This window comes from Haematobia irritans, chromosome 3, assembly GCF_050003625.1.
Source record: "Haematobia irritans isolate KBUSLIRL chromosome 3, ASM5000362v1, whole genome shotgun sequence".
Classification (NCBI taxonomy): Eukaryota; Metazoa; Arthropoda; class Insecta; order Diptera; family Muscidae; genus Haematobia; species Haematobia irritans.
In genome coordinates, this window is record NC_134399.1 from 179,436,392 (window position 1) to 179,508,480 (window position 72,089).

The 72,089-nt window shown below is 35.3% G+C and overlaps 4 protein-coding genes across 4 annotated transcripts in view; 1 reads left to right on the forward strand and 3 right to left on the reverse strand.

Annotated features, from left to right (window-relative positions):
- Positions 1–9,784: 9,784 nt before the first annotated feature.
- On the reverse strand, positions 9,785–24,948 carry LOC142229103 (very long chain fatty acid elongase 7-like). Its single transcript, XM_075299645.1, has 4 exons — positions 24,785–24,948; positions 17,462–17,793; positions 10,243–10,348; positions 9,785–10,164 (listed from the first exon to the last, which is right to left on the reverse strand). Exons 1-4 carry the CDS (start codon positions 24,840–24,842, stop codon positions 9,842–9,844), a joined length of 819 nt encoding a protein of 272 aa, XP_075155760.1. The 5' UTR covers positions 24,843–24,948; the 3' UTR covers positions 9,785–9,841.
- Positions 24,949–30,893: 5,945 nt separating this feature from the next.
- LOC142229104 (very long chain fatty acid elongase 7-like) lies at positions 30,894–50,221 on the reverse strand. The gene is made up of 4 exons (XM_075299646.1): positions 50,063–50,221; positions 38,003–38,334; positions 31,337–31,442; positions 30,894–31,270 (listed from the first exon to the last, which is right to left on the reverse strand). Exons 1-4 carry the CDS (start codon positions 50,118–50,120, stop codon positions 30,948–30,950), a joined length of 819 nt encoding a protein of 272 aa, XP_075155761.1. The 5' UTR covers positions 50,121–50,221; the 3' UTR covers positions 30,894–30,947.
- On the forward strand, positions 35,878–37,411 carry LOC142228957 (uncharacterized). Its single transcript, XM_075299481.1, has 3 exons — positions 35,878–36,008; positions 36,948–37,083; positions 37,159–37,411. Exons 1-3 carry the CDS (start codon positions 35,878–35,880, stop codon positions 37,372–37,374), a joined length of 483 nt encoding a protein of 160 aa, XP_075155596.1. The 3' UTR covers positions 37,375–37,411.
- A 15,057-nt stretch (positions 50,222–65,278) lies between the features above and the next one.
- LOC142230384 (very long chain fatty acid elongase F-like) overlaps positions 65,279–72,089 on the reverse strand; it is a 14,750-nt gene continuing 7,939 nt past the window's right edge. The window contains exons 2-4 of the mRNA XM_075301032.1: positions 71,043–71,377; positions 65,845–65,950; positions 65,279–65,772 (exon numbers count right to left, since the gene is read on the reverse strand). Of these exons, the coding sequence (XP_075157147.1) occupies positions 65,462–65,772; positions 65,845–65,950; positions 71,043–71,377 (752 nt within the window). The 3' untranslated portion in view covers positions 65,279–65,461. The remainder of the gene's footprint in view (positions 65,773–65,844; positions 65,951–71,042; positions 71,378–72,089) is intronic.

Below are 72,089 nucleotides of genomic sequence, written 5' to 3' on the forward strand. Positions count from 1 at the left end.
CTGGACAAAATTTGTTACAGTTCTCTAGATAAATTTAGAATTGTAACAAATTAAATTTCAATTAATATTGAGGTGTCTTCGCAAAACTGTATTTATGATTTATCGGTCGATAGATATGTATTAGAAGTACTCGTATATAAAGTATATATTCTTGATCAGGGAGAAATTCTGAGACGATATAAGCATGTCCGTCTGTCTGTCTGTCTGTCTGTTGTAACCTTCAATAATGGAGCTACCGTCTTGAAATTTGGCACATATTCGTATTTTGTTTGCAGGCAGATCAAGTTCGAAGATGCTATATCGGTCCAAGTTTTGATATAGTCCCCCTGTTTAATTTAGTAATTTGTTTGTATAGAGATGTTCTTAGGAACAAATGTGAACTTAGGTTCATACACGTTGGAACGTATACACATATGATATAAAGGAACTTAGGTCCCAAATCGAGAGGATGGATTGGACACCTTTTCCAACCCTGCTTCTTTATTTAATAATTAAGCTGCCAATCTCAAATAAATGACGAACACTGATGTTGTTTCTTTCACACTTACATTTATTGAGTGTATAATATAGCAACGGGAGAAGAGTGGCTGCTCGATGTGACTTCTATGACGGTCGAAGAGGAAGAAGAAGGAAGTTATTGATCTTTAATGACAGATAACCCATGAAACAAAATCTGGATAAAATTAAGAGATCGAGTTGCCACTCTTTTCCTTAAAAATAGGGGTTTATAATTCAGAGGTGTATTAAGCTACGTTTTAGTAATTCATTTTGTTTTTTTTTACAATATTCAAGTTTTCTTTCAATTCATTTTATTTAAAATGTAAATAGGTTCAACATTCTCTTCGCCTTGACCTATGGTCAATTGTTTATTCATCAAGGACATCTCTCAACTTCTCCAAAATATTTAGTGCAATACGGACTATTTTCCGCTGTCGTTCCACCCGGGGTCTATGGACGGATAATGTTCTATTTCTTGCATTAGGTGTTGATGGTCTGGCGACAGTTCGTCTTGCATTTGATGAGAGCCTGGCCTCTGTTGTGGGGGCCACGAGTATGATGGGGGTCTCTTTGGGAGGACGACTTACAGTTTGGGTTCGCCGGGAACCCTGTTGTACGGATGACCTCCTTCCAGCACGGGTACCTCGCCGTTCGTTGTTTGTTGGTCTTGCTATCAAATGACTGACATCTGACGGTACTCTTCCTCTTTCCATTTGTTCCAATGTGAACCTTTCCGTTGGCGGCAAATGAAGAAGGGTATGATGCTCTCCACCACACCGTTTGCAGGCTACTTCGGAGTCACAGTCATACGATCGATGAGATCTGGCGAGACAATTTATACAGTAACCCATACGACGTACCTCCCTTTTACGACTGCCTATATCCAGTTCCAGGAATTTTCTGCAAAATAGTAATGCATGAAACCGGTAACACATCCGGCACTGGTGAACTGGGAAACAAAAAAAAAAAACAAATATTCATCACATAATACTTGATCAATAGTTTAACTGTTGAATAAGTTATACGTCACCAACTACATATTGAGAGGGATAGAGAGTGTTGAAAATTAAATTGAGAATTTTAAGAGTGTGAGGAGGTTTCTAAATATAAAGGACATAACTTCGTTATATCTCGGGTGACAATTCCGCTTGAGGTTTTTATGTCAGCTACACGCACATAGCCATCGCTGCCTCTATAAGCCTTACATATCCGTCCAAGTCGCCATTCACAAGGAGGTAATTGGTCATCCCTAATGACCACTAACTTATGCATTTCTAGGTTATCTTTTGGAGTTTGCCATTTGTATCGATGCTGTAGTTCTTTTAAATACTCATCTTTCCATCGTCGTGCGAAATGATGTTGTAGTGTTTTAACTTTTTCCCACCGATCCGCAAACGATAAAGTATCACTTGAGATCTCAGGAGCAGCTACTAGTGGAGATCCGCGAAGAAAATGGCCGGGAGTTAACGCGTTTAATTCGAGAGGATCGTCTGTAACTGGGGACAGGGGTCGAGAATTAAGAACAGCTTCAATTCGAGTTAATAGTGTTGTGAACTCTTCAAAAGTATACTTGTAATTTTGAGCAATTTTTTAAGTTTTAAAGGATTTAACCCCTGCCTCCCACAATCCACCTATGTGAGGAGCATTGGGAGGAATAAAACACCAATTAATACCATGAGAAAGGTACTTTTTTGAGACTTCTTCAGATGTGCTATTGACAAATTGTTGAAACTCTTGACGAAGCTTTCTTTCTGCTCCAACAAAATTTGTTCCGTTGTCGGACATTATCTTTTTGGGAAATCCTCGTCGACTTACAAATCTTGTCAAAGCTGCCAAAAATGATCCGGAGGATAAATCAGAACAGAGTTCTAAGTGAATTGCTTTCGTACTGAAGCATACAAATACACAAACATAACTTTTTTGGTAGACAGAGTTTCTAAGTGTGGAGGCTTTAATGGAAAATGGACCGGCAAAATCCAACCCGATAATTGTAAAAGGAGGAGAAAATGTGCTTCTTTCGGAAGGAAGAGCGGCCATGAGTTGAGACTGTATTTTATGCTTGTATATGATGCACGTTTTACATCTGCGTATACATTTCTTGATTGCTGAGCGTAATCTTGAGATATAATATTCTTCACGTAAGCTCCTCAATAATAAATTATTTTCAGCGTGTAGCAATAGAATGTGTGTGAATTCAATTAATAATTGTGCGTAAGATGACTGCACTGGTATAATGATGGGATGACTTTCGTTGTATCTTAAATTTGCATTAGTTAGTCGCCCACTAACTCGCATAATCCCCTTTAAATCCAAAAAGGGATTGAGGGGGAAGAGTGTACTTTTCTTGGGAACAGGTTTTTTAGATTTGAGTAACTGGTACTCCTGATTAAAATATTCTTGTTGTGTTAATACTATAATCCTTTCTTTTACACTAGTAAATTCATTGTGGGTAATTGAAATAGATTTGAATGTTGCCATTTTACTGGAAAAATCGGAATACGTATGAAAGTACCCTTATTGCTCTATCCCATCTTGAAAATCTTTTTAAGATGTCATCCTTTTCATAAGAATGAAAAGTTTCAACTCGTCGAACCTCCGGAGCGTTTTCAAACGATACTGTAGGCTTGGGCCATTCCTCCGGGGGACTTGTAAGCCAAACTGGTCCATGCCACCAAAGTGAATTTCCCGCAAGCTCCTCGGAGCTGCATCCTCGTGATCCAATATCCGCAGGGTTATCTGCAGATCTCACGTGTCTCCAAGTGGAATTGCCTACGTTTCGGATTACTTTTGCCACACGGTTTGCGACGTATGTTTTCCAAGTGTTTGGAGGTTTTCCAAGCCAAGCGAGAGTAATAGAAGAATCGCTCCAAAGAAAGAGTTCGGTGTGTTCAAGACATAAATTTGAGAGCACATGTTTAACTAAACGGGATAATAACACAGCACCACAAAGTTCGAGTCGCGGGAGACTTACGGGATCTATCGGTGCCACCTTTGTTTTGGATATTAAAATATGAGAATATGTGGATTCGCCACTACTAACACGAATATAAACAACTGCGCAGTATAAACCGACCTCCCGTTTTGGGTTCTTGGGCTTATAAAACCGTAGTTCTAATCCAATTTGCCTGAAATTTGAAACCTAGAGGTATTCTAGGAAAATTAGGAGATGTGTCGAAAATGGTCATTATGGGACCATGTTTTGATATAGCCCCCATATAGAACCGATTTTACTTCTTGGGCTTCTAGAATCCATAGTTTTTATCCAATTTGCCTGAAATTCGAAATCTAGAGGTATTCTAGGACAATAAAATGTGTGCCGAATATATTGAGTATCGGTACAGTTTTTGATATAGCCCCCTTATAAACCGGCCCTCCGATTTGGGGCCTAGATTCTAGAACTACATTTAGATGTGCTGAATACTGTATGTATCCTTCCATGTTTTGGTATAGCCCCCATTACACCGAACTCCCGATTTAACTCCTAGGGTTTCTAGAAATTGTAGTTTTTATCCGATTTGCCACAAATTGAAAATATACTGGCATTTTAGAGCCATAACAAAGCGTATATGATTTAGTTTTATCGGTCCATTTGGTAAGGCCTCCATATAGACCTATTTTACTTATTGAGGGTATAGAAGGCGCACTGATCATGAAAATTGCTTGAAACTGAATGCAAAATTTCCAGATTTTGCTTCTCGTAGTCATTTAAATAATTGGGATGAAAATCTACAGATTTTAGATTTCAAATCAAGACGTTATTTCATCATTTTCTTGCATACTAACAAGAGATGTTTATGATTCCTCTAAAACTCAAACGAAAAAATTCAGAATCTGATCTAGTCTTCATAGGTAAAATCTTTACATTTATCAGTGGGAAGCGTACTGGTTGAACTGATCTGCTTGGGAAAATATCTCTCATCAAACCCCCCTGACATATTCAAAGGAAACTATTATATTTGATTCATGGTGGTGGGTGTTTAAGATTCGGCCCGGCCGAACTTACTACTGTATATACTCGTACTTATTTTATTTATTTTTGTTTTATTTTATAATAACACGCACGCGAATGTGTTTTACATTTTCTATCCAGCAATGAAAAAATCATCGAAATCGGTTTGTAAATAGATAGACTCAGAGCCTGGCCTGAGCATTATTGTCAAAGGATCGATGTGTCCACCTCGTCTCCATCTGGTTATTCTTCTCAAGGCACAACTTTAAAAGAACTTCCAAAAATGTCCTCCCAAAGATGTTCTTTATTTTTAAAGCACAGGAATTTCATTTGAGTAAATTTTTTTATAACTCAATTTTTATACCCTCCACCATAGGATGGGGGTATATTAACTTTGTCATTCCGTTTGTAACACATCGAAATATTGCTCTAAGACCCCATAAAGTATATATATTCTGGGTCGTGGTGAAATTCTGAGTCGATCTGAGCATGTCCGTCCGTCCGTCTGTTGAAATCACGCTAACTTCCGAACGAAACAAACTATCGACTTGTAACTTGGCACAAGTAGTTGTTATGTAGGTCGGATGGTATTGCAAATGGGCCATATCGGTACACTTTCACGTATAGCCCCCATATAAACGGACCCCAAAATTTGGCTTGCGTTTGCTCTAAGAGAAGCAAATTTCATCCGATCCGGCTGAAATTTGGTACATGGTGTTAATATATGTCCCTAACAACCATGCAAAAATTGGTTCATATCGGTTCACTTTTTCGTATAGCCCCCATATAAACCGATCCCCCGATTTGGCTTGCGGAGCCTCTAAGAGAAGTAAATTTCATCCGATCCGGCTGAAATTTGATACATGGTATTGGTATATTTTCTCTAATGACCATGCAAAAATGCACGGTGCTCCATATAAACCGATCCCCCGATTTGGCTTGCGGAGCCTCTAAGAAACGAAAATTTCATCCGATCCGGCTGAAATTTGGTACATGGTTTTGGTATATGTTCTCTAATGACCATACAAAAATTGTTCCATATCGGTCCATAATTATATATAGCCCCCATATAAATCGATTCCCAGATTTGTCCTCCGGAGCCTCTTGGAGGAGCAAAATTCATCCGATCCGGTTGAAATTTGGAACATGGTGTTAGAATGTGGTCTCTAACAAACACGCAAGAATTGGTCCATATCGGTCCATAATTATATATAGCCCCCATATAAAACGTTCCCCAGATTTAATCTCCGGAACCTCTTGGAGAAGAAAAATTCATCCGATCCGGTTGAAATTTGCAACGTGGTGTTAGTATAAGGCCGCTAATATCCATGCCAAAATTGGTCCATATCGGTCTATAGTTATATATAGCCGATCCCCAATCACACAAAAATTGGCCCATATCGATTCATATTCATGGTTGCCACTCGAGCCAAAAATAATCTACCAAAATTTTATTTTTATGGAAAACATTGTCAAAATGTTATTTCTATAGAAAATTTTGTCAAAATGTTATTTCTATAGAAAATTTTGTCAAAATTTTATTTCTATAGAAAATTTTTTCCAAATTTTATTTCTATAGAAATTTTTTTCCAAATTTTACTTCTATAGAAAATGTTGTCAAAATTTTATTTTGTCAAAATTTTATTTCTATAGAAACTTCAAACTTAATTATATACGTATCTAATCGGCCTTGTTTAGTTTAATATATACTACGTATGGAGTACCTTGTAATTTAGAAGACGGTGTTAGGTTAGGTTAGGTTATGTGGCAGCCCGATGTATCAGGCTCACTTAGACTATTCAGTCCATTGTGATACCACAGTGGTGAACTTCTCTCTTAACTTTGACGGTGTTAGAAAGTTTTAAGATATCTTGCCATCGGCAAGTGTTACCGCAAGCCAAGTAATTCGATTGTGGATGACAGTCTTCAGTAGAAGTTTCTACGTAATCCATGGTGGAGGGTACATAAGCTTCGGCCTGGTCGAACTTACTGCCGTATATACATACTTGTTCCATATTTTTAATGCAAAAATTTATTTTTTTATACCCACCACCATAGATGACGGGGGTATAATAAGTTTGTCATGCCGTTTGTAACACATCGAAATATCGGTTTCCGACTATATAAAGTATATATATTCTTGATCAGGGAGAAATTCTAAGAAGATATAACGATGTCCGTCTGTCTGTCTGTCTGTCTGGCTGTCTGTTGTAATCACGCTACAGTCTTCAATAATGAAGCAATCGTGCTGAAATTTTGCACAAACGCGTCTTTTGTCTGCAGGCAGGTTCGAAGATGGGCTATATCGGTCCAGGTTTTGATATAGTCCCCATATAAAGCGACCTCCCGATTTGGGGTCTTGGGCTTATAGAAATCGTAGTTTTTATCCAATTTGCCTGAAATTTGAAATCTAGAGGTAATTTAGGACCATTAAAAGGTGTACCGAAAATGGTGCCTATCGGTCCATGTTTTGGTATAGCCCCCATAGGGACCGATTTCCCGATTTTGCTTCTAGGGCGTCTAAAAAGAGTATTTTCTATCCGATTTGCCTGAAATTGAAAATCTAGAGGTATTTTAAGACCACAAATTGGTGTGTCGAAATTGGGGTGTCGGTCCATATTTTGGTATAGCCCCCATATAGACCGATCTCCCGATTTTATTTCTTGGGCTTATAGAAATCGTAGTTTTTATCCAATTTGCCTGAAATTGGAAATCTATATGTACTTTAGGACCATGTGCCGAAAATGGAGAGTATCGGTTCATATTTTGGTATAGCCCCCATATAGACCGATTTCCCGATTTTATTTTCTAGAATCAAAAGTTTTTATCCAATTTGCCTGAAATTGGAAATCTAGAGCTATTTTCGGGCCATAAAGAGGTGTGCCGAAAACGGTGAGTATCGGTTCATATTTTAGTATAGCCCCCATAAGAACGATTTCCCGATTTAACTCCTTGGGTTTCTAGAAACCGTAGTTTTTATCTAATTTGCCTGAAATTGTAAATATTCTGGTATTTTAGGCTCACAAAAAGGTGATCGGATTAAGTTTTTATCGGTCCATTTGGTAATGCCTCCATATAGACCGACTTCACTTCTTGAGGGTGTAGGAGGCCAACTAATCATGAAAATTGCTTGAAACTCAATGTAAAATTTCCAAATTTTACTTCTCGGGTGAAAATCTACAGTTTTAAGATTTCAAATCAATACGTTATTTTATAATTTTCTTGCACACTTACAAGAGATGTTAATAATTCCTCTAAAACTCAAACAAAAAAGGTTCTGATAAATCCGGAATCTGATATAGTCCTCATGGGTGAAATCTTTAAATTTATCTTCCGGAAGTGTCCTCAAGCCCTCCTGAAATTTCAAAGGAAACCCTAATATTTGGTTCATGGTGGTGAGTATTTAAGAATCGGCCCGGCCGAACTTACTGCTGTATATACTTGTTTTTGTTTCAAATAGGTTAAAAACTGTTTAAGAATTAATAAAATAGCACAACATATTTAAATATTGCCGAAAAAATGTTAAATCTTTTCTAGAAAAATTGCGAATTTTTGAAAATATTTGATGACAAACATTCCAGACAAGTGTTATAATGCATTAAAAGTCATAAAAAAAATTTTAAAAATTATTTATTTGTCAAAATATCACAAAATTTCTTAATTCTTAAGATTTTAATATCCAATTAAAAATGTTATTGATTCAACACATTTTTTTCTGTTACAAAATGTATTCGTATCAATTAATGTTTTAATTGACTTTGGGCAGCGACCATTGATTGAAGATATTTCAATTAAAAATTGATTGGATCAATTAATTTCGTGATTGAAGACAAACAAAATTTTTCTCCGTGAACTTATTCTGTTCCACAGTATGACATAGAGTATAAAGGGTGATACGGTCAAAATTTGGTCAATATAAACTTGACGTATTTCTTTCAATTTTGCATTTAAAAAACCTGAACACCCCTCATTTTGAAGGTGTGTGTGTGTGTAGAATGTTGCTCCTATTTTGATTTTGGAATTCACTCTTCAGTTGTCAAAATGCCGTCCAAGCAAGAAGAGCAGCGTATCAAAATTTTGCTCGCGCATCGCGAAAATCCGAGCTACTCGCACGCAAAGCTGGCAAAATCGCTAAAAGTTGCCAAATCAACCGTTACGAATGTAATTAAAGTGTTTGGGGAACGTTTGTCGACAGCCAGGAAGTCTGGATCGGGGGTAAATCGAAAACCGGAAGCCGCTGAGACGACAAAGAGAGTTGCCGGTAGTTTCAAGCGAAACCCTAACCTCTCTCTCCGAGATGCCGCAAATAAGCTGGGTGTATCGTCTACAACCGTGCATCGAGCCAAAAAACGAGCCGGACTATCGACTTACAAGAAGGTAGTGATTCCAAATCGCGATGATAAACAAAATACGACGGCCAAAGTGCTGACGAAGTTTGACTGCGTGGTAATGGACGACGAAACCTACGTCAAAGCCGACTACAAGCAGCTTCCGGGACAGGAGTATTATACGGCAAAAGGAAGGGGAAAGGTAGCAGATATTTTCAAGCACATAAAACTGTCAAAGTTCGCAAAGAAATATCTGGTTTGGCATGCCATCTGTACCTGTGGCTTGAAAAGCAGCATTTTCATAGCTTCCGGGACTGTCAACCAAGAAATTAACGTGAAAGAGTGTTTGAATAAACGTCTGCTGCCTTTCCTGAAGAAACACGGTTGTTCCGTACTGTTTTGGCCGGATTTGGCATCTTGCCATTACGGTAAAAAGGCCATGGAGTGGTACGCCGCCAACAACGTGCAGGTGGTTCCCAAGGACAAGAACCCTCCCAACACGCCAGAGCTCCACCCAATTGAGAAATACTGTACTATTGTCAAGCGGAACCTAAAGAAGACCAAAAAAACTGCTAAGGACGAGCAACAGTTCAAGGCAAACTGGCTTTCTGCGGCAAAGAAGGTGGACAAGGTGGCTGTACAAAATCTGATGGCAGGTGTCAAGCGTGAGAACCGGCAATTCCGATTTGGAAAAGCGAAAGCCTAACTGAATATTTTTCCTGAATTTTATACTAATTGAACTTGAAAAAGAAATTTAATTTGATTTTTTAAATAAACGATTTCACCGATTTACACGCGTTTTCCCTTGACCAAATTTTGACCGTATCACCCTTTACAAATGTTAGTAGAACAGATAGATATTCAAGGCAAAATCATGTTACATTGAGAAAATTCCCAGACATAAAAATACATGTACTAATCTATAAGAAGTAGACATTTCGCTCTAAATAATAGACTAAGAAACAAGTTTTTTTTGTTCGTCATTTTATTTTCGTTTTCTCAATTTGTAAAATTTGTAAAATACAAAACAAACTCTGGCCACACTTTACTGTATCTGTTTTGCCTGCTACTGTATCTTTTGTGCCTGTGATTTTTTACGATCTTTGCGAATATAGGTTTGATAATAGAAATTGGCGAAAAGCAAACTAACAATCATATTTTGTGAGCACATAAACACGAGGACCATCACATTGGCATTGCACCAATTGTTAAATAGAGGCAGAGTGAAGTGAATGAACAATAAAAAGAATTGGAGGAATTGCAATTGTGTCATTCGACGTTTCCAATTCTCTAGATTGATGTTAAGCTTCATAGCAGCTACTTGATAATATAAGTACATTACAAAATGTACAAAGGAGTTTAGGATACCGGTTGATGTTGCATGAGAACCTGGAATTTGAAAAAAAAAAAAACAAATAATAAAATAAATCGTATTAGCTTTTAAATCGATTTAATTTTGTTACATACCATAAAAATGTGCTGCATAATTGTGGACAACAAAAACCATAATTGAATGATGGTAAATATGAAGAAATGTGATTTGATTAAATTTCTTGCGCAGCAAAAAGAAAATCTGAAAATAATTAATTAAGAATAAGAAATTATTTTCTATTTATAAATATTTTATCTTTTGTAATAAATACTACTTTAAATTAGAGCAAAACTTAATTCAACTAAACGTTGTTTGGGAGAAAAAGGCCGAATATTTTTTCTCGCCATTGTTGAATAATGTCTAGATTTTATGTGGCATTTACTCAGTTAAAAAACACAATCAATCAAATACAATAGAACAAAGAATATAAATCCAATTGTTTCGATATCAGGCAATCACTCATAGGTACATACAAAAAAATTTCACGAAAATTTTTCCAATTAAAATTTTAATTGAGTTTTAAAAAATATTCAATTAAAAATTTAATTGATTCAACAAATCTTTTAATTGAAACAAAAATCAATCACAAAATAATAGTATCAATTAATTTTTTAATTGGATCAATTAACTTTTTAATTGACCTTCAATTAATTTTTTAATTGATACTATCATTTCTGTGATTGAAGACATTTCAATAAAAAATTAATTGGATCAATTAATTTCGTGATTGAATCAGAAAAATTTTTTTTGTGTGTAGTTCGTATTGGAAAACCGGACCTTGATGAGGAACTTTGATCGGCCAGGTGAAACGTGACTACGGTTTCATCGGGCGGGGCCGACTATATCATACCCTAAACCACCCCTACTGAATTAGTAAACATTTTTTGTCGGGTATCAGTGGTACAGGTTTGGGGAAAACCCGCATTTCCATATTTAAGAACATTAATGGGTACATGGTTATAGGAGTTTTATCACAATCTGAACAGAAATGTCTGATATTAGGAGCTACAGTTGATTCTGAACCTACACACAAAAAAACAAGTAAGGAAAGTCTAAAGTCGGGCGGGGCCGACTATATTATACCCTGCACCACTTTGTAGATCTAAATTTTCGATACCATATCACATCCGTCAAATGTGTTGGGGGCTATATATAAAGGTTTGTCCCAAATACATACATTTAAATATCACTCGATCTGGACAGAATTGATAGACTTCTACAAAATCTATAGACTCAAAATTTAAGTTGGCTAATGCACTAGGGTGGAACACTACTTTAGTAAAAAAAATATGGGAAACATTTAAATCTGAAACAATTTTAAGGAAACTTCGCAAAAGTTTATTTATGATTTATCGCTCGATATATATGTATTAGAAGTTTAGGAAAATTTCAAAATTTCATTTTTACAACTTTTGGACTAAGCAGTGGCGATTTTACAAGGAAAATATTGGTATTTTGACCATTTTTGTCGAAATCAGAAAAACATAAATGGGAGCTATATCTAAATCTGAACCGATTTCAACCAAATTTGGCACGCATAGTTACAATGCTAATTCTACTACCTATACAAAATTTCAACTAAATCGGAGTTGAAAATTGGCCTCTGTGGTCATATGAGTGTAAATCGGGCGAAAGCTATATATGGGAGATATATCTAAATCTGAACCGATTTCAACCAAATTTGGCACGCATAGTTATAATGCTAATTCTACTCCCTGTGCAAAATTTCAACTAAATCGGAGTTAAAAATTGGCCTCTGTGGTCATATGAGTGTAAATCGGGCGAAAGCTATATATGGGAGATATATCTAAATCTGAACCGATTTAAACCAATTTTGGCACGCATAGTTACAATGGTAATTCTACTCTCTGTGCAAAATTTCAACTAAATCGGAGTTAAAAATTGGCCTCTGTGGTCATATGAGTGTAAATCGGGCGAAAGCTATATATGGGAGCTATATCTAAATGTGAACCGATTTGGCTGATATTTTGCAAGTTTTTCGAGACCCATAAAATATTCGGATGTACGGAATTTGAGGAATATCGGTTGATAGACATGCCAATTATGACAAGATCGGTGAAAAATATATATGGCAGCTATATCTAAATCTGAACCGATTTTTTCCAAAATCAATAGGGATCGTCTTTGAGCCGAAACAGGACCCTATACCAAATTTTAGGACAATCGGACTAAAACTGCGAGCTGTACTTTGCACACAAAAATACATCAACAGACAGACAGACAGACAGACAGACGGACAGACGGACAGACAGACAGACGGACATCGCTAAATCGACTCAGAATTTAATTCTAAGCCGATCCGTATGCTAAAAGGTTGGTCTATGATTACTCCTTCTTGGCGTTACATACAAATGCACAAACTTATTATACCCTGTACCACAGTATTGGTGAAGGGTATAAAAAAATTCACGAAAAATTTTCCAATTAAAATTTTAATTGAGTTTTAAAAAATATTCAATTAAAAATTTAACTGATTCAACAAATTGTTTAATTGAAACAAAAATCAATCACAAAAATAATAGTATCAATTAATTTTTTAATTGGATCAATTAACTTTTTAATTGACCTTCAATTAATATTTTAATTGATACTATCATTTCTGTGATTGAAGACATTTCAATTAAAAATTAATTGGATCAATTAATTTCGTGATTGAATCAGAAAAAAAAATTTTGTGTGTACAGAGTTAGTATGCCACTAATATTGAATCCATTATTAAAAAGGAGGAAATCGCTCAATTAGTGTGGGTAATAAATCCAAATTTCCGAAAAAAAGGCAATAGATTTATGTAAGTCTAAATAAATCGGCTAATACATGTACATTTGAAATTTGAGCAACATTGGTTAATAAATAGGAGTATTTTGGCCAAATTTGGGAAAATCGATCGATGCATATACATATATGGCAGCTATATGTAATTCTGAACCGATGTTGATGATATTTTCCAGATTTGGTTGATGTCACAGAAGGTTACCTTGTATAAAATTAGATTAAGATCGGGCACTAAATAAGGCTATTATGGTTACAAATAAAGTCGTTAGGGGTATGACTTTATTTCTATATGGGAGCTATATCTAAATCTGAACCGATTTGGATGATTTTTTATTTGATATTACAGTAGATTGGATGAGATTTTGCATATACAGCAAAAAAAAGCGTCGCCAAAAAAGTAATGAAAATGTTCTTTTTGGATCCGGAAGTGGTGCAAAATTGATGCAGAAGCGATGAATTTAACATGGGCTTGTCATAGGATGGAAGTCCTCCATTTCAACAGCCATTGCACTGAATTTGCATCACTTCTTTAAATGTTATCCGAATTCAATATTTTGGATGTAAATTAAAAAATTCTGCGATATTTTGTCAAATAAATACTTTTTATAATTTTTAATGGATTCTAACGCTTCTCGGAAACGTTGAACTTAAATATTTTCAAAAATTCACAATTTTTTCAGATTAGAGTTAGCATTTTTTTCGACAAAATTTAAATAATTTGTACCATCTTACGAATTCTTACACTGTTTTTAACCTATTTGAAACAAAAAAAAGTTAAAATTACCCATTAAAAGTATGAAAAAACCAAGTAATAAAAAATTGAATCAAAAGAACTTACTGGGTAGTTAAAATAAAGAACATCATTGGGAGTGCATCTCCTGGAAGTGCTTTTAAAGTTGTGCCTTTGGAAAAACATCCAAATTTTTTTGCTGGGTATAACATTAGAGTAAGCCAAATTTGAGTAAGATCGGTTGATAAATAGGGGTTTTATGGCCAAATTTGTGAAAATCGGGCGATACATATATATGGAGCTATAGCCAAATCTGAAACGATTTCGATGATTTTGTGCACATATAGTAAGTGCTATAGAAACTTAGATTTGACCCACTTTGAGTCAGATCGGTTGATAAATAAGGGACTCATGGCCCAATTTGGGAAAATCGGGCGAAACATATATATGGGAGCTATATCTAAATCTGAACCGATTTCGATGAAATTTGACACACATAAAGAGTGATCGATTGGATTACTTTGTGGCAATTTTGAAACCGATCGGTTAGTAAAAGAACGAAATCTGACCCCATTTGTCGAAGTCGGGTGATACATATATATGGGAGCTATATCTCAATTTGATCCGATTTCTCCCAAATTCAATAGCGTTCATCCTTGTGCCCAAAAAACACTCTATAATTTCATCAAAATCGTTAAATAATTGCGATCGGAATCCTGCGAATTACAAATACATGGACAGACGGACGGACATCAACGGCTAGATTGACTGAGGAGGTGATTCTGAGTCGATCGGTATATATTTTATGCGGTCAAAAACCAATATTTCTGGTAAGCGCATTTTTTGACAGATCAAACTTATTATACCCTAACCACTATGTGATTTAGGGTATAAAAATTAAGTGATACAATTAACATAAGTTTTTAATCAACCTCGGAAGACTAAAAAATTATTGCAATCAACATCAATTAAATTGTTAATTGAATAAAACAAGAATTAGTTCTTATAATTATAGTACAGACATTTTTATGACCAACTCAAATCAATTTTTGATTGAATCATTTAGAACAATAATTTTAAATTGAATGAATTAAAAAATTAATTGTTGTTTTCTTTTGCAATCAGTATCAATTATTTTTTTTTTTAATTTAATCAATTAAAAATCCAATTAATTAATCATATAATTACAGTAAAGGCATTTTGATAACTAACAATAATATTCTTAGATGACTTAAATGAAAATAAGTAGATTGAACATGAAGATATTCAGAAAACAAATTAAATAATACAAATTGTTTGTTTGAAAAAAAGGAAACAACCAACCAAAATATTTTGTCAAAATTTTATTTTGATAGAAAACTTTGTCAGAATTATATTTCTGTAGAAAATTTTGTCAAAATTTTATTTCTATAGAAAATTTTTAAAATTTTATTTCTATTGAAAATTTTGTCAAAATTGTATTTCTATATAAAATTTTGTCAAAATTTCATTTCTATATAAAATTTTGTCAAAATTTTATTTCCATAAAATTTTGTCAAAATTTTATTTCTATAAAAAATTTTGTCAACATTTTATTTCTATAAAAAATTTTGTCAAAATTTTATTTCTATAGAAAATTTTGTCAAAATTTTATTTTCGGAGAAAATTTTGTCATAATTATACCCTGCGCCACACTGTGGAACAGGGTATTATAAGTTAGTGCATATGTTTGTAACACCCAGAAGGAGACGAGATAGACACATGGTGTCTTTGGCAATAATGCTCAGGGTGGGTCCCTGAGTCGATATAACCATGTCCGTCTGTCCGTCTGTCCGTCCGTCCGTCTGTCTGTGAACAAAGTCTAGGTCCAAATTTAAGTCCAATCGCCTTAAAATTTGGCACATGTTCCTAATTTGGGTCAGAATAGAACCTTATTGATTTTGGAAGAAATCGGTTCAGATTTAGATATAGCTCCCATATATATCTTTTGCCTGATATGCACTAATATGGACACAGCAGCCAGAGTTTTATACCGATTTGCTTGAAATTTTGTACAAACATAACACTTAGTCGTATAGTCAAGTGTGCATAATTTGATTGAAATCGGTTCAGATTTAGATATAGCTCCCATATATCTTTCGCCAGATATGGATTAATATGGTCCTAAAAGCCAGAGTTTTGGCCCAATTTGGTTGAAATTTTGCACAGGGAGTAGATTTAGCATTGTAGCTATGCGTGCCAAATTTGGTTGAAATCGATTCAGATTTAGATATAGCTCCCATATATATCTTTCGCCCGATAAGCACTTGTATTGACCCAGAAGCCAGAGTTTTATCCCGATTAGCTTGAAATTTTGCACTAGGAGTACAATTAGTAATATAGTCATGTGTGCCAAATTTGATTGAAATCGGTTCAGATTTAGATATAGCTCCCATATATATGCTTTTCTGACTTCGATAAAAATGGTCAAAATACCAACATTTTCCTTGTTAAATCGCCACTGCTTAGTCGAAAAATTTTAAAAATGAGTCTAATTTTCCTAAACTTCTAATACATATATATCGAGCGATAAATCATAAATAAACTTTTGCGAAGTTTCCTTAAAATAGTTTCAGATTGTGTTCCACCCTAGTGCATTAGCCAACTTAAATTTTGAGTCTATACATTTTGTAAAAGTCTATCAAATTCCTTCCAAATCGAGTGATATTTAAATGTATGTATTTGGGACAAACCTTTATATATAGCACCCAACACATTTGACTGATGTGATATGGTATCGAAAATTTAGATCTACAAAGTGGTGCAGGGTATAATATAGTCGGCCCAGCCTGACTTTAGACTTTCCTTACTTGTTTTATTTCTAGTTTTGTCAAATTTTTTCACTATAGAAAATTTTGTCAAAATTTTATTTCTATAGAAAAATTTGTCAAAATTGTATTTCTATAAAAGATTTTGTCAACATTTTATTTCTATAAAAAATTATGTCAAATGTTTATTTCTATAGAAAGTTCTGTCAAAATTTTATTTCTGTAGACAATTTTTATCAAAATTTTATTTCTATAGAAAATTTTTATCAAAATTTTATTTCTATAGAAAATTTTTCTCAAAATTTTATTTCTATAGAAAATTTTGTCAACATTTTATTTCTATAGAAAATGTTTGTCAAAATTTTATTTCTATAGAAAATTTTGTCAACATTTTATTTCTATAGAAAATTTTGAAAAAAATTATCGATTTGACGAAAATGGACCAAAACCAACCAAATTCCATTTGGCCCGAACATTGGACCAAATTTAAAAATTAATAATTTTTTGGACCAATTTTGGTCCGATCAAAAATGGCAACCCTGCCTTGCGTAGACCACTTAGTGTATCCACAAAAAACACTCACTACAAAAATTCAAATCTCATGTGTTCTCTCTGTCACTGGAAGAAATACATTTTCTAAGGTGAGTCCGGCCCCGTGGGTTACACCTTATGTTAGCCTACGGGGGGAAAATCTGTCGTTACAATTCTTCTTTTCTTTTCATATAAAACCAAACTAAACGTTGGTCCAAAATTTCGGAGTAAACCAAACAAAGGAATAGAATTATTGTTTGTCTAACTTCCAACTGCGTATATTGGTTGAGAATTACTTTTAATTTAATTTATTATATGTTCTTAATGTGATTTGTACATAGATTAAGACAAATGTCCTTATTTATAATCCTACACTATAGTATGTTTAGTAAGATTTTTCTCTTGTAGTATAAGTGGTCAATAGAAAATCAATAAATTTTATTTGTTGCAGTTGTTAACAAAAATTTGACTTACCGTATCTAAGAAATCCAAATACTTTGAAAAAAGGTACAATCTTATCGGCCTAGCCAATTTCAAATTTTCTGGACTCATATCATCTGGAGCATGTCGGCATGTGAGACTAAAATCTGATCGCCAATACGAGTATCGAATCGCTTCGTAGAATATAAAAAGATTCAGGAGTATTTGCACAATATTGTAGGCCATCATAATTCGTTCAACTTTGTATGGTTTTCTATTGGCCATAAACCTGGGTCCCCATACTTTTACAGTTAGTAGGTATAAAATAATGCCACCAACCATTACCCAAGGACTTCCCAATATAGGATTCGTTGTAACTCGTTCATCTGCATGAAATTATTAAATTGTGATTAGGTTTTCAAAAATATTTACAATTAGCAATAAGAGCATATGAAGTTTACAAATCACACTCTCAAAAAAATTTTTAGAAAAATATTTTCAATTAAAATTTTAATTGAATTTTCAAAAATATTCAATTAAACATTTAATTGTTTCAACAATTTTTTTTTTAATTAAAACAAAAATCAATCACAAAAAGTAATAATATCAATAGATTCTTTAATTGGTTCAATTAACTTTTTGATTGATTTCGGTGGTTGATACTATCATTTGTGTGATTGAAGACATTTCAATTAAAAATTAATTTGATCAATTAATTTCGTGATTGTGTGCATCGTTTGGTAGAACATTTAAAGTGGCCCAACTGGATTTCATAGAGCCTATTTGCAACACATTGCGTAGTTTCACGCTACATCTGAAGGGCAAAATGTTATAGTTGGATGGGAAATATGGAATAATTTTTCCGCAAAAAGTTTGTTTTCTTGCCACGTTATTTACTCGCTGTCGAGTAGATAACGTGCTTGCGACAAACATATTATATGTTCACCGATTCCTTCTTCCTTATAAACATGTAGTTTGGATCCCCAACTTGTGATCCAAAAGTAATGCAAACTTGGGAAAAATTTTCCCCTGTTGAAATTTTTTCTATACGAAAGAAGAAAATAAAAGCGTATTTGCTGTTATTGTTTTACAAAAAAAAAAAAAAAAAAAAAAAAAAACAAGTATAAACCGTAAGTAAGCCGTACGTTCGGCCAGGCAGAATCTTATGTACCCTCCACCATGGATTGCGTAGAAACTTCTACGAAAGACTGTCATCCACAATCGAATTACTTGGGTTGTGGTATCTTAAATCGTTTTCTAAATTGTGAGTTAGTCCATACGTGGTATATATTAGACAAAAAGGTATGTAAGTCTACAAACAATTACGAATCGATAGGGACTTTTGCACGGTACGTAGGGAGCCAGAATTGAAATATGGGGGTCGCTTAAATGGGGGCTATATACAATTAATGATATGGACCAATTTTTGTGTGATTGGGATTCGATTTATCTGACGGTTATATATAACTATAGACCGATATGGACCTAGTTAGGAATGGTTGTTAACGACCATATACTAGCACAATGTACCAAATTTCAACTGACCCCGATGAAATTTGCTCCTCCAAGAGGCTCCAAAACAAAATCTCGGGATCGGTTAAATGGGGGCTATATATGATTATGGACTGATATGGACCACTTTTGGCATGGTTGTTAAATATCATATACTACCACCACGTACAAAATTTCAACCAGATCGGATGAATTTTGCTTCTCCAAAAGGCACCGGAGGTCAAATCTGGGGATCGGTTTATATGGGTGCTATATATTATTATGGACTGATATGAACCAATTCCTGCATGGTTGTTGGATACCATATATTAACATCACGTACCAAATTTCAACCGAATCGGATGAATTTTGCTCTTCCAAGGGGCTCCGGAGGTCAAATCTGGGGATCGGTTTATATGGGGGCTGTATATAATTATGGACCGATGTGGACCACTTTATGCATGGTCATTACTAACACCAGCCGGATCGGATGAAATTTGCTTCTTTTACAGGCTCCGCAAGCTATATATAATTATGGACCGATTTCGACCAATTTTTGCACGGCCATTAGAGTTCATATACTAACACCATGTACCAAATTTCAGCCGGATCGGACGAAACTTTCTTTTCTTAGAGGCTCCGCAAGCCAAATTTGGGGATCGGTTTATATGGACCGATGTGGACCAATTTTTGCGTAGTTATTAGAGACCATATACTAACACCATGTACCAAATTTCAGCCGGATCGGATGAATTTTGCTTCTCTTAGAGGCTCCGAAAGCCAAATCGGGGGATCGGTTTATATGGGGGCTATATATAATTATGTACCGATGCGCACCAATTTGTGCATAGTTGTTAGAGACCATATACTAACACAACGTACCAAATTTCAACCGGATGGGATGAATTTTGCACCTCCAAGAGGCTCCGCAAGCCAAATCTGAGCGTCGGTTTATATGGGACCTATACGTAAAAATGGTCCGATATGGCCCATTTGCAATACCATCCGACCTACATCAATAGCAACTACTTGTGCCAAGTTTCAAGTCGATAGCTTGTTTCGTTCGGAAGTTAGCGTGATTTCAACAGACGGACGGACGGACGGACGGACATGCTCAGATCGACTCAGAATTTCACCACGACCCAAAATATATATACCTTATGGGGTCTTAGAGCAATATTTCGATGTGTTACAAACGGAATGACAAAGTTAATATACCACCCATCCTATGTTGGAGGGTACAACAAAAAAAATGTACATATATGTATACTAATGTTATTCAAGTGGTTATAACATGTTGGACTTTGGACTAGAAATTGTTAATATTTTCGATTTTATTTTGCTTGCACCGTTTGTCAGAAAACGCATAAGGTGCATTTTTAATTTTTGCATCGAGCTTTCAAAGCAAACTATATATTCCACGGTGGTGGATATTTAAGATTTGGACGGATTGAACTTACGGCTTTACATTTACACCCTTCACCACTACTGTGGTACCGTGTATAATAAGTGTGTACATTTGTATGTAACGCCAAGAAAGACCAGTCTGAGACCCATCGTTTAGTATACCGATAGTCTTAGAATTAAATTCTGAGTCGATTTAGCGATGTCCTTCTGTCTCTCTTTTCATGTATTTTTTATACCCTGCGCATACGTTTGCAACACCCAGAAGGAGACGAAATAGGCACATTGTGTCTTTGGCAAAAATGCTCAGGGTAGGCTCCTGAGTCGATATAGCCATGTCCTTCTGTCCATCTGTCCATCTGTCCGTGAACACATTTTTGTAATCAAAGTCTAGGTCGCAGTTTTAGTCCAATCGACTTCAAATTTGGCACAAGTATGTGTTTTGGCTCAGAGTATAACCCTATGGATTTTGAAAAAAATCAATTCAGATTTAGCTATAGCTTCCATATATATATTTCGCCCGATATGGACTTATATGACCCCAGAAGCCAGAGTTTTACCCTAGTTTGGTTGAAATTTTGCACTAGGAGTACAATTAGTAGTGTAGTCAAGTGTGCCAAATTTTATTGAAATCGGTTCAGATTTAGATATAGCTCTCATATATATCGTTCGACCGATTTACACTCATATGACCACAGAGGCCAATTTTTTGCTCCGATTAAATTGAAATTTTGCACAGGGAGTAGATTTAGCATTGTAGCTATGCGTGCCAAATTTGGTTGAAATCGGATAAGATTTAGATATATCTCTCATATATGACTTTCGCCCAATTTACACTCATGTGACCACAGAAGCCAATTATTTGCTCCGATTTAGTTGAAATTTTGCACAGGGAATAGAATTAGCATTGTTGCTATGCGTGCCAAATTTGGTTGAAATCGGTTCAGATTTAGATATATCTCCCATATATAGCGTTCGCCCGATTTAAACTCATACGACCACCGTGGTCAATTTTAAACTCCGATTTAGTTGAAATTTTGCACAGGGAGTAGAATTAGCATTGTAGCTATACGTGCCAAATTTGTTTTAAATCGATTCAGATTTAGATATAGCTCCCATATATATGTTTTTCTGATTTCGACAAAAATGGTCAAAATACCAACATTAAAATCGCCACTGCTTAGTCGAAAAGTTGTAAAAATTACTCTAATTTTCCTAAACTTCTAATACACATATATCGAGCGATAAATCATAAATAAACTTAAATTTTGAGTCTATTGATTTTGTAGAAGTCTATTAAATTCTGTCCAGATCGAGTGATATTTAAATGTATGTTTTTGGGACAAACCTTTATATATAGCCCCCAACACATTTGACGGATGTGATATGGTATCGGAAATTTAAATCTACAAAGTGGGGCAGGGTGTAATATAGTCGGCCCCGCCCGACTATAGACTTTCCTTACTTGTTTTCTTTTTTGTGTAATGTAAAGCCCGCAGTTTAAGTTCCATTATCTTGACATTTGGCATAGGATCTTACTTCAGCTCAAAGATAATTGCTATTGATTTTGAAAAAAAAAAAAAAATTGGTCAAAGTCGGTTCAGATTTTGATATAGCTCCAATGTATGTGTACGCGTGATTTGGGGAAATATAGTAAAATATTTCATATTTTACACTGACAAAAATATTAACGTGGTATTAAAGATTACGACAAGTAAGGAAAGTCTAAAGTCGGGCGGGGCCGACTATATTATACCCTGCACCAATTTGTAGATCTAAATTTTCGATACCATATTACATCCGTCAAATGTATTGGGGGCTATATATAAAGGTTTGTCCCAAATACATACATTTAAATATCACTCGATCTTGACAGAATTTGATAGACTTCTACAAAATCTATAGACTCAAAATTTAAGTCGGCTAATGCATGAGGGTGGAACACAATGTTAGTAAAAACAAAATTTGGAAAAATTTTAATCTGAAGCAATTTTAAGAAAACTTCGGAAAAGTTATTTATGATTTATCGCTCGATATATATGTATTAGAGGTTTAGAAAAATTAGAGTAATTTTTACAACTTTTCGACTGAGCAGATGCGATTTTACAAGAGAAAATGTTGGTATTTTGACCATTTTTTTCGAAATCAAAAAAATATATATGGGAGCTATATCTAAATCTGAACCGATTTCAACTAAATTTGGTACAGACAGTTGGAATGTTAATTCTACTTCCAGTGCACAATTTCAAGTAAATCGGAGTAAAATATTGGCCACATATGAGTGTAAATCGGGCGAACGATATATATGGGAGCTATATCTAAATTTGAACCGATTTCAATAAAATTTGGCACACTTGACTATATTACCAATTGTTCTTCTTGTGCAAAATTTTAAGCAAATTAAGGTAAAATTCTGGCTTCTGGGGCTATATAAGTCCATATCGGGCGAAAGATATATATGGGAGCTATATCTAAATCTGAACCGATTTCTTCCAAAATCAGCAGGGATTTATTCTGAGCCAAAACACATACTTGGACCATATTTGAAGTCGATTGGACTAAAACTGCGACCTAGACTTTGATTACAAAAATGTGTTCACAGACAGACGGACATGGCTATATCGACTCAGGAGCCCACCCGAAGCATTTTTGCCAAAGACACCATGTGTCTATCTCGTCTCCTTCTGGGTTAGAGGAAGGATTATATAGGTCCTAATCCTTCCGGATTAGGATATATATTTTGGAAATTTGCGTCCCTCCGTTAAAGTCGCATGTCTTTTAACTAAGACAAATTTTCCTTAAAATAAAGAAACACATTTTTGATTTAAAGAAATTATCCTTAAATTAACTGAAATATTAAATCTTTGATTAAAAATTAAAACGCTTCAAATAGAGGCTAAGACTTACTTTGATTTAAAGCTTTTTTTATTTGGTTTAACGTATCCTAATTTTAATTTTATTGATCCTAGATTTGAAGCCAGTTAGGTCGCTAAAAAATGTCTTTATTTTAAAGAAGCCGCATCTTTGGCTCAGAATCAATACCAAAATCCTTATGGGAAGGTCAAAATCTTTGAATAAAAAAAACTTTTTTTGGAGAGAAGAATATGACTACGATATGGGGAAATGGAATTTTTTGGAAATAACACTCCATAAAGAGGAAGTTAAAATATAAAATTCTTATAATGGGAGCAGTGAAAAAAATATTAAAATTTACTTCCTAGAAGCAAATGCACAAAACCGAAACTTAAAAGAGAATTGTATCTTAAAAGTATCCTTACTTGTATTATCCGCTTCTTTGGCTCGGAATGGGAGCCACCGTGGTGCAATGGTTAGCATGCCCGCCTTGCATACACAAGGTCGTGGGTTCGATTCCTGCTACGACCGAACACCAAACAGTTTTTCAGCGGTGGATTATCTCACCTCAGTAATGCTGGTGACATTTCTGAGGGTTTCAAAGCTTCTCTAAGTGGTTTCACTGGAATGTGGAACGCCGTTCGGACTCGGCTATAAAAAGGAGGTCCCTTGTCATTGAGATTAACATGGAATCGGGCAGCACTCAGTGATAAGAGAGAAGTTCACCACTGTGGTATCACAAAAATACATCAACAGACAGACGGACGAACATTGGTAAATCGACTCCGAATTTAATTCTAAGACGATCGGTATACTGAAATATGGGTCTATGACGGGTCTTTCTGGTCGTTACATACAAATGCACAAACTTATTACCTGTATGCACATGTACCACAGTAGTGGCGAAGGGTGTAAATACATTTTAAAAGTGGAGCGTCTCAGCAGAATTTGAACCTGGACCTCAAGATATGATTTTGATTACTGGTATTAATAAAAGGAATCACTTTTGGTATACACAAGTAAATTATTATTTTTTAAATCCCAGGTAATACGACAAGAAATAAGTTTTTGATTACTGGAGGAATCACTAGTGCTGGGATGTCAGCATTTATTTAATTAGTTTTTCTCTGTTCTTCTAATGGGAAAATTATTATCATTATGATGATACATATTTCACAACACTTATTCAAGTTTTGTTTTTTAATTTGTTCGTTCATTTTACTAATAGATAAAAATACATCCCAAAATCGAGAACGGACATTAATAAAATGAAATGGAAACGTTCACGACAAATCAAAACGAAATGTTCACGGTTTTGTCCCCGAACGCTAACGATTTTATGAAAGGCGTACATTTTTCTTTGGCAATGCAAAGTCTTGAAACAAATATTATGGCAATGTGCTAAGGCGACTGTTAACGTGTATGGAGCAGACAAACCAAGGTTCAAGTCACGGTAGCGGACAAAATTTTATATATATTTTTTTAATCGGTACCATTACGTTTTCATATCACGAACTCTGGTTTTTGTTTTGACAACGCCGGGTGTCATTTTATATTAGATTAACACTCAATTGATTTTGATTCACTTTCACCAAGGGATCGTTTTTTTTATTTCTGTTATTCACTTGCCTAGTGGGGAATTTTGCAACGCTTCCAGCGCCTTCATAGCCATTCCAGTTGTACCCATTTTCAATGGTGGTCTCGTTACAAACGTGAATGATGAGCGCTATCGATTTGTCCTTCACTTATAGTTGTTCTCTACACTTTAATTCCGAGACTGATTTCACTTCTGATTTCTATTAAACCAAGAAAAATTTTACACTGCAAAATTAGCAATCATCTATTGCGACGTAGTGTAGGATATCTTTCATTCATTGACGTAATTCAATTGCACATATGTTATAGGTTTTCTGTGATCATTGACTTCCATAGTTAATGTATGCAAATGCCATGTGAAATATCTGATATAGTTGGAATGGTGTAAAGTACAGTTGAACAATTTAATGCGTTCGAGATAAACGAAAAACTATCATGCAGCACAGCTCACCGCGAAGAACTTGAAATCAAACAGCAATAGAAGATAATTTAAAATATTCTCCATCCCACACACAACAATTGTTTTTTTTTTATGTCTAAAATCACTGTACATGAATGTAATCAATAGAGTAAATCATGAATAAACCAGGTGCGATTACTCGATAATTTCATAAAATATTCATGCAGTAAGTGTGCCACATCGATGGTGCAATGTATGGTATAATAACCCAGCAAAAAAAAAAAAGCGTCGTCAAAAAAGTAGTGAAAAAGTTCTTTTCGTATCCGGAAGTGATGCAAATTTGGCGTAGAAGCGATGAATTTAACATAGGCTTGTCATAGGACGGATTTTCACCATTTCAACAGTCGTTATACTGAATCTATATCACTCCTTAATGTGTGATTCGGATTCGGTGTTTTGGATGCGAACTAAAAAATTTTGTAATATTTTGCCAAATAAATATTTTTTATAATTATACCCTAAACCACATAGTGGTCAGGGTATAATAACCCAGCAAAAACAGCGTCGCCAAAAAAGTAGTGAAAGTGTTCTTTTTGGATCCGGAAGTGGTGCAAAATTGGCGCAGAAGCAATGAATTTAACATGGGCTTATCATAGGACGGATGCCCACCATTTTAACCGCCGTTGCACTGAATCTGCATCACTTCTTAAGGTGTGATGTGAATTCAGTGTTTTGGGTGTGAATTAAGAAATTTTGTGATATTTTCACATATAAATAATTTTTAGATTTTTTATGAGTTTTAATGCATTCATATGCTTGTTTGGAACGTTTGACATCAAATATTTTCAAAAATTCGCAATTTTTCTTGAATGGATTTGGAATTTTTTCGGCAAAATTTAAATAATTTTTACCATTTTATTAATTCTTAATCTATTTTTAACCTATTTGAAACAAAAAATTTAATCTAATTATACAATTATTATTCGAGCTTTATGGACAGATATAGATTAAGGAACATGGTTAATAGAGCCATTGAAAAGAAAACGCCAGATACAAATCTATACACGCCTGGACTGTACATGTTTCGGTTCGGGCGAATGAACCTTTCCACAGCCTTTAGTATAGATCTGGCTGGGAGAGATAACTCAATTTTGGGCCCTTTATGCTAACTCCTTATGGAGAAAACATTTGGGAAATTTCCTCTTACAAATTGAATCATCTTTTCTCCCACTGTACATCATCTTTTCATATAACTTACAAGTCCCTTAATCTTATTTTTATTTCGTTTTGTTACATAGTAATGCAACAACACGAAATTTATTTTTAGAAAGCTAATTTGTTAGAATTCACCTAAGTGGTGAACAGTCGAACAATGCTTATTGTTTCTACAGTCAACTACAACATATGACAATTAACAGAAACTGGTTTCCAGGATACAACAACAATTCTAACGCGTACATTAGTCGTGTTTTTCCTAGTTTTACGACGGGCTCATTGTTGCTTATTATATTACATGTTAGCCTGATACCGAAACAGGCAATTGACGTCCAAATGCATTATATCTAATTATACAATTATTATTCGAGCTTTATGGACAGATATAGATTAAGGAACATGGTTAATAGAGCCATTGAAAAGAAAACGCCAGATACAAATCTATACACGCCTGGACTGTACATGTTTCGGTTCGTCCGATTTGTATAATTAGATATAATGCATTTGGACGTCAATTGCCTGTTTCGGTATCAGGCTAACATGTAATACAAAAAATTTAATTTTTCTATTAAAAATATGAAAAAAGCGAGTTATACAAAAATTGACTCAAATAAACTTCCTGTGCAGCTAAAATAAAGAACTTCTTTGGGAGGACATTTTTGGAAGTGCTTTTAAAGTTGTGCCTTTAGAAGAACTTCCAAAATTTTTTGCTGGGAAGTTTGATCTGCCAAAAAATGTGCCTACCAGAAATATTGATTTTAGACCCCAAAAAATATATACCGATCGACTCAGAATCTAGTGCTTGATGTACGTCCGTCCGTCCGTCTGTCCATGTTGTTCACAGGGTCGCTATTATTAACCGATTTTGATGAAATTTTGTACAGGGAGTTTTTTGGGCACAAGGACGAAAGCTATTGAATTTGGAAGAAATCGGATCAAATTTAGATATAGCTCCCATATATATGTATCGCCCGATTTCGAAAAATGGGGTTACGTTGCGATTTTTTACAAACGGATCGTCACCAAATTTGGCAAAAAAATAATATTTTTCATCGCCCTTCTCATATACTAGGTTGGCTGATAAGTCCCCGGTCCAACAAAGAAAATCAATTTTTTTTTGTCAAAATTCGTTTTTATTATTCAACATAGTTCCCTTCAAGAGCGATACAACGATTATAACAACCTTCCACTTTTTTGATACCATTTTGGTAGTACTCCTTCGGTTTTGCCTCAAAATAGGCCTCAGTTTCGGCGATCACCTCTTCATTGCAGCCAAATTTTTTCCCTGCGAGCACCCTTTTGAAGTCTGAGAACAAGAAAAAGTCGCTGGGGGCCAGATCTGGAGAATACGGTGGGTGGGGAAGCAATTCGAAGCTCAATTCATGAATTTTTGCCATCGTTCTCAATGACTTGTGGCACGGTGCGTTGTCTTGGTGGAACAACACTTTTTTCTTCTTCATATGGGATCGTTTTGCCGCGATTTCGACCTTCAAACGCTTCCACTAACGTCATATAATAGTCACTGTTAATGTTTTTTTCCTTCTCAAGAAAATCGATAAAAATTATTCCATGCGCATCCCAAAAACAGAGGCCATTACTTTGCCAGCGAATTTTGAGTCTTTCCACGCTTCGGAGTCGGTTCACCGGCCGCTGTCCACTCAGCCGACTGTCGATTGGGCTCAGGAGTGTAGTGATGGAGCCATGTTTTATCCATTGTCACATATCGACGGAAAAACTCGGGTGTATTACGAGTTAACAGCTGCAAACACCTCTCAGAATCATCAACTCGTTGTTGTTTTTGGTCAAATGTGAGCTCGCGCGGCACCCATTTTGCACAGAGCTTCCGCATATCCAAATATTGATGAATGATATGACCAACACGTTCCTTTGATATCTTTAAGGTCTCTGTTATCTCGATAAACTTCATTTTACGGTCATTCAAAATCATTTTGTGGATTTTTTTGATGTTTTCGTCGGTAACCACCTCTTTCGGGCGTCCACTGCGTTCAAAGTCCTCCGTGCTCATTTCACCACGCTTGAATTTTGCATACACAATCAATTATTGTTGATTTCCCTGGGGCAGAGTCCGAAAACTCTTATCAAGCCAAGTTTTTGCTTCCACCGTATTTTTTCCCTTCAGAAAACAGTATTTTATCAAAACACGAAATTCCTTTTTTCCATTTTTTCACAATAACAAAAGTTGCTTCACAAAAGACGCTCTTTCTCACAAGCTATTGACTTACAGACGTCAAATTTTGACACTAATCATTTGAAGGTTGGTACTATATAAAAATTATATGCATTTGATACTACCAACGCCATCTGTGTGTCAGAACGAGGACTTAGCAGCCTGATTTTTCCAAATTTGGCCACAAAAAACTTATTTATCAACAGATCTTATTCAAAGTTGGCTAAATGTAATCTTCTACAGCTCTATCTAGATGTGCAACAAATCATCGAAATCGTTTCAGATTTAGATATAGCTCCCACATATATGTACCGCCCGATTTTTCTAAATTTGACTATAAAACCCTTATTTATCAACCGATGGCCAAATGTAATCTTCTATAGCACTAACTGTATGTGCAAAATTTCATCGAAATTGGTTCAAATTGAGATATAGCTCCCATATATATGTATAGCCCGATTTTCTCAAATTTGGCCATAGAACCCTTATTTATTAACCGATCTTACTCAAAGTTGGCTAGATCCAGTCCTCTATAGTACTAGCGGTATGTGCAAATTTCTTCGAATTGTAGCTCCCATATATGTATCGCCTGATTTTGAAAACTTTGCCCCTAATAACCTTATGTTTGACCATAGAGGCCTCATTTCTTAACTGCTCTTACTCAAATTTTGTACAAGGTAACCTTTTGTGGTATTAATCAAACCCGCAAAATAATATGCAAATTGGTTCAGATTTACATATAGCTTCCATATATATGCATCGCTCGATTTTCCCAAATTTGGCCATAATACTCTTACTTATTAACCAATGTTACTCAAATTTCAAATTTTGAAGTACTAGCAGATCGTATTTATACGTACTTGTAGCTCTTACATAAGAATATTGCTCGATTTTTAAAAATTTGGATTTATTACCCACACTAATTGAGCGATTTTCTCTTTTTTTATAATGGGTTCAATATTAGTGGCATACTAACCCCGTAGGTGCAATATCAACTACAGCTAGTGTTGCTAGAAGTAGTGGAAATTCCCTATATGTAGGTTTTTTTCTAATATTTAGCGTCTGGTAGGACGTAGGGCCACAATGTAGGGACATTTTCACTCAACACAATTTGTAAATATTTTTACATTTTGGTGGCTCTAGAGGAGGAAATTAGAAGCCTGCAAGGCTTGATATTTAAAAATGTGTGGTAACAACAGTTACCACTCGTGCCAAAAAAAAAAAAATCTAACAAAATTTGAAGATTACCACAAATCTACCAAACGAATATTTCTATGGAAATTTTTGTCAAAATTTTATTCCTGTAGAAAATTTTGTCAACATTTTATTTCTATAGAAAATTTTGTCAAAATTGTATTTCTATAGATTTTTTTTTTCAAAATATTATTTCTATAAAAAATTGTCTCAAAATTTTATTTCTATGGAATTTTTTCTCAAAATTTTTATTTCTATAAAATTTATTATCAACATTTTATTTCTATAGAAAAATTTCCTTTCTTTTTTTTTCCAAAATTTTATTTCTATAGAGATTTAACAAGAAAAAAATTACTATTTTTGGTAGAATTCGACCAACTGTGTCACCGTGGTGCAATGGTTAGCATTCCCGCCAGGCATACACAAGGTTGTGGGTTCGATTCCTGCTTCGACCGAACACCAAAACGTTTTTCAGTGGTGGATTATCCCACCTCAGTAATGCTGGTGACATTTCTGAGGGTTTCAAAGCTTCTCTAAGTGATTTCACTGCAATGTGGAACGCCGTTCGGACTCGGCTAGAAAAAGGAGGTCCCTTGTCATTGAGCTTAACATGGACTCGGGCAGCACTCAGTGATAAGAGAGAAGTTCACCAATGTGGTATCACAATGGACTGAATAGTCTAAGTGAGCCTGATACATCGGGCTGCCACCTAACCTAACTGTGGCAACCGTGGTGATAATACAAATTTATTTTCTAGGTTATATACGTTGCATTTTCATGTTTTAAGATAATAAAGTACTTAGAACCATTTTTCTATTGTAAAATTTGTTTAAATTTAACGAAAAATATTGTAGGGAAAATTGTTTGGGAATGTATATCCTTGTAGGGTAAACCGAACATTTTCCCTGGCAACACTGACTATGAGCTATAGTCAGATTGAGACAAAGTAACCATAAACATGTAGCCCTTAATTTTCTTAAATATGCAACTGCGGTTTTTCTCCCAGACCTATAGCAATGTTACCCCTGATCAACAATATATATACTTTATATAGCCGGAAATCGATATTTCGATGTGTTACAAACGGAATGACAAACTTATTATACCCCCATCACCATTCTATGGTGGTCGGTATAAAAAACATGTTATATTAAATTTTTTGGTTATTTTATTTTTGTATGTTCAATTTGTACTGCATCTTACTGTATCTTTTGTGCATGTGATCTTTTGCGATCTTTGAGAATATATGTGTGGTAATAGAAATTGCCGAATAGCAAACTAATAATGAAATTTTGTGAGCATGAAAACATGAGAAATTTCTCATTGGCATTGCACCAATTATTGACTAGCGGTAGACTGTGGTGAACGAGCATTAAAAAGAATTGCAGGAATTGCAATTGTGTCATTCGACGTTTCCAATTTTCTAGATTGATGTTAAGCTTCATAGCAGCTACTTGATAATATAAGTACATTGCAAAATGTACAAAGGAGTTTAGGATACCGGTTGATGTTGCCTGAGAACCTAAAATTGGGGGAAAAACAAAATCAAATCTTATTAGCTTTCTAATCGATTTTATTTTTTACATACCATAAAAATGTGACGAATAGGTGTGGACAATAAAGAGCGCCATCGAATGATGGTAGGTATGAAGAATCGTGATTTGATTAAATTTTTTGCGCAGCAAAAAGAAAATCTGAAAATAAATGATTAAGAATAAACAAAATTAGAATAACAATTATAAATATGTTTGTTTTTGTGATAAATATTAATGTTAAACCTTGTTTAACAATAATACATGTGATACGCTGTATTTAGTTTAAGCTCTTAAGTACTAACAAGTATATACGGCCGTAAGTTCGGCCAGGCCGAAGCTTATGTACCCTCCACCATGGATTGCGTAGAAACTTCGACTGAAGACTGTCATCCACAATCGAATTACTTGGGTTGCGGTAACACTTTCCGATGGCAAGGTATCTTAAAACTTCCTAACATCGTCTTCTAAATTACAAGGTAGTCCATACGTAGTATATATTAAATTAAAAAAGGCCAATTAAATACGTATATAATTAAGTTTAAAGTTTCTATAGAAATAAAATTTTGACAAAATAAAATTTTGACAACATTTTCTATAGAAGTAAAATTTGGAAAAAATTTTCTATATAAATAAAATTTGCAAAAAAAATCTATAGAAATAAAATTTTGACAAAATTTTCTATAGAAATAAAATTTTTACAAAATTTTCTATAGATATAACATTTTGACAATGTTTTCCATAAAAATAAAATTTTGGTAGATTATTTTTGGCTCGAGTGGCAACCATGAATATGAACCGATATGGACCAATTTTTGTGTGATTGGGGATCGGCTATATATAACTATAGACCGATATGGACCAATTTTGGCATGGATATTAGCGGCCTTATACTAACACCACGTTGCAAATTTCAACCGGATCGGATGAATTTTGCTCCTCCAAGGAGATCAAATCTGGGGAACGGTTTATATCGGGGCTATATATAATTATGGACCGATATGGACCAATTCTTGCGTGTTTGTTAGAGACGACATTCTAACACCATGTTCCAAATTTCAACCGGATCGGATGAATTTTGCTCCTCCAAGAGGCTCCGCAGGACAAATCTGGGAATCGATTTATATGGGGACTATATATAATTATGGACCGATATGGACCAATTTTTGCATGGTCATTAGAGAACGTATACCAACACCATGTACCAAATTTCAGCCGGATCGGATGAAATTTTCGTTTCTTAGAGGCTCCACAAGCCAAATCGGGGGATCGGTTTATATGGGGGCTATACGCAAAAGTGGACCGATATGGCCCATGTGCAATACCATCCGACCTACATCAATAATAACTACTTGTGCCAAGTTTCAACTGGATAGCTTGTTTCGTTCGGAAGTAAGCGTGATTTCAACAGACGGACGGACGGACATGCTCAGATCGACTCAGAATTTCACCATGACCCAGAATATATATACTTTATGGGATCTTAGACCAATATTTCGATGTGTTACAAACGGAATGACAAAGTTAATATACCCCCATCCTATGGTGGAGGTTATAAAAATGTAATATAAATTTGGTAGTATTTTTATCTGTAAATTTTGCGATCAATGCGAAGTTTCTTAATTAAAATACAAATTGTAACTTTCTCTTTTGTCAACGTCAGCCGAAGTATCAACATCGCTCAAAGGATGGTAAAATAAATTGTACTTATAAAACTGAACTTGGTCTCGCTTTATTTTTCTCCCCGCTATAGGTTATCATTTCCTACATTGCTCGATAGGATTTGTAGTAGATTTTTTACTCTCTGAAATCTACGCGCCTAAGAAGTCATTAGCTATGACTTCTCCCTTTTATTTTGTTAAAAGAAAGTGCCCTGCCACTTTCTGCCAATGTTTCAGTTTTCTCTTTTTTACAGAAAGTCTCATACTACTTTCTTCAATTAATAACAATAATATTTTAAATTAATTTAAAAATAATAATTTATAGATTTTATCTGGCATTTTCTCAATTAAAAACAAGTACAGAAAGTCTAAAGTCGGGCAGAACCGCCTATGTTATACCCTTCACCACTTTGTAGATCCACATTTTTGTTACCATATTAAATCCGTCAAATTTTTTTTGTGCTACGAGGGCGGTTCGGAAACTTCTTAGCCTATCAATGAAAGAGAATAGTTAGTTTTTCAAAAATATTTTTATTTTTCAATATAATCTCCTGAAACTTCAATGCACTTAGTCCAACGCTTTTCTAACAATTCTACCCCTTGATTAAAATAGTTTTCCTCAACGTCTTCAAAATAGTGGTTTACAATTGCAATTGCATCTTCATTTGAGGTAAAACGCTTGCCAGCAAGGAATTTTTTTTAGATTTGGGAACAAGTAAAAGTCACTGGGAGCTAAAACAGGAGAATAAGGTGGGTGGTCAAGCAACTCGTACTTTAATTCGTTGATTTTAGCCTTTGTTAAAACACTCTTTGTGCGCTGGTGCGTTGTCTTGATGAAAAATTATTTTTTTGTGTTGTAAACCGGGACGTTTTTCTCGAGTTAGTTGATCCAAAAGCTTGCAATAGTACTCTGAATTTATTGTTTTACCCTTTTGCAGATAGTCAATCAATAAAATAGCTTTGAAGTCCCAAAAAAAACGTTGCCATAACCTTACCAGCCGATTGAATTGTTTTTGCCTTCTTTGGGACACTTCCTCCCGCTTCAGTTCATTGTTTGAATTGTTCTTTTGTCTCTGGAGTATAGTGGTGGATCCTTGTCTCATCAACAGTTATGAAACGACGCTTAAAAACGATCCAAACAAGCTTGAGAAATGTTCAAATGCGGCACCCATCTTGCAGAAAGCTTTTTCATCTATAGTCTTCATGCAAAACTAAATGGACTCGATCATTTGAGATGCCCATGATATTAGCAATTTCACGCACTTTTATTCGTCGATCATTTAATACCATATCATGCACTTTGACTACAATTTCTGTTGTTGTTTTTGGACGTCCACTACGTGGTTCATCTTCAATGCTTGTACGACCACGTTTAAATTCAGCAACCCAATTTTTTACTGTTGCATATGAAGGAGCACTTTCACCTAACACATTCACCATATCATTATGAATTTCTTGTCCCGATAAACCTTTTTTATGTAAATATTTAATGACAGCACGCATTTCTAATTTTTCCATTGTAAAAAAAATGCAGATGCATCTTTTTTGAACACCTGTTTCTGTACGAAGGAGTTGCCAGATCGAAAAATTGAACATGTGTTCATAACAGAAATGGAAGTTTCCAAAACACTTAACTTTTTTCTGTTTATACAGCGCTTTTTGTGCTAGTCTAAAATGTTTTCGAACTGCCCTCGTATACAGGAAGTTGTTTTAGTTCAACTTTTTATAACTCGCTTTTTTCATATGTTCAACCCTCCGATGAGTGAGAAAGTCCCTAGAAGGTGTACTGAATTTCTCTAATAAATGCATTACTGAATTTCTCTAATAAATGCATGTTTTTGGGTATCATTATAATTTTTTTATTGTTGCAACACATAATTTACTTGTTCTGAACACAAAGACCTAAACTCATGATGATAAATAAAAAAATTATAAGAATAAAAATACACATTCAAATTTCGAAGAACAGCTGCATGGAATTTGACGAATCCCACAAAGAAAAAGGAGTGGAAGCCAGTGACAGTGAAAGAGTTTGAAGCCTTTTTAGCTAATCTTTTGTATGATGGACTCACAAGATCAAACCATGAACCAGCTATGGAATTATAGAACGCGACGCGTTGCCCAATATACAAAGCTGCGTTGTCGTACGATCGCTTCATGTGTATAAATCAATTTATTCGATTCGACAATGGAAACACTCGGCAACAGCGACTCATCAACAGCAAAACTGCGGCTATTGACGGCATTTGGGAAATGTTGCAACATAACTTGACAGCAGCTTACATTCCTCATGAAGCACTAACAGTTGATGAGCAGTTATTCCCTTACAGAGGCCGCACCAGCTCCACACAATATATCCCGTAAAAGCCAGCTAAGTATGGATTGAAAGTATGGTGGTTATGCGACTCACAGAGTTATTATCCTGTGAAGGGAATGATATATTCTGGAAAACTGCCAAACCAACAACGGGAGATAAACCAAGGGCAGAACGTAGTGCTGGATCTTGTGGAAAAATATTTAAATGCTAGCCATACTATATACGCGTACGGCCCTATGTTCCTCCTAGGAATTTCAGGAAAATATATATATATATATATATATATATATATATATATATATATATATATATATATATATATATATATACTATATACGCGGATAATTTCTTTACCACTCTTGACTTGGCGCGTATTTTGTTGAGGAGGAAGACCGCATATGTTGGTACAGTGCGCTACAACAAGACATTCATTCCACAGGCGCACCATCAATAGTACATTATTTGGGTTCAACGAGGGGGATATATCATTATGCTCATACGTGCCGAAAAAAAATAAAGTGGTGAACGTGCTCTCCACAATGCACTACACCTGCCTCGTTGACGAGCAAACCGAGAAGCGGAAGCCCTATGCAACGTCAACAAATGCGGCGTTGATACCATGGATCAAATGCTAGGCACTTACAACTGCAAAAGAGCAACACAACGATGGACGTTGGCCATGTTTTATAATATGCTGGACGTCGCTGCATTGGCTGCTTTTACGATTTACAACGAAATGAAACCTAAAGGGTGATTCTTTTGAGGTTAGGATTTTCATGCATTAGTATTTGACAGATCACGTGGGATTTCAGACATGGTGTCAAAGAGAAAGATGCTCAGTATGCTTTGACATTTCATCATGAATAGACTTACTAACGAGCCACAACGTCGAATTTTCAGTGAATGGGCCCTAGAAAAGTTGGCAGAAAATCCGCTTTTTTATCGACAAATTTTGTTCAGCGATGAGGCTCATTTCTGGTTGAATGGCTACGTAAATAAGCAAAATTGCCGCATTTGGAGTGAAGAGCAACCAGAAGCCGTTCAAGAACTGCCCATGCATCCCGAAAAATGCACTGTTTGGTGTGGTTTGTACGCTGGTGGAATCATTGGACCGTATTTTTTCAAAGATGCTGTTGGACGCAACGTTACGGTGAATGGCGATCGCTATCGTTCGATGCTAACAAACTTTTTGTTGCCAAAAATGGAAGAACTGAACTTGGTTGACATGTGGTTTCAACAAGATGGCGCTACATGCCACACAGCTCGCGATTCTATGGCCATTTTGAGGGAAAACTTCGGAGAACAATTCATCTCAAGAAATGGACCGGTAAGTTGGCCACCAAGATCATGCGATTTGACGCCTTTTGACTATTTTTTGTGGGGCTACGTCAAGTCTTAAGTCTACAGAAATAAGCCAGCAACTATTCCAGCTTTGGAAGACAACATTTCCGAAGAAATTCGGGCTATTCCGGCCGAAATGCTCGAAAAAGTTGCCCAAAATTAGACTTTCCGAATGGACCACCTAAGACGCAGCCGCGGTCAACATTTAAATGAAATTATCTTCAAAAAGTAAATGTCATGGACCAATCTAACGTTTCAAATAAAGAACCGATGAGATTTTGCAAATTTTATGCGTTTTTTTTTTTTTTAAAGTTATCAAGCTCTTAACAAATCACCCTTTATAAAAAGGAGTGACAGACGGCGGTCGTTCTTGTTACTGCTAACGAAACAATTGGCCACACCAAATGTCGCAGAACGTGCCCTGAACAACCATATAACCTCATATCCAAGGATACGCTATGCGATGGAAGCATTTGATGTCAGGGTAAGAAAAACATCTTCAAATTCAAGAATAGAATATATATTTATTTGTTTTTTTTTATTTTTCTATTCATTTCAGGTATTACCAAAACCGATGGAAGGCAATGTATCATCGTTTGCGGCTAGATCAAGTAGACCGTCATGTAGGCTTTGCCGTTCTGAGTACGGGCTGCAGCGGAAAACGCGGGCATATTGCTTCGGCTGCGTGAACGATGTTTGCGGAGAACATAGCACACTTTTACATAGCTGCAACACTTGCGCTCAGGGCAGGGGACAAGAAGTACACGCTCAATAACAATAATTTTTAAATTTTTTTATAATAGTCAAGCAAAAAAAAATTAAAAAAATTGAAAAAAATAATTTTGTATGTCGAATTTAGTTATAAACAATAAAAACAAAACAAAAAATAAAAAAAAAAATTATATGAACAAAAACATGATCTACAATAAAGGTCCTTTTCTCACGGCCGTGAAGTTCAGAACTGTCACTCATCGGAGGGTTAATAAGTAATAGGTTTGAAAAGAGTAAGAGTTAATAAAATGGTACAAATTATTAAAATAAAAAAAATAAAAAAAAATGCGAAATTTTTGAAAATATTTGAGGTCCAATGTTTCAGACAAGCATTAGAATGCAACAATTAGTTATTTGGAAAAATATTACAAATAATAAATAATATTATCACATCCAAAACACTGAATGGAATCATATCTTAAGAAGTGATGCAAATTCTGTGCGACGTCCACAGAAATGATAAACCTCCGTCCTATGACAAGCCCATGTTAAATTCATGGCTTCTGCACCAATTTTTGCACCACTTCCGTATCCAAAACGGACATGTTAACTATTTTTTTTGCGACACTTTTTTTTTTGCTGGAAATCTATAAATTTTATTTGTAGCAGTTGTTAACAAACATTTGACTTACCGTATCTAAGAAATCCAAATACTTTGAAAAAAGATATAATCTTGCTGGTCTAGCCAATTTCAAATTTTCTGGACTCATATCATCTGGAGCATGTCGGCATGTGAGACTAAAATCTGATCGCCAATACGAGTATCGAATCGCTTCGTAGAATATAAAAAGATTCAGGAGTATTTGCACAATATTGAAGGCCATCATAATTCGTTCAACTTTGTATGGCTGTTTGTTGGCCATGAACCTGGGTCCCCATACTTTTACTGTTAGTAGGTATAGAATAATGCTACCAACCATCACCCAAGGACTTCCCAATATAGGATTCGTTGTAATTCGTTCATCTACATGAAATTATTAAATTGTGATTAGTTTTTCAAAAATATTTTAAATTAACAATAAAAACAGATGAAGTTTACAAATAACATCGTTTGGTAAAACTTTAACAACGGGCCCAACTAGGTTTCATGGAGCCTACACCATGTGTAGTTTTACCAACTACACACAAAGAAGGAATATGATCACCTACAGCCAGTGATGCCAATTTGGTGCTTTTAGCACCACATTTAGTGCTTTTTGATTTCCAAAAAGCACAAAATTGCCTTTTTAGTGCTTATGCAAAAAAAAAAAAAACACCAACTTGGTGCTTTCTGGCATTTTCATTTAGTGCTTTTGGTGTTTTTTTTTTTTTCAATTTGATCAATATTAAGTTTAATTGACGATATCTTTTCATACAGATTAGACTTTCAAAAGCTTAAATTCAACTACATTGCCAAATGTAGAATCTGTTATTAAGGTGGTATAGATTCTTTTTTAATCAATATTTGTATTTAGAGTATTGTTTAAAATCAATTTGGCGCAGGCATACTTATACTTATCCTAGTGCCGAATTTCTGAACTTGATAAAGATGTACTTAAAAACGTTTGTATTAAATTAACAAAAGCATTCATAACTGAAATAAATATTAATATTTCCAAATTTAATGTCGGAAAAAATGTTTTTCTGTTCTAAAGAAAATATTTTGGAATTTTAAAGACATAACTGACCAAAATTGAATGAAAACATTCAAAGTTTACAAGGTGTACACTTAAATAGAGGTTCATAATTTCATAAAATTACAAATGCGTCACATCAATAAACGAAATCTTATATAATACATCTTAGGAAGTGTTTTTTGTTTTTTTTTAGTATTGAATTTTAGTTCGCTTAGTTAGTAGTTTTTGAGGTGAGAGATGTTATGTTAGAAATTATAATGCAGTTTTGGTGCTTTTTCCCTTCATAGGGTTGGCATCACTGCCTACAGCTAAGGGCAAAATATTATTGTTGGATGGGGAATATGGAATATTTTTGCCGCAAAAATTTTGTTTTCTTGCCAAACATTGAATGGTTGTTGACAACAGGTACATAATGTCCGAGTTAATAACATGTTTGCGACAAATATATTATATGTTCTCCGTCCAATTATAACAATTTGCGCAAGAAAGCGACCATATTCCATCGTTGGGTTTACGTTCAACACATTTTCTAAATCTAATCCATCGAAATCCGACTATAAAACGCTCCGAATTCGACTGCCTATACAAAAATCCATCTAAGGGATGTTTCAAATTTCATTTTGTTTCAAAATTACAAAAAAAGTCCATATAACCTGGGGCGAAACACAATCTTAAAATCTAACCAAGTATAAAGGTCCCAAATTTTGTTATTTATTAATTTATTTATGACGAATATACTTCCAGCAAAAAAATTTGGATTTTCTTCTGAAGGCACGACTTTAAAAGCACTTCCAAAACTGTCCTTCCAAGGGTGTTCTTCATTTTAACTACACCGGAAGTACTTTTAATTGAATTTTTTATGATTCGATTTTTTTATATTTTAATGCGTAATTTTAACTTTTTTCCTTTAAATAGGCTAAAAACAGAGTAAGAATTAATGAAATGGTAGAAGTTATTCCAACTTTGTCCACCAAAATTATATTTCTATTCTAGAAAAATTGCAAATTTTTGAAAATATTTGAGGACAATAGCTTGTGTGAAGCATTAAAATGCATTAAAAATTATAAAAATAATTTGTTTGGCAAAATATCACAATATTTTTTTATTTAAATACAAAACACTGAATTCTAATTACACCTTAAGAAGTGATGCTAATTCAGTGCAACGGCTGTTGAAATGGTGGACATCCGTCCCATGACAACCCCATGTTGAATTCATCGCTTTTGCGCCAATTTTGCACCACTTCCGGATCCATAAAGAACATTTCCAGTATTTTTTTGGCGACGCTTTTTTTGCTGAATTACTTTATTGTATACCAAAAAGCGCAACTAAACTCTTACTGCTGAAGTATTTTTTACTGGGATACCGGAAAATGAAGCACCCTTTCTGTTGCTTCTCAACTCCATGTAAATTTAAGTTTTTACGTAAAGAAAAGTCTGGCAGAAGCTTGTGGAAAAATCATAAAATTATCTACCGAGTTCCCATTTATCGACAATCTTCTACTTTCTATTTTATAAAGATTGGGCAAAAGGGAACCCCCCTCCATCGCTCCTCCCCGACCAGAAATCGTAAATTCACATACCCTATATTCATTTCACAAACTATCCAACTGCACTATTCCCCTTCCCCAACCAGACATCCAAAAATCATGTACCCTGTATAAATTTAATCATCAATTTCAAGTAAATCGGAGAAGGTTAGATTTTTCTCTATTTTTGTAAAGGGACGTCACTTCCTCTGCAAATTCCAAGAAAATCTGTAAACTTTCCTTTAAGTTTCATAGTGTGAGAGAAGGTTTCCGTCCATATACCCATAAATCAAGTACACCATATTGATTTCATAACCTTCCCTTACGGCCTTTTTAAATTCCAAGTAAACTTGAGAATTCTATTTTTATTTTCAGTTCTAGAGGAAGTCTCCCAGAAAATCTCAAGCAAATTATAAGATCAATTTTTAAACAGCAGGGAAAGGGGAGACCCCTCTTCCATTCCAAATATCACAATAAAGGGTGATACAGTTAAAATTTGGTCAATATAAACTTGACGTATTTCTTTCAATTTTGCATTTAAAAATCCTGAACACACCTCATTTTGAAGGTGTGTGTGTGTGTAGAATGTTGCTCTTATTTTGATTTTGGAATTCACTCTTCAGTTGTCAAAATGCCGTCCAAGCAAGAAGAGCAGCGTATCAAAATTTTGCTCGCGCATCGCGAAAATCCGAGCTACTCGCACGCAAAGCTGGCAAAATCGCTAAAAGTTGCCAAATCAACCGTTACAAATGTAATTAAAGTGTTTGGGGAACGTTTGTCGACAGCCAGGAAGTCTGGATCGGGGGAAATCGAAAATCGGAAGCCGCTGAGACGACAAAGAGAGTTGCCGGTAGTTTCAAGCGAAACCCTAACCTCTCTCTCCGAGATGTCGCAAATAAGCTGGGTGTATCGTCTACAACCGTGCATCGAGCCAAAAAACGAGCCGGACTATCGACTTACAAGAAGGTAGTGACTCCAAATCGCGATGATAAAGAAAATACGACGGCCAAAGCGCGATCCCGGAGGCTGTACACGACGATGCTGACGAAGTTTGACTGCGTGGTAATGGACGACGAAACCTACGTCAAAGCCGACTACAAGCAGCTTCCGGGACAGGAGTTTTATACGGCAAAATGAAGGGGAAAGGTAGCAGATATTTTCAATCACATAAAACTGTCAAAGTTCGCAAAGAAATATCTGGTTTGGCAAGCCATCTGTACCTGTGGCTTGAAAAGCAGCATTTCCATAGCTTCCGGGACTGTCAACCAAGAAATTTACGTGCAAGAGTGTTTGAATAAACGTCTGCTGCCTTTCCTGACACGGTTGTTCCATACTGTTTTGGCCGGATTTGACATCTTGCCATTACGGTAAAAAGGCCATGGAGTGGTACGCCGCCAACAACGTGCAGGTGGTTCCCAAGGACAAGAACCCTCCCAACACGCCAGAGCTCCGCCCAATTGAGAAATACTGGGCTACTGTCAAGCGGAACCTAAAGAAGACCAAAAAATCTGCTAAGGACGAGCAGCAGTTCAAGGCCAACTGGCTTTCTGCGGCGAAGAAGGTGGACAAGGTGGCTGTACAAAATCTGATGGCAGGTGTCAAGCGTGAGGCCCGACAATTCGGATTTGGAAAAGCGAAAGCCTAACTGAATATTTTTCCTGAATTTTATACTAATTGAACTTGAAAAAGAAATTTAATTTGATTTTTTAAATAAACGATTTCACCGATTTACACGCGTTTTCCCTTGACCAAATTTTAACCGTATCACCCTTTATCAAATATCCATTATTATAATATAACCTACCCCACATCCTCTGTAAATTTCAAGTAAATTGGAAAATTTTCATTGTTTCACGGTACTTGAGAAGAAATGACAATTTTATTTTTCCCCGACCAAATATTAGAACATCATATAAAGGGTGATTCTTTTGAGGTTAGGATTTTCATGCATTAGTATTTGACAGATCACGTGGGATTTCAGACATGGTGTCAAAGAGAAAGATGCTCAGTATGCTTTGACATTTCATCATGAATAGACTTACTAACGAGCCACAACGTCGAATTTTCAGTGAATGGGCCCTAGAAAAGTTGGCAGAAAATCCGCTTTTTTATCGACAAATTTTGTTCAGCGATGAGGCTCATTTCTGGTTGAATGGCTACGTAAATAAGCAAAATTGCCGCATTTGGAGTGAAGAGCAACCAGAAGCCGTTCAAGAACTGCCCATGCATCCCGAAAAATGCACTGTTTGGTGTGGTTTGTACGCTGGTGGAATCATTGGACCGTATTTTTTCAAAGATGCTGTTGGACGCAACGTTACGGTGAATGGCGATCGCTATCGTTCGATGCTAACAAACTTTTTGTTGCCAAAAATGGAAGAACTGAACTTGGTTGACATGTGGTTTCAACAAGATGGCGCTACATGCCACACAGCTCGCGATTCTATGGCCATTTTGAGGGAAAACTTCGGAGAACAATTCATCTCAAGAAATGGACCGGTAAGTTGGCCACCAAGATCATGCGATTTGACGCCTTTAGACTATTTTTTGTGGGGCTACGTCAAGTCTAAAGTCTACAGAAATAAGCCAGCAACTATTCCAGCTTTGGAAGACAACATTTCCGAAGAAATTCGGGCTATTCCGGCCGAAATGCTCGAAAAAGTTGCCCAAAATTGGACTTTCCGAATGGACCACCTAAGACGCAGCCGCGGTCAACATTTAAATGAAATTATCTTCAAAAAGTAAATGTCATGGACCAATCTAACGTTTCAAATAAAGAACCGATGAGATTTTGCAAATTTTATGCGTTTTTTTTTAAAAAAAAGTTATCAAGCTCTTAACAAATCACCCTTTACCTCATATAAATTTCATAATATCCCCCAAGTTTTCCGTAAAATTTCAGTCGAAAATTCTTAATTTTTTCGCTGTACTATGAAAAAAGTCGGACAAAGGGGAGGCCCCCGCCTCACCAAACATCGAAAAATAAAGTAGCTGTTCTTTGCCTAGACGCCCCCTTCAACCTTCCCTCAAAATTTCAAGCAAATCGAATACATTTGTTCCAATTTTCAAAAAGTCGGGCAAGGGGGAGGTCACCGTTCCCGACCAAATATTAAACAATCAGGTAACCCATAATAAATTCATAACCTCACGACGTGTTCTCTGTAAATCAGAGAATTTTTGTGTTTTTATACCCTCCACCATAGGACGGGGTTGTATATTAACTTTGTCATTCCGTTTGTAACACATCGAAATATTGCTCTAAGACCCCTTAAAGTATATATATACTTGGTCGTGGTGAAATTGTGAGTCGATCTGAGCATGTCCGTCTTTTGAAATAACGCTAACTTCCGAACGAAACAAGCTATCAACTTCAAACTTGGCACAAGTAGTTGTTATTGATGTAGGTCGGATGGTATTGCAAATGTGCCATATCGGTTCACTTTTACGTATAGCCCCCATATAAACGGACCCCGAGATTTGGCTTGCGGTGCCTATAAGAGAAGCACATTTCATCCGATCCGGCTGAAATTTGGTACATGGTGTAAGTATGTGGTCTTTAACAACCATGCAAAAATTGGCCCCTACCGGTCCATAATTATATATAGCCCCCATATAAACCAATCCCCAGATTTGGTTTGCGGATCCTCTAAGAGAAGCAAATTTCATCCGATCCGGCAGAAATTTGGTACATAGTATTAGAATATGGTCTCTAACAACCATTCAAAAATTGGTCCATATCGGTCCATAATTATATATAGCCCCCATAGAAACCGATCCCCCGATTTGGCTCTAATACTTTTTTGTGTACGTTAGTTAAATTAACTAAACCCGAGGAAAAAAATATACTCAAATGAAGCATAAAGATTAACTAAATTCGTGTCTTCCACAAAATAGTTCAGAATTTCTTTAAATTTGTAAATTTTACCAAAAATGCGTCCATCGTGAACTTCGTATGTCACTAAAGACATTCTTGCAATTTTGAACTCCAAGTTTTTTCTTCAAACTACAAAATTTTCTTTAACAAGTGAAAAAACTTAGTTATGTCTAATAAATTTTCTTGTATTTGTCGAAAAATATTTACTTATTTTTATGACATCGGCGTGATGCCAACATTTGTAATACTGTTTAGTTAAAATTATCTACAAATATTCAAAATTTTCTAAAATTAACCGAAAGTTTTCTTCCTGGTGGGTTCACTGTTTTTTCAGTGTGGTCTGTGAAAACCATGCCAAAATTAGTTCATATCATTTCATAATTATATATAGCCCCCATATAAACCGATCCCCAGATTTGACCTCCGTAGCCTCTTACAGGAGCATACTTCATCCGATCCGGTCGAAATTTGCTACGTGGTGTTAGTATTTGGTATCTAACAACCATGCAAGAATTGGTCCATATCGGTCCATTATTATATATAGCACCCATATAAATCAATCCCCAGATTTGATCTCCGGAGCCTCCTGGATGAGCAAAATTCATCAGATTCGGTTGAAATTTGCATCGAGGTGTTAGTATATGGCCGCTAATAGCCATGCCAAAATTGGTCCATATCGGTCTATAGTTAAATATAGCCGATCCCCAATCAAACAAAACTTTGTCCATATCGGTTCATAATACTGGTAGCCAAATACCAAAATTTTATTTTTATAAAAAATGTCCCCCTCCCCCAACAGATATCGAAAAATGAGGTACCCTATTTGCACCACATGATTCACCCTCCACGTTCTCCGAACATTTTTCATGTGAAAAAATAAAATTATTTTATAATAAAAGCAACTGCGATAAATTCAAATCAAAGACAATAAACTCTAGGAAGATAGGAAATTGGCTACTGAGGAGATCAAACCATTTACCGTGTTAGTTTCATACTCGAACCAAACGCGTATACGACAAGTATTGACATAGCATTAAAATGCAAATAAAAAGAAATTAAGTACACGAAATAAATTTCCATAAAGGGGAAAATGTAATTTTTTTGTTGTTGCCTCAAATTTAACAGTGTTTCATTAAGAAAATTAAGTTTTTCATTTAAAAAATAAAAACGAAAAACAAATAAAAAATTACAAACATGTATGGAACTAACATGGTAAATGCAACATTTGGTATGACGCAAGCCAATTTCCTATCTTCCTCAAGTTTATTGTCTTTGATTCAAATTATAAATTTTTGTAATGTGCGCTGTATGTAACATAAAAACAAATTTTCCCCCTTTTTATAACCACCACCATAGAATGGTAACGGGGGTATAATAAGTTTGTCATTCCGTTTGTAACACATCGAAATATCGATTTCCGACTATATAAAGTATATATATTCTTGATCAGGGAGAAATTCTAAGACGATATAACGATGTCCGTCTGTCCGTCTGTCTGTCGTAATCACGCTACAAACTTCAATAATGAAGCAATCGTGCTGAAATTTTGCACAAACTCATCTTTCGTCTACAGGCAGGCAGGCCAAGTTCGAAGATGGGCTATATCGGTCCAGGTTTTAATATAGTCCCCATATAAATCGACTTCCCGCTTTGGGGTCTTGGGCTTATAGAAATCGTAGTTTTTATCAAATTTGCCTGAAATTTTAAATCAAGAGGTATTTTATGACCATAGAGAGGTATGCCAAAAATGGTGAGTATCGGTCCATGTTTTGGTATAGCCCCCATATAGACCGATTTCCCGATTTTACTTCTTGGGCTTATAGAAACCGCAGTTTTTATCCAATTTACCTGAAATTGGAAATCTAGAGGTACTTTAGAACTGTAAAGAGGTGTGCCAAAAATGGTGAGCATCGGTCCATGTTTTGGTATGGTCCCCATATAAACGGACCTCCCGATTTGGGGTCTTGGGCTTATAGAAACCGTAGTTTTTATCCAATTTGCCTGAACTTGAAAATCTATGGGTACTTGAGGACCATCAAAAGGTGTGGCGAAAATGGTCCGTATCGTTCCACGTTTTGGTATAGCCCCCATATAGACCGATCTCCCGATTTTACATCTTGGGTTTATAGAATCCGTAGTTTATATACAATTTGCCTGAAATTGGAAATTTATAGGTATTTTAGGACCACAAAGAGGTTTGCCAGAAATAGTGAGTATCGGTCCATGTTTTGATATAGCCCCCATAAGAACGATCTCCCGATTTAACTCCTTGGGTTTCTAGAAACCATAGTTTTTATCCGATTTGCTTGAAATTGTAAATATTCTGGTATTTTAGGCTCACAAAAACGTTTATCGGATTAAGTTTTTATCGGTCCTTTGGGTAATGCCTCCATATAGACCGACTTCACTTCTTGAGGGTATAGATGGCGCACTGATCATGAAAATTGCTTGAAACTCAATGTAAAATTTCCAGATTTTACTTCTCGGGTGAAAATCTACGGATTTAAGATCTCAAATCAAGACGTTATTTTATAATTTTCTTGAACACTTACAAGAGATGTTTATGATTCCTCTAAAACTCTAACAAAAATGGTTCTTATAAATCCAGAATCTGATATAGTCCTCATAGGTGAAATCTTTAAATTTATCTTCGGGAAGCGTCCTCAAGTCCTCAAGCCCTCCTGAAATTTCAAAGGAAACCCTAATATATGGTTCATGGTGGTGGGTATTTAAGATTCATCCCGGCCGAACTTACTGCTGTTACTTGTTTTTTTTTTTACTTCATTTGTCAGGTTACCCCTTACGTTCATGCTGAAATTGTGGTCTGAAACCACAATTTCAGGTATTTTTTTTTATGCCCAATTAAAACTGTGATTGATACTATAATTTTCGTTATTGAAGACTTTTCAATAAGAAAATTAATTCGATCACTTAATTTCGTGATTGAATCAGAAAACAGGAATAGTTTCTCAACTAGTCATAAGTTCCTGATATCATTTAAATATATAGCGAATAGGAAATGGACCCAATATACTTCCCTGAGGAAAGCCATATTGAACGTCACACATGTCAGTCCTTTGTATTCGAATTTGCACAAATTGCCTACGGTTCTGTAAATATGAGCGTACGAGGTTCAATTCTGCTCCACCTACACCAAACAAATCAAACTTTCTCAAAAGCATTTCATGATCAATCACATCAAAAGCCTTTGAAAAATCAAAGAAAATTCCAGCAACACTAGTGTATCCCATATCCATCGATATTTCGATATGTTACAAAGGGAATGACAAATCTAGTTTACTCGCTATCTTATGGTACTGGTTATACCCACACTGTTAGAAAAATATGTTTTTCATATGTTCCGATATAAACAAAATGTGTTTCGGGCACAATTTTTAAACACAATATATTTAAGTGCCAACATGTAATGTTCCTAAACTAACACTACATGTTTGGCACACAAATGTTAATATGTTAAAATAAATTTTGTTTGGGGCATGAATGTTTCATAAAAATAATATGTTGAATGTAAACATATATAAATTTACAAATTTCGAGTAAACATATATATGTTTACAATTTCTGTGAAACGGTTGTATGTTGTTTCGGAAAACTGCTTTATGATAAGGCCAAAAATTTGATATGCTTAAGTCTAAATATTATTTAATTTGAATATTAGAACGAGTATTCGAAGTAAAGAGAATAGACATTCGGAACCAAGAGCATAGAGATTTGAAAAAAAAACAGCATGTGTTTTCGCCTTGAGAGGAGAATTTTATGTATGTGTGGACAAGTGTTTTGTTTATCATTTTGGTATTATGGACACACATTTTTTAACGTCCTTAAAGGTAAAAATGAAATTAAGTACAAAACACGATAAGTTTTAAAGGCATTTAACATAAAATGGTGTTAAATGCTAGTAAAAAACGGGTCACGCCTAAATAAATTTATGTGTACATTAAAAAATTATTTATGTATGTTTATACTCTTCTTTTTTTAGAGTTTTTGTTTTTCTTCCAAAATTTCAAACTTTTCTACCAAAAATAGTTTTTTGTTATAAAATTGTTATTTTTGCAATAAAAAATAATATTTTATTCAAAAGCCATTTCGTTTATATCAAGCACTGTTTCTGACTGTAAATCTTTAATAACCCACATTTCGAAGTTTGATTATAAAAATGTAATATAGTATAAATGTCTAACCACCATTTTCATGAAGCTTCGTTAGTGCTACGTTAGCTAACGAACTTTTAAACCATACTATGGACTTCTCTGCCATCTTGGATATATTCTCCACATGTCAGTTAGGAACTTAACTGCTGAAAATTTTTCAGTTAAATTTAACCATAGAGAAGATATCCGCAATTTACTTTCTGTTAACTGGCAGTTAAAGCTTAACGGAGCTACAAGAAAATGGCCGTAAATTACAAAAAAATTAGTTCGGTCGGAGCAGGAATTGAACCCACGACCATTTGCATGCAAGGCAGACATGCTAACCACTGCTCCACGTGGCCAACAAATGTATATTTCTTTTAAATAATGTTATGTGTGCATGGGCTCGTGGGCGCTGCAAACTATGCTATATAAATGTAACTTATAACGATAATTGTTTACTGGTGACTATAACTGCTACGTAGCCCAGTGGATAGTGTGTTGGCTTATAAACTGTATGGTCCTCGGTTCGATTCTCCGTCCAGGCGAAAGGTAAAATTTAAAAAATTTATAAAATTGAATAATTTCTTCAACATTATTTGTATTACAGAAAAAGGTACCAAGAACTAAAAATTTCGTGGAAGTGAAAATTATGTTAGGGAATGAGCACAATCTTCTTTGGGGAAAGTTCTTCCAAGCATATAATATTTTTGGGCTCAAAATGCTTCCAAACATATAATATGTTCACATAAAACAAACATATTAATGTTTCGGCAGCATCCAATAATATATGTGCTTCCTGCAAAATATGTTTGGAACATATGTTAGAGAAGCGATTTTTTTTTTGGGGGTGCATGAGTTGGAGTTTAATACGGAAAGAGTTGTTCGCTTATCCAAAATATGAAATGTTATGGCTGGGAAAGATCTTCAGTATGGGTTCCTTTTTTTTTGAGCGAGGGATGGTCTGTCCTTTTTTCGAAAAAAGAATTATTATTATGTTGATAGAATTTTCACTACACTTTTTAAGTTGTGGTTTTTATGTTTAGGTTAGGTTAGGTGACAGCCCGATGTATCGGCTCACTTAGAATATTCAGACCATTGTGAAACCACATTGGTGAACTTCTCTCTTATCACTGAGTGCTGCCCGATTCCATGTTAAGCTCAATGACAAGGGACCTCCTTTTTATAGCCGAGTCCGAACGGCGTTCTACATTGCAGTGAAACCACTTAGAGAAGCTTTGAAACCCTCAGAAATGTCACCAGCATTACTGAGGTGGGATAATCCACCGCTGAAAAACTTTTTGGTGTTCGGTCTTAGCAGGAATCGAAACCACGACCTTGTGTATGCAAGGCTGGCATGCTAACCATTGCATCACGGTGGCTCCTGGCTTTTATGTTTGGTCCATTTCCATTCATTTTGGTTTAAGGTAAACTAAAGAAAATGGCGGATGCATTTTTCTCAATTTTTCTTATAACACTAACTTTTCATTTTCAAATTTTTGGGTTGTTTCATTTTATTCACTTGCCTAGTCTTAAATTGTTCAACGCATCCAGCGCCTTCATGGCCGTTCCAGTAATATCCATTTTCAATTTTGGTCTCGTTACAAATGTGTGTGATGAACGCTATCTAATTTTCCTTCAAGTATAGTTGTTCTCTACACTCTATATCCGAGACTGATTTAATTTTTGATTTCTATTAAACCTAGAAAAGTTTTGCTCTGCAAATTAGCAATCATCTATTGCTACTTTGTTTGAAGCTACCTAGTGTAGGATATTTTTCATTCATTTACACAATGCAATTGGATATGTGTTATAGGTTTATTTATTTATTTGCATAATTTTTTATAATTGAAAATTACAATAAGAAAAAAGATTTAAGCACTAGCAACTAAAGCTATCGGTTTAAGTTCTTTTTTTAGTTTAGTTTAATTATTTAAATTTAATTTAAGCAAGTGAATAAAGTAGAATGTCGGAGGGGGTCGACTATATCATACCCTAAACCACCCCTACTGAATTAGTAAACATAACCATTTGTGGGGTATTACTGGTGTAGGTTTGGAGTACGAGGCCGTACTCCAAATATTTTTATTTTCCAATATAATCTCCTGAAACTTCAATACACATAGTCCACCGATTTTCCAGCAATTCTATCCCTTGATTAAAATAGTTTTCCTCAAGGTCTTCAAAATAGTGGTTTACAACTGTAACTGCATCTTCATTTGTGGTAAAACTCTTGCCAGCAAGGATTTTTTTTTTTGGATTTGGGAACAAGTAAAAGTCACTGGGAGCTAAATCAGGAGAATAAGATGGGTGGTCCAGCAACTCGTACTTTAATTCGTTGATTTTAGCCATTGTTAAAACACTCTTGTGCGCTGGTGCGTTGTCTTGATGAAAAATTATTTTTTTTTTGTGTTGTAAGTCAGGACGTTTTTCTCGAATTTGTAAATTTGCATTAGTACTCTGAATTTATTGTTTTACCCTTTTGCAGATAGTCAATCAATAAAATACCTTTGAAGTCCCACAAATCCGTTGCCATAACCTTACCAGCCGATTGAATTGTTTTTGCCTTCTTTGGGGCACTTCCTCCAGCTTCAGTCCATTGTTTCCCAGCAAAAACTAGGTAACCACATCTCATTACAATTGACATTACCAGGAGTAAAGCTGTCATTACACGTTGCATTACATTGCGGCGAGTTATAATGACTAACTTGTAATGACAAAAATAAATACTTCTCGGTAATTTTCGAATTGTTATTCTCAAATTTTAGGCAGTTGTAGTTAATATAATTATTCACATAATCGAGCACTTACATAAAAAATCAAAAAGAATATGTAATGTAACGGTAATTCTGAAGATTTTTCCGTTAAGAATTTTTTATCACAAATATTTCATAATAATTGTGTTTAATGACATTATCATATTATGTTTTAAATAAATGCTTTCTTATACCTCAATGACATTACACTTTCAAAATGCGCTTAAACTAAATTTGAAATGTCATTTGCCTTATAAAAAAGAGACTTAAAATCCACTTTTAGTAGATTTCGAACCTTATGTGAATTGGCTATTGGATATATGCGATAGAAATCAATATTTTCGAGATTTGGTTGCCTGAGACAATAAGTGGCTATTTTGCAAGCTTTGGTGTATCTACGAATAAGTCATTACATATTAGGTGATTATATGCTTTAAAAGCACTACTTATTTTATGGCCGAAAGTATGCCTGGGGAGAAGTACTTTCCTCCTAGGACATGCGTATGTAAATGTAATCCGAAGCGATGCCAATTAATAAGTGGTTATTAATTTTTAAATAGGCTTACCTACAAGATTACCGGGTAATGAGAGTTTTTGCTGGGTTGGATTGTTCTTTTGTCTCTGGAGTATAGTGGTGGATCCATGTCTCTTCAACAGTTCTGAAACGACGCTTAAAATCCTTTTTATTTCGCTTAAAACGATCCAAACCAGCTTGAGAAATGTTCATTCTTATTCGTTTTTGATCGACTGTTAACAAATGCGGCACCCATCTTGCAGAAAGCTTTTTCATCTGTAGTTTTTCATTCAAAATTAAATGGACTCGATCATTTGAGATGCCCATGATATTAGCAATTTCACGCACTTTTATTCGTCGATCATTTAATACCATATCATGCATTTTGGCTACAATTTCTGTTGTTGTTGCTGTTTTTGGACGTCCAATACGTGGTTCATCTTCAATGCTTGTACGACCACGTTTAAATTCAGCAACCCAATTTTTTACTGTTGCATATGAAGGAGCACTTTCACCTAACACATTCACCATATCATTATGAAATTCTTGTCCCGATAAACCTTTTTTATGTAAATATTTAATGACAGCACGCATTTCTAATTTTTCCATTGTGAAAAAATTGCGGATGCTTCTTTTTTGAACACCTGTTTCTATATGAAGGAGTTGCAAGATCGAAACAAAAATTAACATGTGTTCATAACATAGATGGAAGTTTCCAAAACACTTAATTATACCCTGCGCCACACTGTGGAACAGGGTATTATAAGTTAGTGCATATGTTTGTAACACCCAGAAGGAGACGGATAGACACATGATGTCTTTGGCAATAATGCTCAGGGTGGGTCCCTGAGTCGACATAAGCATGTCCGTCTGTCCGTCCGTCTGTCAGTGAACACATTTTTGTGATCAAAGTCTAGGTCGCAATTTAAGTCCTATCGCCTTCAAATTTGGCACATGTTCCTAATTTGGGTCAGAATAGAACCCTATTGATTTTGGAAGAAATCGGTTCAGATTTAGATATAGCTCCCATATATATCTTTCGCCCGATATGCACTAATATGGACCCAGCAGCCAGAGTTTTATACCGATTTGCTTGAAATTTTGTACAAACATAACACATAGCCGTATAGTCAAGTGTGCAAAATTTGATTGAAATCGGTTCAGATTTAGATATAGCTCCCATATATATCTTTCGCCCGATATGGACTTATATGGCCCCAGAAGCCAGATTTTTGGCCGAATTTGGTTGAAATTTTGCACTAGGAGTACAATTAGTAGTATAGTCAAGTGTGCAAAGTTTGATTGAAATCGGTTCAGATTTGGATATAGCTCCCATATATATCTTTCGCCTGATATGGATTAATATGGTCCTAAAAGCCAGAGTTTTGGCCCAATTTGGATGAAATTTTGCACAGGGAGTAGATTTAGCAGTGTAGCTATGCGTGCCAAAATTAGATGAAATCGATTCAGATTTAGATATAGCTCCCATATTTATCTTTCGCCCGATATGCACTTATATGGACCCAGAAGCCAGAATTTATCCCGATTAGCTTGAAATTTTGCACAAGGAGTAGTCATGTGTGCCAAATTTGATTGAAATCGGATCAGATTTAGATATAGCTTCCATATATATTTTTCGCCCGATATGGACTTATATGGCCCCAGAAGCCAGAGTTTTGGCCCAATTTGGTTGAAATTTTGCACTAGAAGTACAATTAGTAATATAGTCATGTGTGCCAAATTTGATTGAAATCGGTTCAGATTTAGATATAGCTCCCATATATATATTTTTCTGATTTCGTCAAAAATGGTAAAAATACCAACATTTTCCTTGTTAAATCGCCACTGCTTAGTCGAAAAGTTGTAAAAATGACTCCAATTTTCCTAAACTTTTAATACACATATATCGAGCGATAAATCATAAATAAACTTTTGCGAAGTTTCCTTAAAATTGCTTCAGATTTAAATGTTTCCCATATTTATACCCTGCGCCACACTGTGGAACAGGGTATTATAAGTTAGTGCATATGTTTGTAACACCCAGAAGGAGACGAGATAGACACATGGTGTCTTTGGCAATAATGCTCAGGGTGGGTACCTGAGTCGATATAACCATGTCCGTCTGTCCGTCCGTCCGTCCGTCTGTCTGTGAACACATTTTTGTGATCAAAGTCTAGGTCGCAATTTAAGTCCAATCGCCTTCAAATTTGACACATGTTCCTAATTTGGGTCAGAATAGAACCCTATTGATTTTGGAAGAAATCGGTTCAGATTTAGATATAGCTTCCATATATATCTTTCGCCCGATATGCACTAATATGGACCCAGCAGCCAGAGTTTTATACCGATTTGCTTGAAATTTTGTACAAACATAACACTTAGTCGTATAGTCAAGTGTGCAAAATTTGATTGAAATCGGTTCAGATTTAGATATAGCTCACATATATATTTCGCCCGATATGGACTTATATGGCCCCAGAAGCCAGATATTTGGCCGAATTTGGTTGAAATTTTGCACTAGGAGTACAATTAGTTGTATAGTCAAGTGTGCAAAATTTGATTGAAATCGGTTCAGATTTTGATATAGCTCCCAAATATATCTTTCGCCCGATATGGACTAATATGGTTCTAAAAGCCAGAGTTTTGGCCCAATTTGGTTGAAATTTTGCAAAGGGAGTAGATTTAGCATTGTAGCTATGCCTGCCAATTTTGGTTGAAATCAATTCAGATTTGGATATAGCTCCCATATATATTTTTCGCCCGATATGCACTTATATGGACCCAGAAGCCAGAGTTTTATCCCGATTAGCTTGAAATTTTGCACAAGGAGTACAATTAGTAGTATAATCATGTGTGCCAAATTTGATTGAAATCGGTTCAGATTTAGATATAGCTTCCATATATATCTTTCGTCCGATATGGACTAATATGGTCCTAAAAGCCAGAGTTTTGGCCCAATTTGGTTGACATTTTGCACAGGGAGTAGATTTGGCATTGTGGCTATGCGTGCCAAATTTGGTTGAAATCGATTCAGATTTAGATATAGCTCCCATATATATCTTTCGCCCGATATGCACTAATATGGACCCAGAAGCCAGAGTTTTATACCGATTTGCTTGAAATTGTATACAAACATAACACTTAGTCGTATAGTCAAGTGTGCAAAATTTGATTGAAATCGGTTCAGATTTAGATATAGCTCACATATATCTTTCGCCCGATATGGACTTATATGGCCCCAGAAGCCAGATATTTGGCCGAATTTGGTTGAAATTTTGCACTAGGAGTACAATTAGTAATATAGTCATGTGTGCCAAATTTGATTGAAATCGGTTCAGATTTAGATATAGCTTCCATATATATGTTTTTCTGATTTCGACAAAAATGGTCAAAATACCAACATTTTCCTTGTTAAATCGCCTCTGCTTAGTCGAAAAATTGTCAAAATGGCTCTAATTTCTAATACATATATATCGAGCGATAAATCATAAATAAACTTTTGCGAAGTTTCCTTAAAATTGCTGCAGATTTAAATGTTTCCCATATTTATACCCTGCTCCACACTGTGGAACAGGGTATTATAAGTTAGTGCATATGTTTGCAACACCCAGAAGGAGGCGAGATAGATACATGGTGTCTTTGGCAAAAATGCTCAGGGTGGGCTCTTGGGTCGATGTAGTGATGTCCGTCTGTCCGTGAACACATTTTTGTAATCAAAGTCTAGGTCGCAGTTTTAGTCCAATCGACTTCAAATGTGGCACAAGTATGTGTTTTGGCGCAGAATAGATCCCTATTGATTTTGGAAGAAATCGGTTAAGATTTAGATATAGCTCCCATATATATATTTCGCCCGATATGGACTTAGATGGCCCCAGAAGCAAGAGTTTTACCCTAATTTGCTTAAAATTTTGCACAAGAAGAACAATTAACACTGTAGTCAAGTGTGCCCAATTTTAGTGAAATCGGTTCAGATTTAGATATAGCTCCCATATATATCTTTCGCCCGATATGGACTAATACGGTCCCAGAAGCCAGAGTTTTACCCCAATTTGGCTGAAATTTTGCACAGGGAGTAGAATTAGCATTGTAGCTATGCATGCCAAATTTGGTTGAAATCGGTTCAGATTTAGATATAGCTCCAATATATAGCTTTCGGCCGATTTACACTCATATAACTACAGAGGCCAATTTTTTGCTCCGAAATTTTGCACAGGGAGTAGAATTAGCATTGTAGCTATGCGTGCCAAATTTGGTTGAAATCGGTTCAGATTTAGATATATATCCCATATATAGCTTTCGCCCGATTTACACTCATTTGACAACAGAGGCCAATTTTTAAATCCGATTTAGTTGAAATTTTGCACAGGGAGTAGAATTAGCATTGTTGCTATGCGTGCCAAATTTGGTTGAAATCGGATCAGATTTAGATATAGCTCCCATATATATTTTTTTCTGATTACGACAAAAATGGTCAAAATACCAACATTTTCCTTGTAAAATCGCCACTGCTTAGTCGAAAAGTTGTAAAAATGACTCTAATTTTCCTAAACTTCGAATACATATATATCGAGCGATAAATCATAAATAACTTTTCCGAAGTTTTCTTAAAATTGCTTCAGATTAAAATTTTTCCAAATTTTGTTTTTACTAACATTGTGTTCCACCCTAGTACATTAGCCGACTTAAATTTTAAGTCTATAGATTTTGTAGAAGTCTATCAAATTCTATCCAAATCGAGTGATATTTAAATGTATGTATTTGGGACAAACCTTTATATATAGCACCCAACACATTTGACGGATGTGATATGGTATCGAAAATTTAGATCTACAGATCTGGTGCAGGGTATAATATAGTCGGCCACGCCCGACTTTAGACTTTCCTTACTTATTTGATATAATATATACCAGGTATGGACTTACTTACAATTTAGAAGACGTTGTTGAGGAGGTTTTAAGATACCTTGCGATCGGCAAGCGTTACCGCAACTCAAGTAATTCGATTGTGGATGGCAGTGTTTAGAAGAAGTTTTTACGCAATGCATGGTGGAGGGTACAAAAGCTTCGGCCTGGCCGAACTTACGGCCGTATATACTTGTTTTCATTAAATTTAGGACACAAATTTTGTAAATTGGCGTACCTCATTTAAAGTCGCATGTCTTTGAACTAAGACTAATTTCCCTTAAAGTAAAGAAACACATTTTTGATTTAAATAAATTGTCCATAAATTAACTGAAACATTGAAGCTTTAGATTTAAGATAAAAGCGCTTCGAATAGAGGCTAGGATAAATTTTGTGGGTTTAGCGTCTGTGGTTTAATTTTTTTTTGGAATTAAGAAAACATTTTTACTTTGAAGTATCCGTTATAATTTAGATTTTTAAACTGGCATTTGTTTGTACGTGAGTACCTTTATTAACCCTTATAAAAGGTGATTTGTTAAGAGCTTGATAACTTTTTTTAAAAAAAAAACGCATAAAATTTGCAAAATCTCATCGGTTCTTTATTTGAAACGTTAGATTGGTCCATGACATTTACTTTTTGAAGATAATTTCATTTAAATGTTGACCGCGGCTGCGTCTTAGGTGGTCCATTCGGAAAGTCCAATTTTGGGCAACTTTTTCGAGCATTTCGGCCGGAATAGCCCGAATTTCTTCGGAAATGTTGTCTTCCAAAGCTGGAATAGTTGCTGGCTTATTTCTGTAGACTTTAGACTTGACGTAGCCCCACAAAAAATAGTCTAAAGGCGTCAAATCGCATGATCTTGGTGGCCAACTTACCGGTCCATTTCTTGAGATGAATTGTTCTCCGAAGTTTTCCCTCAAAATGGCCATAGAATCGCGAGCTGTGTGGCATATAGCGCCATCTTGTTGAAACCACATGTCAAGTTCAGTTCTTCCATTTTTGGCAACAAAAAGTTTGTTAGCATCGAACGATAGCGATCGCCATTCACCGTAACGTTGCGTCCAACAGCATCTTTGAAAAAATACGGTCCAATGATTCCACCAGCGTACAAACCACACCAAACAGTGCATTTTTCGGGATGCATGGGCAGTTCTTGAACGGCTTCTGGTTGCTCTTCACTCCAAATGCGGCAATTTTGCTTATTTACGTAGCCATTCAACCAGAAATGAGCCTCATCGCTGAACAAAATTTGTCGATAAAAAAGCGGATTTTCTGCCACTGATTTTGGTAATAAAATTCAATGATTTGCAAGCGTTGCTCGTTAGTAAGTCTATTCATGATGAAATGTCAAAGCATACTGAGCATCTTTCTCTTTGACACCATGTCTGAAATCCCACGTGATCTGTCAAATACTAATGCATGAAAATCCTAACCTCAAAAGAATCACCCTTTATTACGTTATGGTCATTTGATGGCCCACATCGTATTTTTCATCAGCGCATTTCTTACTGTTGGAATATAATTAAAAGTTCTTACTACTCAGCAAGTATTCAGTACATGTCAACAATTCATGCACTGACTAGTAAGAACTTTTATTTATATTCCAAAAGTAAGAAATGAGCTGATGAAAAATACGATGTGGGTCATCAAATGACCCTAACATAATATAAGGGTTAATAAACCACGAAAAGAGAATGAAAATTTGACAAATGAGATCTGTATCCTAATTTTAGTTTTATTGATCCTAGATTTAAAGCCAGATAGGTCGCTAAAATTTTTTTTTATTATTTTAGGTATTGATTCCGAGCCAAAGATGTGGCTTCTATCTTTGGCTCGGAATCAATACCTAAATCCATGAGGGAAGGAAAAAATCTTTGAATCCAAGTAAACTTTTTTTGAGTGTAGGTACGTATCGTCCTATTTTCTTAAATATGGCCATAAAACCCCTTTTTATTAACCGATCTTGCTCAAAGTTGGGAAAATCTAATCTTCTATACACTGACAAACAGTATGTCCGGTTCCAAAGGTTTTGTCTTTACTTTAACAATTTTGGTATTGATTCCGAGCCAAAGAAGCGGAGAATTCAAGTAAGGATACTTTTAAGACACAAGTTTCTTTTAAATTTGGATTTTGTGTACTTGAATCTACGAAGCAAATTTTAATTTTTATGGAAGCTAATATGTATGCATCTTATTTATGAAGCAATGTTACTCAAATTTATTTTTTTTTGGATTACCCGATCTTATTTGGACTTACGTATAGCTCTTACATAAATATTACCCGATCAATTACCCACTAATTGAGCGATTTCCCTTTTTTGATAATGGACTTAATATTAGTTATTACTATTCAGCAAAAAAGAGCTTCCAAAAATTTATTTAAGGAAATACGGGTTTTTTCCAAACCTATTTCAATGATTCCGAATGCTTATGTTGACTATTTGAGTAGGCGTGGTTTAGAGCATGATATAGTTGATGTCGACCGATTTTCTGCTTTACTCACCTGTTTTCTTTTTAAAAATAAATATGAGTATGACACTGTTTCGTGCGATTTAAAATAAAATATCACCATTGAATTCCACACTCACAGGAAAAACATGTTTGGACATGGTTGCCGCATCCATTTAATGCTTATCTAGAGTATGCAATTGTCGCGAAAACCATGTATTTTGTCATTGTAAAAATAATTTTCGAGAGGAGAAAAATGTATGCCGACACTAAGCATTTAAATGGTTCTCAAATGACGCAAACATGTTTTATTATTTAAATGATCGATTCTGAGACCATTACATGTTCGGGAATATCATGTACCTGACCATTATTTTTTTTTACTTTTTGCAGGGAAAAAAGTATTTTTATAGGTTACGTATAGACATGTCTAGAACCATCACATGGTCATAAAGACCATGGACATTGTTTTCGTGACCATTTATTTTTTTAATTTTTTTGCAGCGAAAATAATTTTATAAAAACATTGAGCAGGTACACACGATTTTCATTTTGCGCGTCAGTCGTGTGTTGATTGTTTCTTGAAATGGACGGAGAATACGGAATTACTTGGTTTTGTGTTAACTTATTTATTCAGAAGTGGCACGTGGTTTTATATCAACACAAAAGGAAAGTGTAATTGAAACAAGTATATACGGCCGTAAGTTCGGCCAGGCCGAAGTTTATGTACCCTCCACCATGGATTGCGTATAAACTTCTACTGAAGACTGTCATCCACAATCGATTTACTTGGGTTGCGGTAACTTTTGCCGATGACAAGGTATCTTAAAACTTCCTAATACCGTAATATATACCACGTAGTCCATACGTGGTATATATTAAACTTAAATTTGCCGATTAAATACGTATATAATTAAGTTTGACAAAATTTTCTATATAAATAAAATTTTGACAAAATAAAATTTTGACAACATTTTCTATAGAAGTAAAATTTGGACAAAATTTTCTATAGAAATACGATTTTAACAAAATTTTCTATAGAAATAAAATTTTTACATAATTTTCAAAAGATTTAAAATTTTGACAACATCTCAGCAAAAGAAATTGGAAGTTGTTCCACAAACATTTCTTTGAAAGCCCATCCCAGAATCCCCCATCGATTTTTTTCAACTTCCGATGCAGTCCTTTTGGACAAGTCCACAAACATTTCTTCTAAAGCGCATCATGGGATCCCTTAATGATTTTTTTCCACTCCTGATGCAGTCCTTTTGGACAGTCCCAATGATTTTTTTTTACTTCCGATGCAGTCCTTGTGAACAAGTATTAGAAAGAACGCAATCAGGCTATTTTAAGTGCAAATTTTGGACAATTAAAGTTTACAAAACAATAGAAAACTAATAAAAAAAATTAAAAAATAGAAAATTGATAAAAAAGTAAAAAAATAATAATAAAAAAAAATAAATTTCATCCCCGCTGGGATTTGAACCTGTGCCGTTTGACTTTTTCGCTTTCATGGAAGTTCTTTCGAGAAGGTTTTGCAAATTACGAGAATTTTTAATTTTTTGTTGATTTTTAATGGAAAAAAATATATTTATACGAAAATATATGCCGAAAATAAAAAATAAAAACGATGCATAACATAAAAAAATATTTTTTTAGACAAATATTTGATAAAAAAATTGCCGCTGGTGAGATTTGAACCTGCGTTTCTTATTTTTTTTGTTCATACTAATAAAGAACATCTCGAGAAGCAATTAGAATGTTATTCCTTGGTGTCGTATTACGATCATATCACAAACATTTGAATTGACCTTTAGACGCTTTATGTTCAATGGCGTTTGTGGCTGAGTGTGCTAAGGTTTGGTGCCAGTAAACCCAGGTTCAATCCCTGGTCGGAGCGAAAAAGTTTTTCAAATTGTAAAAATTAGATAATAGGAAAATAATAGTGTAATAAAACATATGGATGAAAAAAAAAGTGAAATTGGTTGATAAATTTTTTTTTTTGCTTTTTAAATTTCTTCATTCAAATTAACTTCCAGGGCACAACTTCTAAAGCAATGCAAAGGATCCAAAAAGGGAGTACTTCCGTCCTATGACAAGCCCATGTAAAATTCATTGGAGATGATCCAAATTTGCACTACTTCCGGATCACAGATTGGGGATCCAAACTACTTCTTTGGAAGCTCTTTTTTTGCTAGGATTCTCTATAGAATTAAAATTTTGACAACATTTTCTACAGAAATAAAATTTTCCCAAAATTTTCTATAGAAATAAAATTTGACAAAATTTTCTATAGGAATAAAATTTCGACAAATTTTGCTAGATTATTTTTGCTCGAGTGGCAAGCATGATTATGAACCGATATGGACCAATTTTTGTGTGATTGGGGATCGGCTATACATAACTATAGACCGATATGGACCAATTTTGGCATGGTTATTAGCGGTTATAATTAACACCACGCTGCAAATTTCAACCGGATCGGATGAATTTTGCCCGTCCAAGTGGCTCCGGTGTTCAAATCTGGGGATCGGTTTATATAGGAGCTATATATAATTCTGGACTGATATGGACCAATTTTTGAGTGGTTCTTAGAAACTATATACTAATATCATGTACCAAATTTCAGTCGGATCGGATGAAATTTGCTTCTCTTAGAGGATCCGCAAACCAAATCTGGGAATCGGTTTATATGGGGGATATATATAATTATGGACCGATATGGACCATTTTTTGCATGGTTATTAGAGACCATATACTAACACCACGTACCAAATTTCAACCTGATCGGATGAAATTTGCTTCTCTTAGAGCAATCGCAAGCCAAATTTGGGGGTCCGTTTATATGGGGGCTATACGTAAAAGTGGACCGATATGGACCAATTTTTGCATGGTTATTAGAGACCATATACTAACACCATGTACCAAATTTCAGCCGGATCGGATGAAATTTGATTCTCTTAGAGCAATCACAAGCCACATTTGGGGGTCCGTTTATATGGGGGCAATACGTAAAAGTGGACCGATATGGCCCATTTGCAATACATACATAACACCAATTTTTGCATGGTTGTTAGGGACCATATACTAACACCATGTACAAAATTTCAACCGGATCGGATGAATTTTGCTCCTCTAAGAGGCTCCGGAGTTCAAATCTGGGGATCGGTTTATATGGGGGCTATATATAATTATGGACCGATGTGGACCAATTTTTGCATGGTTGTTAGAGGCCATATATCAACACCATGTACAAAATTTCAGCAGGATCGGATGAAATTTGCTTCTCTTTGAGGCTCGGCAAGCCAAATCTGGGATCGGTTTATATGGGGGCTATATATTATTATGGACCGATGTGGACCAATTTTTGCATGGTTGTTAGAGATCATATACCAACACCATGTACCAAATTTCAGCCGGATCGGATGAAATATGCTTCTGTTGGAGGCTCCACAAGCCACATCTAGGGTCCCTTTATATGGGGGCTATACGTAAAAGTGGACCGATATGGCCCATTTGTAATACCATCCGACCTACATCAATAACAACTACTTGTGCCAAGTTTCAAGTCGATAGCTTGTTTCGTTCGGAAGTTAGCGTGATTTCAACAGACGGACGGACGGACGGACGGACATGCTTAGATCGACTCAGAATTTCACCACGACCCAGAATATATATACTTTATGGAGTCTTAGAGCAATATTTCGATGTGTTACAAACGGAATGACAAAGTTAATATACCCCCACCCTATGGTGGAGGGTATAAAAATGTACCTGTTTTTATACCCACCACCATAAAATGGTGACGGGGGTATAATAAGTTTGTCATTCCGTTTGTAACACATCGAAATATCGATTTCCGACTATATAAAGTATATATATTCTTGATCAGGGAGAAATTCTAAGACGATATAAGCATATCCGTCTGTCCGTCTGTCTGTCTGTTGTAATCACGCTACAGCCTTCAATAATGGCGCTATCGTCTAGAAATTTGGCACAGATTAGTTTTTTGTTTGCAGGCAGGTCAAGTTCGAAGATGGGCTATATCGGTCCAAGTTTTGATATAGTCCCCATATAAACCGACCTCCCGATTTGGGGTCTTGGGCCTATAAAAACCGTAGTTTTTATCAGATTTGCCTGAAATTGGATATCCTGAGGTATTTTGGGACCATAAAGAGGTGTGTCGAAAATGGTCCGTATCGGTCCATGTTTTGGTATAGCCCCCATATAGATCGACCTCCCGATTTTGCTTCTTAGGCGTCTAGAAACAGTATTTTCTATTCGATTTGTCTGAAATTGAAAATCTAGAGGTATTTTAGGACCATAAGGAGGTGTGTCGAAAATGGCCTGTTTCGGTCCATGTTTTGATATAGCCCCCATATAGACCGATCTCTCGATTTTGCTTCTTGGGCGTCTAGAAACTATATTTACCAGCCGATTTGCCTGAAATTGGAAATCTTTAGGTATTTTGGGACTATAAAGAGGTGTGTCGAAAATGGTCCGTGTCGGTCCATGTTTTGGTATAGCCCCCATAGAGACCGATCTCCCGATTTTGCTTCTTTTCTATCCGATTTTCTATCCGATTTGTATGAAATTGAAAATCTAGAGGTATTTTGGGACCATAAAGAGGTGTGTCGAAAATGGTGTCAATCGGTCCATGGTTTGATATAGCCCCCGTATAAACCAACCTCCCGATTTGGAGTCTTGGGCCTATAAAAACCGTAGTTTTTATCCAATTTGCCTGAAATTGGAAATCTAGAGGTATTTGAGGATCATAAAAAGGTGTGCCGAAAATGGTGCTCATCGGTCCATGTTTTGATATAGCCCCCATAGAGACTGATCTCCCGATTTTGTTTCTTGGGCTTCTAGAAACTATATTTTCTATCCGATTTTCCTGAAATTGAAAATCTAGAGTTCTTTTGGGACCATAAAAAGGTGTGCCGAAAAGGTGTGCCGAAAATGGTGCCCATTTTTTGGTATAGCCCCCATATAGACTGATCTCTCGATTTTTACTTCTTGGGCGTCTAGAGACTATATTTTCTAGCCGATTTGTTTGAAATTGAAAATCTGGAGGTATTTTAAGATCACAAATATGTGAGTAGCAAATGGTGCCTATCGGTCCATGTTTTGGTGTAGCCCCCATATACACCGATCTCCCGGCTTTATTTCTTGGGCTTCTAGAATCCGTAGTTTTTATCCGATTTGCTGGAAATTAGTAATCTATAATGAAAGTTTAGACAAACGAAATTTCCTTTTCTTATAAAGTATTTTCGTTTATTCAACGATTGTCTCTAAAATTTGTGTCAAAAGAAAACTTTGCTTGTCTAAAATTACGTTTCTCAAAAATGAAGACACTTCTTCCAGGGTATAGCAGGCGCACTGATCATGAAAATTGCTTCAAACTGAAAGTAAAATTTCCAGATTTTACTCATCGTATTTAAATAATGGCGGAAAAACCTACATATTTAAGATTTTAAATCAAGGCGTAATGTCATCATATACACGAAAATTGGTTCTCATAAATCCAGAATCTGATCTGGTCTTCATAGGTAGAATCTTGAAAGTTTGTCTTCGGGAACTGACTTTCTTGGGAGAAGATTTGTCATCAAACCCCCTACAATTCTATATATTATCAAGTAACCCACTACGACGAAGAGTTTTCAAAGTAAACTATCATATTTGATTCATGGTGGTGGGTATTTAAAATTCGGCCCGGCCGAATTTACTGCTTGATATACTTGTTTTGTTCTACATTTTACATTTACCATTACATGATGTATGCATTGGTACATTTGATGGGTAGGAAGTAAATATGGAATGATTACTTATTGTTGGAATTGAACCAAAATAGAGTGTGTAAAAATATGTGATGTTTGCTTGCACGACGTTATAAATACAAATAAAGAATGATTTCATTTATAAATAAATAAAAACCAATAAATAAAATTAATTTTGTGTTTTCTTCTCTCAAGTGGCGTCCTTTTTTCGACGACGAAAAAAGTTTTTTCATAAAGATCAAAACATTTTAGGTGGTGACCATGTTCTTTTATCTGGAAGAAAACCATTTTTGACGAATACCATAACATTTTAGATCGTGACCATTGTCTTTTGATTCAAACAAAATTCTTTTTATCAATATAATAACATTTTAGATGAGGAAAATTTTATTTTTCTTAGAACTATGTTCACTGAGCCAACATAGTTGCAGATGAACATGTTAAATGGTCGCCGCAAAAATAGCTCCTATCATATTATTTTGCTCTTCGAATATGACTGTGACAATCATGTTTCTTCTCTGCGTGCATTTTATTGTATCTTCTTCCTTTTATCTCGACGTATATAAGTCTTATAATAGAAATCAGAAAATAGGGCTATCATAAAACAGTCCTGTAAAAATGCAACCCATAGCCAAAACAATTTCAGATTGCACCAATTATTGTACAATGGTAAAAACATATGGACAGCCAGAATAACGAATTGTGTCAGCTGCATACGAGTCAATAACTTCTTCCAGGGTTCCAGATCAATATTTGGCTTTTGAGCCGATACCATATAATAGAAATACATAACAACGTGTATGAATGAATTTACCAATCCTGTCGAGGTTGGATGTGCAGCTATATTATGGAATAAATACAAAATAAATTAGTAGAGGATTACTGAATATAAAAAAAAAATAGAATACCTACCAAAGTATGCCGCTGAATAGACATAGGTTCCAAATACCATAATTGCATGATGGTAAATATGCAAAAAAGTTATTTGTCTATTTTTCTTGCGCAACAAAAAGAAAATCTACGGAAAAGAAAGAAAAAATAATATAAACATTTTTAGAAACAAGCATATAAGGCAAGCCAAATCTGGGGATCGGTTTATATGGAGGCTATAATTGTAAATAATTGTGAACCTATGTGGACCAATTTTTGCATGGATGTTAGAGACCATACACTAACACCACATTTTAACCGGATCGGATGAATTTTGCTCCTCCAAGAAGCTTCGGTCAAATCTGGAGAACGGTTTATATGGGGGCAATATATAATTATGGACCGATATGGACTAATTCTAGCACGGTTGTTAGAGACCATATTCCAAATTTCAACCGGATCGGATGAAATATGCTTCTCTTAGGGGCTCCGCAAGCCAAATCCAGGGATCGGTTTATATGGAGGCTATATATAATTGTGAACCGATGTGGACCAATTTTTGCATGGATGTTAGGAACCATATACTAGCACCACGTTCCACATTTTAACCGGATCGGATGAAGTATGCTCCTCCAAGAGGCTCCGGAGGTCAAATCTGGAACCTCCACCATAGGATGTGGGGTATATTAACTTTGTCATTCCGTTTGTAACATATCGAAAAATTGCTCTAAGACCCCATAAAGTATATATATTCTGGGTCGTGGTGAAATTCTGAGTCGATCTGAGCATGTCCTTCCGTCTGTTGAAATAACGCTAACTTCCGAACGAAACAAGCTATCGACTTGAAACTTGGCACAAGTAGTTGTTATTGATGTAGGTCGAATGGTATTGCAAATGGGCCATATCGGTCAACTTTTACGTATAGCCCCCATATAAACGGACCCCCAAATTTGGCTTGCGATGCCCCTAAGAGAAGCAAATTTCATCCGATCCGGCTGAAATTTGGTACATGGTGTTAGTATGTGGTCTCTAACAACCATACAAAAATTGGTCCACATCGGTCTATAATTATATATAGCCCCCATATAAACCGATCCCCCGATTTGGCTTGCAGAGCCTCTAAGAGAAACAAATTTCATCCGATCCGGCTGAAATTTGGTACATGATGTTAGTATATGGTATCTAATGGCCATGCAAAAACTGGTCCACATCGGTCCATAATTATATATAGCCCCCATATAAATCGATCACAAGATTTGAACTCCGGAGCCTCTAAGAGAAGTAAATTTCATCCGATCCGGCTTAAATTTGGTACATGGTGTTAGTATAGAGTCTCTAACAACCATGCAAAAATTGGTCCACATCGGTCCATAGTTATATATAGCCCCCATATAAACCGATCCCCCGATTTGGCTTGCAGAGCTTCTAAGAGAAACAAATTTCATCCGATCCGGCTATGTGATGTTAGTATATGGTCTCTAATGACCATGCAAAAATTGGTCCATATCGGTCCATAATTATATATAGCCCCCATATAAATCTATCACAAGATTTGAACTCCGGAGCCTCTTGGAAGACCAAACTTCATCTGATTCAGTTGAAATTTGGTACGTGATGTTAATATATGGCCTCAAACACCCATGCAAAAATTGGTCGATATCGGTCCATAATTATATATATAGGCCCCATATAAACCGATCCCCAGATTTGACCTCCGGAGCACCTTGGAAGAGCAAAATTCTTCCCATTCGGTTGAAATTTGGTACGTGATGTTAGTATATGGTATCCAACAAACATGCAGGAATTGGTTCCTATCAGTTCATAATTATATATAGCTCCCATATAAACCGATCCCAAGATTTGACCTCCGGTGCCTTTTGGAGAAGCAAAATTCATCCGATCTGGTTGAAATTTGGTAAGTGGTATATGATATGTAACAACCATGTGAGTTGAAATTTGTGGATGACAGTCTTTCGTAGAAGTTTCTACGCAATGAATGGTGGAGGGTACATAAGATTCGGCCTGGCCGAACTTACGGCCGTATATACTTGTTTTTTTTTTTGTTTTAATTGTTTGAAAGTGTAAATCTGTGTTATCTTAAGATCACAAATAAATGTGCCAAAGAGGTCAATAACATATTACATAAATGATGTGTGTTATTTACTTCCGACACTTTTTACACGCAACTGCAGAAAATTTAGAAATTTTTTACTCTTTTGGCAAATAATGTATATATTTACTGAATTTTATTTTTGTTTATTCTTCTGCTTTATAATTAAATTGATTTAAAAAATGTATGCATTGAATTGCTTACAGATTGTATTATTATAATTTTTTGGTAAACCTAAGACCCTAGCAGTCAAAGCTTGCTTTTATACTTACAATTTATTTGCAAATTGAATAATTAAATCACGATTAAACCCAATTTTCGCATTGTAATCAGAGGGCCAAATTTCAAGCGGCATGAATGAAATTTGCTCTTTCAAGAGCCTCCGAAAATGCAATCTGTGGAACGGTTTATACAGAGTTTATATTAAATTATGGGCCGATATGGATCATTTCGTACGTGTTTGTTAGAGGATGTTCAACCATATCGGATGATATTTTATTCAATTCAATAATATTTTAATATAATATACGGCTGTAAGTTCGGCCAGGCCGAATCTTATATACCATTCACCATGGATTGCGTACACCCTCAAAAAAATTGCTTCTTTAACATATGTTGCAAACATATTTTCCAGGAAGCACAGATATTATTGCATACTGCCGAAACATTAATATGTTTGTTTTATGTGAACATATTGTATGTTTGGAAGCATTTTGAGCGAAAAACTATTATATGCTTGGAAGAATTTTTCCCAAAAGACGATTGTGCTCATTGCCTAACATACTCGCAATTTTCACTTCCACGAAATATTGTAGTTCTTGGCACATTTTTCTGTAATACAAATAATGTTGAAGAAATTATTCACTTTTATAAATTTTTTTAAATTTTACCTTTTGCCTGCACGGAGAATCGAACCGAGAACCATACAGTTTGTAAACCAACACACTATCTACTGGGCTACGTAGCGGTTATAGTTACCAGTTGATAATTATCGTTATAAGTTACATTTATATAGCATAGTTTGCAGCGCCCACGAGCCCATGCAAACATAACATTATTTAACAGAAACATACATTTGTTTGCCACGTGGAGCAGTGGTTATCATGTCTGCCTTGCATGCAAAGGGTCGTGGGTTCAATCCCTGCTCCGACCGAACACTTTTTTTTAATTTAACTTTAAAATTTGGAAGGAATTCAAAAACTCTAAAAAAAGAAGAACGTGGAGTCGAGTATAAACATACGTAAATAATTTTATAATATAAACATATATTTATTTAGGCATGAACAGTTTTTTACTAGCATTTAACACCATCGCTCTAAAATGCCTTTTATTTTTCTTTAATAATTCAGTTTAAAGACAATAAATTTTTTAAATTGTTTTAGCTGTAAAAATCGAACTTAATGCCCGCTTTTATATTTGATGGTGTCCGTCAACTCCTCGTGGACTACTTATTAATAAAGAGGAACTAATCTTTGTTTTTATATATTTTACTGTGTAATTTTTCACTATTTCCTCCTTATTTCATTTTACTGTCCCAACTCTAAAAAGAGTATAGTGCCCTTTCGTTATTTTTGTGAAGACCCCAGATTTCTTTTAACGAACCAAGAAAAAATTGTGCCCATAATGCCAAAATGACAAACAACACACATGTCTACACATACATAAAATGCTGCTCTCAAGGCGAAAACATATGTTTTTTTTTTCAAATGTCTATTCTCTTGGTTCCGAATGTTTGGGAACCTTACATTAGCCGGATCGGATGAAATTTGCTTCTCTTAGAGGATTCGCAAGCCAAATTTTGGGGTCCGTTTATATGGGGGCTATACGTAAAAGTTGTCCGATATGGCCTATTTGCAATATCATCCGACCTACATCAATAACAACTACTTGTCCCAAGTTTCAAGTTGATAGCTTGTTTCGTTCGGAAGTTAGCGTGATTTCAACAGACGGACGGACGGACGGACATGCTCAGATCGACTCAGAATTTCATCACGACCCAGAATATATACACTTTATGGGGTCTTAGAGCAATATTTCGATGTGTTACAAACGGAATGACAAATATAATATACCCCCCATCGTATGGTGGAGGGTATAAAAAGAGTTTTTACAATCGATGAAATGAGAGAATTATTGAACAGCACCGACTACATGCGGCTACATCCTCAAAAAAAAATCGCTTCTATAACTTATACCCCAAACATACTTTGTTTCAAGCATATATATTTTCAGGATTGGTCCAAACAAAATATTGTTTATGTTGTTCAAACATATTATGTTTCACCTTAGCCACCGTGGTGCAATGGTTAGCATGCCCGCCTTGCATACACAAGGTCGTGGGTTCGATTCCTGCTTCGACCGAACACCAAAAAGTTTTTCAGCGGTGGATTATCCCACCTCAGTAATGCTGGTGACATTTCCGAGGATTTTAAAGCTTCTCTAAGTGGTTTCACTGCAATGTGGAACGCCGTTCGGACTCAGCTATAAAAAGGAGGTCCCTTGTCATTGAGCTTAACATGGAATCGGGCAGCACTCAGTGATAAGAGAGAAGTTCACCAATGTGGTATCACAATGGACTGAATAGTCTAAGTGAGCCTGATACATCGGGCTGCCACCTAACCTAACCTTCACCTTAGGCATACACTAGTAGAATAACATTTTAATGCAATTTTCTATATTTTTAAGGCGCCAAATGGTCACCTCCATTCTTTTAATTGCAGCTTACTCTCTAGGTCTCTCTTTCTAAGCACTTATATGTTTATAGGCTAAATTAATATATGTTTGAATCCAATATAATAGGTATATTTGCAAACATTTTATATCCCAAACATAATATGTTCTAACAAACTAACATATATATTCCAAACATGTTATACTAGTTTATGAGCATTGTTTGCTTTCACTTAAAATTATTGTGTTAAAAATTTTGAGTTCCAAACATATAATTTTTACACCCAACCGTATGAAAAACAGTCTTTTTCGTCCTTGTAGTGGCGAAGAGCATAATAATGTCGGCCTTGCGCGGCTTTAGACCTTACTTACTTATTTTTGCTGAAATTCTTTTTACATTAATACACAATTTTCTGTTCCTAAGAAATAATTATCAATAATACATATATGAAAAAATTACCGTATCAAACCAATCCAAATATTTTGATATGTAATATAAAGTAACAGGTCTGACTATTTTCATTTTCATTGGTCTTCGATCCTCTGGATTATAGCCCTCACAAGTAAGACTGTAATCTGGGTTCAATACTGTATATCGAAGAAATTCATAACATATAAACGAATTTAACAAAATCTGTATAACATTGTAGACTTGCATGAGTCCATCGACATTATATGCTTTTCTATTGGCCATAAATCGTGGTCCGAACTCCTTGACTGCCAATACATAGAAGAGTATTGTTAATGCCATAAACCAAGGACTTCCAAGCACAGGATTTGTTGTGAGACGAGCGTCTGAAAAAGAAAAAATGGAGAACATTAACATAGACATCAATTTATTGTAGTGATAATGATATGTTGAGATGAATGCGTTTATAAATTTATTTTTCCCGTTTAGATTTGTCTAGAAGAGGCTATTGTGTGATGTACATTAAAAGTAATGACATGAGAAGAGCTTAGATATTTTTGAAAGGGGTACCCACATAGAACGAATATGATCACACGAAACATGTTTCAGAGCAAAATGATATTTTTGGACTGTGAACATGGAACATTGTTGTAGCAAAAATTTTGTTTTCTCGGCGAATATATATATGGTTGCCGAAATCAACTACATATTTTTAATGTCCACCGTCAACTGAAGCTTTCATACCTTTTGAACCTATTAGCGTTGTGATTTTGATTTAGTTTTGTAGGAAAACTTGATCGAAGAAATATTGCTGAATATACCATTCCCAAAATACGTATAAAAAATTTCCAAAATAACAGGTTGGCTGCTAAGTCCCCGGGCTAACAAAGAACAAGTATATACGGGCGTAAGTTCGGCCAGGCCGAAGCTTATGTACCCTCCACCATGGATTGCGTAGAAACTTCTACTGAAGACTGTCATCCACAATCGATTTACTTGGGTTGCGGTAACTTTTGTCGATCACAAGGTATCTTAAAACTTTCTAACATCGTCTTCTAAATTACAAGGCAGTCCATACGTAGTATATATTAAATTAAA

Excerpts from the sequence above, each read along its gene's own strand:
- LOC142228957 (XM_075299481.1), top strand. The coding sequence starts at position 35,878 with ATGGATCAAATGCTAGGCACTTACAACTGCAAAAGAGCAACACAACGA. Across the intron at positions 36,009-36,947 it reads AACGAAATGAAACCTAAAGG|GAGTGACAGACGGCGGTCGT; the intron begins GTGATTCTTTTG and ends CTTTATAAAAAG. Across the intron at positions 37,084-37,158 it reads TGGAAGCATTTGATGTCAGG|GTATTACCAAAACCGATGGA; the intron begins GTAAGAAAAACA and ends TATTCATTTCAG.
- LOC142229104 (XM_075299646.1), bottom strand. The coding sequence starts at position 50,120 with ATGGATATTACTGGAACGGCCATGAAGGCGCTGGATGCGTTGAACAAT. Across the intron at positions 31,443-38,002 it reads ATTTGGATTTCTTAGATACG|ATTTTCTTTTTGCTGCGCAA; the intron begins GTAAGTCAAATG and ends ATTTATTTTCAG. Across the intron at positions 31,271-31,336 it reads CTATTCGTCACATTTTTATG|GTTCTCAGGCAACATCAACC; the intron begins GTATGTAAAAAA and ends CCCCAATTTTAG.
- LOC142229103 (XM_075299645.1), bottom strand. The coding sequence starts at position 24,842 with ATGGGTACAACTGGAATGGCTATGAAGGCGCTGGAAGCGTTGCAAAAT. Across the intron at positions 17,794-24,784 it reads GTTGCAAAATTCCCCACTAG|ATGAACGAGTTACAACGAAT; the intron begins GCAAGTGAATAA and ends AATTTCATGCAG. Across the intron at positions 10,165-10,242 it reads TTATGCAGCACATTTTTATG|GTTCTCATGCAACATCAACC; the intron begins GTATGTAACAAA and ends TTCAAATTCCAG.